The sequence below is a fragment of the Callospermophilus lateralis genome, unplaced genomic scaffold, assembly GCF_048772815.1.
Source record: "Callospermophilus lateralis isolate mCalLat2 unplaced genomic scaffold, mCalLat2.hap1 Scaffold_109, whole genome shotgun sequence".
In the NCBI taxonomy this organism is placed as follows: Eukaryota; Metazoa; Chordata; class Mammalia; order Rodentia; family Sciuridae; genus Callospermophilus; species Callospermophilus lateralis.
The window spans coordinates 4,474,927-4,547,015 of record NW_027511135.1 but is presented as its reverse complement, the minus strand read 5'-3'; the positions used below and the strand labels follow the sequence as shown (position 1 = coordinate 4,547,015).

Here is a 72,089-nt window from a genome sequence, read left to right as displayed (position 1 = left end):
CTGTATGTTTTCAGGCACGCTCAAATGTGCAGGCATAATAATAATACCTTCATTCAAGACTATTTTGTAGTCAATGAAGCTGTTCACTTGGATTTGCAATTTAATATTCTTTCAAAGTGCTGTGAACTAGCTACTGCAGGTTTTTGTTTGCTCTCTCTTTTTAGATGCAGAGAAAGAAACTGAAGCTTAGTACCCAATTTTCTGACTTTAATATATCAGTCTTTGTCCTGGTTCACCAGAACCAGAACAGGTAAATGAGCAAATAAATTGATGTCGGAAGTGGGCCCAGTGACTTGTCCTACTGGAGCCCTCCCAACTCTCAGTCTTTGGCTACTGCAGCCAAACCCAGGTATTGCATGTGGAAGTGGCTTGTCCTTAGATCAACAAGTACCCTGACCCCTCTGTTTCCTTCCAGAAGGTTCTCTGTGCAGAGATGTGCCCGCTGCCACCTTGGCATTTCTGCCTCTGAGATGGTCATGCACGCCTGAGACTCTGTCTACCACCTGAGCTGCTTCACCTGTTCTACCTGCAACAAGACTCTGACCACAGGCGACCATTTCAGCATGAAGGACAGCCTGGTGTACTGCCGCGCCCACTTCGAGACCCTCTTGCAAGGGGAGTATCCTCCACAGATGAGCTAAACGGAGCTGGCGGCCAAGAGTGGCGGCTTGGCCCTGCCTTACTTCAATGGCACCGGCACAGTGCAGAAGGGGCGGCCTTGGAAGAGGAAGAGCCCAGCGCTGGGAGTAGACATCATCAATTACAACTCAGGTGGGCCGGCATCCTTACACAGTGAAGCTCAGGTCACCAGGTTGTCAGGAGGATTTAATAAGGCCCCTTCCCTTTTCAAGATCTGCCTGCAAAGAGGGTACTTTGTCCAAAATGCCCGTGTTCTCAATACAACTTCCTCTCAATCTGAAGGAAGAAAAAAAGGGAGAGAGGAAGAAGGAAGGAAGAGTAAAGGAGTGGGAGAAGAGACACAACACTTTATTAAGGCTGCAGCAAAAAAAAAAAAAAAACACATTTATAACTATGGGGCTATAGTGATTTCCCCCCAAACAGGCAGAACCAAATCCTTGTTGCCCATTAGTTAATGAGCCCATTAGTTTCTGGCTCCCAGTTGGAGCAAAACAGCCCCAAGGCAATTCCTTTGTGGAAGCCAAATTATAGATCATGGATGAGGTTTTCTTAAATACTGAAGGCGGGGAGGGACCCAAAACTTCAGAGCCTAACCCCAGTCTGTCTAGAGGGGGCAGAGGCTGTGGTCACCAGCCCAAACTCAATCAGCAACACAGTTGGCAAGTGTTGAAAAACTGAATCCCTGATTTTGGCAAAAAGCAGCTGTAGGGGTAGGAAGCACTCTCCATGGCTGAGCTGGCCTGAGCCTCTGGTAGGTCAGGGTATTCATCCAGCCTACTCATTTCCTGTGTGATAGACCAGCCAGATATCCAGACCCCAGACCCCTGCCAAATGAAAGAAGCTCCAGGGCAGGCCCACTGGGGAGGCTTAGTAGTATCTCAGGCTGCTCCTTTGTTCTCCACCAGCCCCCCCTCTTAATTAAAAACAAAGTGCAGGCAACAGGCTGAGAGCACACTTTCCTCCATGCTTTAGGGGCATGCCTATCATTTATCAGTCTGTCTCACACACATACATCAGTGTCCCATTTTTGGTAGCCTTTCCCCATCCTCCATCCCCCAGGTGACTATGTTGACAGGACTGGAAGACCATTATCTTACACTGAGTATCACAGAAACTCCTCTCGTGAGTCCCAAATGCTGGGAAAAGGGATTCCAGAAAGTCCTGGCTCAGTTTGGGGGAGTTTAATGACCTTGACTCTCTGACTTTGCTTTTCCTTGACCCTGGCCCTGGCCCAGGCCCAGGCCCAAACCTGTCTGGGAATCTTGGCAAGCAGGAGTCTCAGAACAGGGGAAACCATTCTCCTGGGAGGAATCTTGGGAACCACCTAACTGTGGCAACTCTATAATCACGACCACCCCAGATACCCTGGCAAACCATGAAGCAAAATCACACCTGTTTTTTCTCTTCCAGCCCTTATATCTGGTGTGATGCTTGATGTTGTTGCTTAATGATAAAGGAATGATGCTCAGCCAGTTAGGTGGTTTGTTTAAGGTCACACAGCCAGTGTGAACATGGGAACTAGTAGAGTTTGCAGAGGAAGCCACATGGGATTAGCAGGCATTCTTTCAGCTCTCTCCTAGCTTCTCTCTTGGGGTTTCCCTCCCAACTGCAGAGGAGAAATGTTTTTGGGCAGGTGCAGTGGGTGTCATCTCAGGGATAAGGAGAATGCAGAGCCCATCCAAGCTGCTTTTGTCCCTAGCGGGACAGTGGGTCTGTGGACCAAGGCAAAAGGGCTGGCAGTCTCCCGGGACTCTTTTCACCAAGGTTGTTTTGCATGAGGAATGTGGGCATAATACTAGGTTTCGGCAATCTTTGGCAGACACAGCCCACAGCACCCTTGCTCTGGCCCCTGCTGCGCTGGGGCAGAGGTTTTGATTAGGGGCCACTTTGCCTGGTGCACACACTTCATGTCCTTTGATGCGTGGTCCCTGGGGCAGGACAGGCAAGGCACTAATTGTTCTTTATTAATTGAAGATGACATTGGAATCTCAAGCCACTCACCAAGGCCTTAATGCCCTAATTAGAGAGAGAAGAGAGAGAGAGAGAGAGAGAGAGAGAGAGAGAGAGAGAGAGAGAGGCGCTGTGGGGTGGTGGGGGGCAGCTAGAGGAGAGAGAGATGGACTCATACATAAATAGCTGGTCCCTTGGACAGAGGAAATCTCTCAGCCTGATAAAAGTACAGAAGGGTGGAGATTTCTAGCTAAACTTTGGGCAAGTCTGGCTTTTCTCTAGTTTATTTAATCTAATTAGCTAAATTTGATTTTGCCTTGAATCTTACTTTATGTTGAAAGATCCAAGAAACTTTAGGAACAATAGAATTTAGCTTCTCTTACTTCTCTGAAGAGAATTAGAATACATATATATTTCCTAAGAAGAACGAAAACCTTTCTGAACTAATTAGATCTTTAGTTTGCAAATTAGTGCTGGTATACATTGTTGAGAAAGTTGACAGTCTTACTCATGAAAGAGAAAATTTGCTCAGACCCACTAACCTGAAGAGTTTGTGCATCACTCACTCAACTATATCCACTCCATCTTTACTGGACTTTTTCCAAGAGATGTGAGTAAATAGTATACATTCATTAAAATTAGTTAGAAATAAATCTAGAGGAATTTTAAGATGCCTGATCAGACATTACCCACTCAACACACACACAAAATTTAAAATAGTATTTATGAATCTAGTGCCAGTTTGTTACAAAACTAGGGAAAGAAACCCCTTAGTAAGTTAAAATTATGTGAAAATGTAGAAAATAAAACAGACCCCACAGTTTTAACTCACTATTTTATTCTCCTTTGAATTTTAGATCCCCATTTCTGCTTAATTATAAACAAGCCTAATTCAGGGCAACGTTGATATGAAATGCAATATAATTTAGAGATATGTTTTCAAAAATATGTATGCAAAACATATTTATCATTCAGAGATTCTTAAAGAAGATATGAAACTTGCAGAGGTCAGTTAGTTCTTGACATAAGACAAAGTCCTTTTAATGAGACTTTTCCTAATTTAGTTTATTCTTCTTTGTGCAAATTAATTGGGCAGATATTTTTGAAGGAGACATGGAACATTTATCTGGAAAACTGGATTGGAATAAAGTCCTCCAGGGGTGAGAAGAATTAGTTTAGGATAGACAGGTCCTGTTTGGGTAATTTATCATTAATGAAGAGACTCATTTCTTGGTCACTCCTTAGAAACTCTTTTCCTTAGGTTCTTTCTACCTAAACTTCTGAAGTTCCTGATTGTTATTAAATTAGCCTGGCACTGACCCCTAGTGGTCTCTCAGGAATCAGTTAATTCTCAGAAGGCTACAAACCTTCAGAAGAACATAAACTTACTTGATGTAAGTGACCATCTCATAAGTGACTGAAAATAAAATATTTATATCTTCTCATAAATGTTAGCAATTCTGGATGTGTATTTACAGGTGGAAGTTTGAGGCAATTTTTAATCCAGAGAGGAAGGAAAATACCCCTAAAACTTTAGAAACAGGCTATGGGGGGAACCCATTCATTTGCAATTTACATAATATATTTGTAGTTAAATGCAAATAATTTATGGAAATGAACTGAATTACTCCGTGGAAAAATATATTTCTCTATTAAGTTGTATATGTAAGTGAAAACATAGTCATATGAAAGTTGTATGTGGTAATATATGTTGAAGAAAGACCTGACAACCTATCTTTTTTATACCCTGAATTGTATATTTCATGTGAAAACAAGCTCTACAATTATAATTAATGCACTAAAATGCTCTGTTGAGTTTTAAATCAGCAATAATGGACACAGAGTACATATTCAGGAAAGCAATTTCATCAAATATTACTGCAATTATTTTTAATAAAATTCATTTTAAAGACTAGTGATTGTATAGCTAAACTGGGAATCATATTTGTTTCTAAGAAATATTACCATGTTGGAGGAGGAATGGATAAAGGAATTATTTAAACACCAATTTAAGGCTTCTGTCCCAAGTGTAATTTTCAATTTGATGTGTCATTCAGGAAAAGTTACTCACGATAGGAATGAAATTCTTATTTGAAGAAGCCATGGATGATATTGTGTCCCTCTTTGTCCATTTTGTTGTGGGTACATTTATAATCTGGCTGTGAAATATGGCTCAGTTTACTGAAGATAAGTATGGTTTTATAGTAGGTCATGAGTTGCTGTTTCATCCATTTGAGGATATAAAGGTACAACTCTATAGACTATTTGAAGCTGACATATCCCCACTGGGCTGAAATAGGGTAAAATGTAAAGTATATTCTCTCTGCTATCTCTGGGTATATGTTACCATTTCTGGCAGGCTTAAGAAGTTTATGTTTTACATTTGAATGTATATATCAGAGTTGCATTCCATCCAGATAATTTTGATTTTGCATTTGCTTGAAATTTTATTGATGAACAAAGCATTTTAAATTTTGATTGAATCTTGTTGAGTTTCTATCCCACTGTGTGACTCGGGAGTTCCAGAAGTGAATGTGAGACAGTCTTTTCCCAAAAAGAACTCACCTGTGATTTGCAGAGTGTGTCTTCCCATGTATATATCTCATGGAAGTACAAGTCTAGGATACATTGGTTCCTGCTTAGTCTTATTACATCAGGGATAATTTCTTGTCAAATGAGATTTGTACGCAGCTGGTCTCTGTTGATGACTGTTCAACTTGATATTTTCAAATGTGCTAGATATTGTTTTAAAAAAAGTAGTTCTAACCAGAGCAAGCAGGCAGATAACATTTTGGAAAGCTGAAGGAAAAAAAAAACTAGTATAAAGAGATGCCTCACTTTTTTTTGTTTTTGTGGGTACTGGAGATTTTTGGAAGGATTCTGGTACTCCCCACCCCCTTCAATTTTTTTTTCTCTTCTGAGTGACATGATCAGGTTGATTTTTAAATAATGCATTAAAATGCAGAATGATGAAATTTGAATATGTATCAGATACATACATGAAATAAGGGCTTAAGGAAAAAAATTACCATGTGCTTGAATTTGCAAATTTGGCTGAATCTGTAAATATTTAGCAAAATGTTTTCATTCTGCAGTCGTATTTCCTATACAGAGCCAGCAGGTTTTTGGAATGACCTTTTAAGTGTGCAGCTTTACATCCTGGGAATGATGACTTTTTAGCTGGTTTCAAAGACTGATTTGTTTTGCCCTTGGTGCCAAAAAGAGCTTCCCAAGGGAAGAGAAGATGCCACCCTCTCTCTGCCAGCCCAGCCAGTGGTACACATCACATCCCACACACACACATCCAGAGCACAAGGAACCAAGATGTGAGATTGGAAATATGCACTATCAGTGCCTCTCAGCTGTGAGCTGTGGGGCATGCTTCAGGCATAAACTGAGTGAGGAGAAGGCTGGGCTCATTTTCTTTCAGAAATATTTATTAGAATAACTCCAACGGTACAGTATTTTCTTCCTAGCATAGCTTTATGCTAATCAGTTATAGGTGAAAGCCCTCAAACATAATATTCTTAGGATTACATAAAAAGTTTGCAAATATTTATTTTCTAACATCTCCCCATTTTAACCACTTTCCTCTTCCCCATTTAGAAAGCTCTAGGAATATGAAAAAATTTAAAAATTATAAGTGACTTAAATTCTTTCTTAGTTGGTGGGTTCTCAGAAAACTTCAGACTTGATGGGTGAAATACTTGTTTTCCATGTCTTTTATGATAAAAAGCTGTGCCTTCACATAATTACATGTCTTTGCAGAAAGAAACAAAAAATGTAGAGTCTCAAATTGTCCAGTCTTGAAGATATAGATGTGGGCAGTGAGGTGCTGGTATATGTAAATATGTTTCTTCCCTTTGCTCTTGTCTCTCTCTCCTGTGCCCTACTTAGGGTTTATTCATTTCCCCAAAGGTTTTTACCAACCATCAAGCAAAAGGGAGGATTTATCTAATATTTTTTCCTCTTAGGTAAATTTTTATTTTGTCCACATTAACAGACAAATTTGGCTGATGGTAGCAATTAAGTTCTTTCTTTTTGTCTAGAGATTGTTCATAATTGAGTTGACAGCCATTTTCTTGGTCACTTTATTATCATAACAGTGTCATTAGCCCACCGTCATTTCCATTAATGCAGGAGTTTGCACTGAATAGTTGTTTTCCCCTGTTACTGTAACAGGTTGTAATGAGAATGAGGCAGACCACTTGGACTGGGACCAGCAGCCTTATCCACCTTCTCAGAAGACCAAGCGCATGCGAACTTCCTTCAAGCACCACCAGCTCCGGACCATGAAATCCTACTTTGCCATCAACCACAATCCGGATGCCAAGGACCTCAAGCAACTTGCTCAGAAAACAAGCCTGACCAAAAGAGTTTTGCAGGTAAGACACTTCCATCATTGGCTTTGCATACATCTCCCATCCCCTTGCCAGTAAATAGTTCTCTTCCCCGCTTGGCTTGATGTGGCTATTTCCTACTCTGCTTCTTCTTAGTTTATCTTAGTTATTTCCCTAGAGGGTAAACTGAGACTTGCAGGGGCTTCCTGGAGGGTACTCAAAGAGAGATCCAGGGTCTTACAAGATGCAACCACGTTCTCCCTACAGATAGGTAGATGGGTCTCCAAAACCAGCTCAGCTTGCCTCACTCCTGTGCAAATGCAAGTGTTGTCATTTTCATAAGACATGGCTCTGGAGATTTCCATTCATGTTAGGCTCAGTGCGCTGATTTGTGAGGAATCTGCTAGCACTGTCCTACTCCATTGAGTTCTTGGCAGCCTCTCTCACATTACAACTTTCCAAATTCAGGCAGGCTTTTCCCCCAACTGCCCAAAAGCTAAAAGTTATGCTAGTATCTCAGCAAATATTGGAGCAAATATTTTTTTTTTCATTTTAACAAACCATTATTTTTTTAATAATAATTAGTTCTGCTAATTGCTTCCTCAAATTCATCATGGTAAGAATATAAGGCTATGAAATTATAATGGGTTGCCGTGAGTCTCCTGTGATCTTCTCTCATTTCTCAGTGATGAATAGCAGACAGTTTTAATTCTGGTACATAGTCTCTGGCTGTTTGGGGTCTGTGGCCCTGGAAGAGTTTTTCCTATGTGAAAAATACTTACTGGAAGTCAGACTCAGGGATATCTTAAACTCTATTTCAAATGACGTTCACTTCCTATGAGTGGTTCTTACTTTGCAGTAGTTTTAGCAGACCTGCTTCTCCTCATTCTCATAAGACAACAGTCGAGGAATGAGGGCATATCTTCCCTGATTTATCTCTGTGCTTTCGTTACATGGTATCTCCATGTGAGCATCAGTTGTCCCAAGTGGCATTGGTTAATGCTGGGAGGAGACACATGCAGTAGAGAGAACTATAGTATTTTGAGTTACTGTCTTACGAAAGAATGAGGGAAAAAAAGAAAGCACCCTTTCCCTCTCAAGAAAAATAAACAATTATATTTAAAGGAAATATATCAGGAAAAAAAGAGATAAAAGATAAAAGTTAAAACAAAAAAGGAGAGAAAGAAAGAGAGAGAGAAAATATATATATATATATATATATATATATATATATATATATATATATATATATATATATATAAACATCGGTAAAGAAATCAATTGGGATTGGTTTGCAGGTTTGGTTCCAAAACGCACGAGCCAAATTCAGAAGGAACCTTTTGCGGTAGGAGAATGGGGGTGTTGATAAAGCTGATGGCACGTTGCTTCCGGCCCCGCCCTCAGCAGACCTGACCAATCCCACTATCACTGTAGTGACATCTGTGACCTCTAACATGGACAGCCACGAATCCGGGAGCCCCTCACAAACTACCTTAGCGAACCTTTTCTAACATTGTTTTTTTTTTCTTTTTAAATTCTTCCTCTTCTTCTTCTTATTCTAATTATTATTATTTTATTATTTACAAGCCCTTTTTTTTTCTTCCTTCTAACCCACAAAATATTTGGGGAATAAAAATAACAGCTTGGTGTGTAGCATCTGCAGCCACTTGGCAAGTGAGTTTACAGTATTGTCTCCTTTAAGTGAACATATTTTGTCTACAAAGTATATTTGGATTTTTTTTTCCTTTAAGCAATTAGGTCTTTCAATTGGTAAGGGGAGCTTTTGAATCATTCTAATAAGTGCCTCTTAAAATTGTATGTTACTTATTTCCAGAATCTCGAAGAAAAAAGTTTAGAGTGATATTATGTGGGTAAATAATCATATTCCTGCCTAAGTGATTAGGTTAAAAATGAACCAGGTAATTAATTAGTTATTTTTAAAATCTTGCAATTGTATATGTGATTATGAAATTTTGAAAACTTCACATTTTTAAAATTTTATAACTGAAAGAATTATTGAGTATTGCTATTTCTTACCTGAACTCTTGATTCAAATAAGGAATATGATTAAGCAAAAGCATTAATAAGAGCAATTTTAAATAGCATTGATTAGTTAGGTGGGAAATTACTCCACGAATGTGACTTTTCCTTCTTGTAGGGATGTACCACCTAAAAACCTTCTTACTTAGTTCTTTGTTTCTTCAATATTTGAAAAATACCTAAACTCCCTGTAAAACTCCTATGAAAATTCCACATAGAATTTGAAATTCTATTCTTTTGATCTCCGAAAGCTAAAAGAAAAATCAACTGACAACAGTAAACACAACTCTGAAAATATTCTTTCTACCTTACCTTTTTTCCTAGGGAAAATGGAAATAAGCAAAATATGATTTTTTAAGAAGTCAAAAAATTGGTATGATTTAATTAATATCTCTATGAATTGGCTTCAGTTGTACCATGATATTGTATCTGGCATTGTTTATGAATAATGCTTAAAAAAACTCAGTAAATTTAACACCAACAATGAGAATTCTTTGGTTTTGTTTTGCTTTATTTTATTTTTGCATAGTTTGATTACTTTATCTCTCTCTCTCTCACTCACACACACACACACACACACACACACACACACACACACAAACTTTTCTGGCATTAGAGATTTGAAATTAGTAGTCTTAAAGTAGATAAACTCAGAAGCCTTGTGGATGCTGATCTGAATATATTTCCTAGTTTACAGTAGCTTTTTATTTTCCTTTAATTTAAGGTAAAATCTTAATGGTCTGGGCAGTGGTGAATGTTCATCTATATGCTTCTGTTGTAGTTAAATACCAATTAGATTGTGGATTTCCTAAAAAAATAAAAAAGAAGTCAAGATATATGTCTTGCTTTAGTGGATTGTTAAGAATAACTTTGCACATATTTTCCACTTTTTGGACCCCTTAAATCTCCCCTGGTGGTCTGAGTTGCTGTTTAATAGATTTTAAAGGTGTCCTTCTGGCTGTATAAATGTGTGGTTACATATTGACAGTTCACTGCCCACATTAAAGTGCATTATTGTAACTTTTGCTCAGGGTCTTTAGAAAATTAGCACAGAGAGTAGCTTATTTTTTAAAAAAAGATGATGGAAGATAAGTTAACACTGTAACAGAAGAAAGGTGTGATATCCATTATATATTTAGCAAGTGTGGTTATCATCTTATATGGAGCTTAAATCTTGACTTTTCATATTTCTATTACATTTTGGGCATTTACCACTAACCAGACCAAACAACCTTGGTAAGGCTGAGATCTTATTAATACAATTTTACAGGTAAAATATTGATACTTATAAATTTTCTTCTTTGACAGAACAATATATGATACTCTAGATCTACTTTATTAAGTAGACTAATTATAACTCAGTTCTCCTATGTGCCTTATGATATAACTTAGAAGTAAGTTTGTGAAAAATCAGGATTATATGTGTTGTTTGTTAAATTAACTGTTTTAAGCCCTTTTGACACCTCACTAGTTTTGTACTGTTTTACCTCTTATTTCTGAAACTCTTTTTATGGTGTATCCTGTTAGAGGGGACAAACATGTCATAGAAAGCAGTTGTGCACTCTTTCAAATATAGTTGATAAATTCAATAATCTTATATATTGAGCTTCGTGTTTATAGTACAGTAAGTGGTCTAGCAAACTTGTCCATGTTTCTTTGTTTATTGATAAATGCATTGTATAGAAACTATTTCCCCTAAATATTTATGGACCAAACAATTGTGATATATCCTATTAAATTTGTGTGAATAAACCATTTTGAATCTAAGGAGTTTTATTTCCCATAAGTTTTATTTAAGTTTACCTGTTCTAGTGTGTTTTCAATATCTGTATGTAAAAGGCATTAAAATGGTAGTGGAAAAATTTTTAAATATTCAAATATACAACTAGTTTTTAAATTTTCAAACTTCTGATTCATATTAAATGCACACACCATTGCATATGCAGTGTAAATCAATCTTGAAGTACCTTTAAATATATGTGCTTATAATACAAGTAATGCCCCATGGATTTAACTCAGTCCAATTTTCAGAATAAAAAAATTAGCAGATAAAGTAACTGCATGAAAAGAAACCTTAAATATGATTAAGATTTAATGTTAGGTCTATTGAGCACAAATGGATATTTGTAAATCTAAATAGAAATTGCAGACCCCTAAAAGCCAAGTTGCTCTGTAGTTAATAAATTGTCGCTATGATTTTTCTCAGGGAGAACAAATCTTGGGGCATTACAGCCAAACATCCCGACGTTTGAAAATTCCCTAAAGTATTAAAAGAAGGGGAAAAGTTTGATCGGAAATCCACTGCAGTGAAGACAAAGACACTATTAGGTTATGATAATCATACTTTTAAAAACTTAATGAGCCAAGAGAGAGAGAGAGAGAGAGAGAGAGAGAGAGAGAGAGAGACATAAATGTCATTTATTGAATGTTAACAAAACTTCTGTTCTTTATGATGTCTAACACATATGAAGGCTTAAAATTATGTGATTTAAAAACACTAGATAAACCTGTATTAACCAGAGCAACCTGGCAGTAATATGCCCACCCCATATTGGAAGAAAATTATTATTGAAAAAATTCCCACACATTTGTCGAGCATAGTTCAAGATAATTATGATATTACAAACAAAGGAGCAAGTGGGAAGTAAAACACATATTTAGAAATGAGGTTTTTTTAATTGTTAAAGAGAGTATTTGAAGAAAGAATTTTTTAAACTATTCCTATTTAGTTGTAAATCCAAAGCATATGTTAAACAAATTAACATATAAAATACTTTCCAGAAAATTTTTCATTATGATGAAATTTTTATTATATACAAATGAACCCTATGTAAATGATGTAACATTTTACAAAAAACAGACATTAAATATTTCACTTACATATATTCTCAGAATTTTGAATGTTTTCTTAAATGCTTTCACTTCCTGAATACTAAAAAAGAAAATAATTTAAGAGAAACAGTGACTTACAACAACTACTACTACTACTACTAGTACTACTACTACTACTAATAATAATAATAAAGCAATGCACCATGACAAGCAGACTATTTTGAGTGATCATGAAACATGTTGGTTTTGTCAGCAACTTGAATGTTTATGCCTCATTGAAACCTCACCTATGGCTCTAGCAACCTAGATAGATTTCCCAACACATTTTCAGCCAGTTAATTCAAAATTTTATCCTATAAGCTTTGCCTTCTTTCCCTGCTCTGTCACCTATAGCAGTTTCATTTAGAAATATTTTGGAAACTTGCCTGGTTTTACAGACCTTTAAATATTTGTCTCGAATGTGAAATTCGGGAACAGACCAAAGAAGGAAAGAACATAACTGAAATTAGACATCTGAAAAAAATAATACAAATTTGAAACAGGCACATTTTTAAAAGGGAAGGAAAGGAGCACTAATTATGTGAGTGGGAAAAGAAAAGAGCATGTGATGCCGAGTTGGGAGTTGTATCATGCTTTCCCATGATGCTCAGCAGTCTTTGGGGCTGGGCACTTGCAAATGCCAACTAATTGTTTGGCATGGAATGGGAGAATGTGGGCTTGTTTGATGCGGACAGGGTACCAAGTTTTTATGGCTTCTACCTCTGCAATTCGTGGGTTAGTCTAACTTCTGGTAAATTGATCTTGGGCACCAAAAGCTTTATTCAGAGTTGGTGTCTGTGACCTTTGGTTGAATAGTCATTTTAATGCTGACTTAAAAAATATATAGGTTTTTGATACCTCAAATAAGAATAAAACTTCATAATAAAGAAACCAAAGCAAATATCCTTAAAATTTTGAAGACTTTTCATCACCTAAAACCTAAATAGCTTTATTGAACAAAATCCCAGTGAAATCCGCTGTATATTCTTTGGAGTCAATTTTTTTTTATTAGACATATAAAAATCTCATCTCATTTTCTATTGTAGTGTGCCTTCAAAGGGCATTGTGATGGAAAGTGTTAGAAATGGGAAGTTCTGAAATTGAAATTTGGAGTCATGACATTCTAGGTACTTAAAGAGAATTTTGGGGATAATATTGTTGTTATGAAAGATAAATATGAACATCTGATTTTGTATGGAGTTCTGCTGTTTAATTTTTAACTATGTTATAAACAAAGTTAGCTTTACTGGAAGAAAGATTGTGTGCTCTTGAGGTGATTCAATACCTGCTACATCTTGTGGTCTTTAGACATCAGGGGAAAATAAGGACACTTGGACTCAGCTCAAGTTGAAGAAATGCACTGTAAATACACAAAGCATATGCACTGAACATGTAGATAAACTCTGAATTGGCCTGTGGATCAATTTTCTATTTTTCTAAAGGGGAATTAATTCTGAATATTGTAATTAAAAGAAGCCCCTCTGATGCACAATACTTTGTTTTATAGACAATGTCAAAATAGAAAGTTACGTTCTTTATGGTTTGTTATTGATTTAAAGCATTTTAAAAGTCATACCTACTTGTCCTTATAGCATTTTTTTCAGAATAGCACTATGATTTTTCTTATTTTCAAAATGATTTAAAAATTTAAGCTAATATGTTATTTTGAATAATTTCTGGGAAGATATCTATTTCATTTTACCTGGTTCTATAGCAAAAAAGATTTTTTTAGAAGTTCAGAACTGTGCATGATACTCAAGGAAAAGTCTCTGAATATGATATAAGTAACAATATTCTTGCCACAACTCATTTTCTTTTTAACTGTTGCAAATAGATACATTTCTCTTTCAACATTTCTCTGTGAATATTAATAAAGTTAATCCTCCATGTTATGTATCACATTGGCAAGTTTCTCTTTTCTTGGATTATTAATTTTTGCCTCTTTGCATTACATTTTATCTTGTGCTGAAATGACAAAAATCAGGCAAGAATAAGGATCCAAGTATTAGCCATATGTAGAAAGTTCCTGGTGTGCAATTCTGTGTGCTTTTCCCTCTCATATTAGAAAGGTCAGGAATGTTTCTTTCCTTTGGAACTTTCTATTTACATCTTGCATGATCTTATACATTAATCTGAGGAGTAACTGGATACCTTTTATGGTTATTTGAAAATAAAATTTGCTACAAATAAGATGCTTCAGTCTCTGTTTCCTCATATAATGTATGCATATATTAACTTTTCCTATACTTTCACACTGAACCAGAAAATATTAACCTCAGAGGATATTTAAATTGTTATTTATGACAAATATACAAAGATGAAGAAATTCAAATGTGAGATTGCCTTTACTTAAATTATTCTTATTCTGTTCTTCTACTTCTTCTTTTTTTTTTTTTACCTTTTCCAAAGCAGGAAAAAAATACATATTATGAATATCATGAAGAGCTATCAGCTTTAACTCTGACATTCAAGGATTTTGACAGTTTGCATCACTTAAAGTTGTATTTATTATTCAGTAAACTTTACAGAATAGATGCCCTTTACGAAATGTGAATTTTGAAAAGCACAAAAGTGTTTCAGGATTTCAAGCAGCTAAAGTTGTTTGAATTCTGCAAACAAATAAGAATAGTTTTTCAGAAGAAAAACTATTTTACATATAATATTTGAAGAATTTTACCTGATTGACCTAGATATTGTATGGGAATTTTAAAAGAGCTATGAAAACCTTAAAAATGTTCCAAGGTAAATAATTAATGGATGGTATTTTTCTAAAACATAAATTGAGACAGCTTATTTTATAAATACAATTACATGGTTACTTTATTATTTCAGTGCAGATTAAGCTCTCTTCCTGAATATTTTAATGATGAGGAGATGTTTATATTTCCAAGGGTTCTGATTTAGCTCTCTATTCAGTTTTCTTGTTAAATTCAGCATTGCGAGCCCATGTGTGTGTTGTTTATTTTCTTCCTAACACCCATGAGAAGATACATACCTTTATAAAAGAAGACATATCTTTTAAAACCAGTGAATGATCAAAAGCAAAACAAAAAAGGCAAAATGATGGCAATTTTTCTTCAGTTGAGATATTGCTGTGGGCCCACCTTTCATTAGCCTCTGAAGAAGCTATGCTCCCAAAAATTTCCCTGCTAATGCAATAGTAATTCTTCCAGGTTCCTTGTAAATTACTGACTTTTTTGAGCTTGGCCATAATTTTTCTTTTTACTGGAATTATGTTGCTGTTTTGAACTTTTTTGTTCAAACAAGTTTGACTAATGCTTATATTTCAACATAAACCAATAACAGAAAAGGCATTCTTTTGTTGTTGTTGGAATGAACCATTTAAGTTAGTTTAAGAGGCACAGTAGAAGGCCAGGAGCAGTGGAGCATGCCTCTAATATTGGCTACTTGAGAGGATGAGGCAAGAGGACTGAAAGTTCAAGGCCAATCTGGGTAATTTAGCTTGCTAAGGCCTGGAGATGTAGCTTAATGGTGGAGTGCCTGTCTAGCATTCATGAGGTTTTGGGTTCAATTCCCAGTACTGAAAAGAAGAAAGAGGCATGGTAAAGATGAAATGTTGTTTCACAATTCCAAGATATTATTTAAATTGAGTATTATTAGTATATTAAAGTGACTGGCCCTCAACAGATTCATTAGTAAATATGAAAGATAAATTTACCTGTTCATGTATAGGCACACACAAGTCACCATTATGGCACACTGTATAAAAGATAGTGCTAGATTCTGAGATTCACCAAAAAACACATACACAACTTCAATAGCCTGAATAACAAACACATGCTGCATTATGAAGCATTTGGTATAACACTGATGTTTGCTATTTTCCTAGAGTACCTAATATTAGAATGCATCACCAATAAAAGTTCTTACTAGGGACTTTGCTAGTGTGTGTATATGTGTGTTTTGACTTAGATATAAATAAATTCAGAATCATTCTTTCTGCTGGAAAGAGCCAAACGAGGTTGTCTGGTTCAAATTTCCATTTTCTTTTTCAGTTGAAACAGCACCAAGATAGAAAATTTATTGTTTTAAGTACAGAGACAATTGTGGACCTTCCTCAGAAAACTATGGATGTCCAAAGTTTCTGTTTAGTCTTTAGATTTACTTTTTTTTTCATTGCTGAAATAATGTGATTGCAGCAATATGGTCACTACTAATACCTTTTATTCAATGCTTCTGAATTATTGTTGCAAATTGCATTGCATTTAAAAAGATGGCAATTATTACAAAACATGGATGGTTATTGATTCACAGAATTTTCTCCAAATGCTCATAGTTTCTATCAGTACATCAATTGCTCACCACCATTTTTCCTAAATTCTTTCATCTTACTTTTATTCCTGTTACAATATTAAAACCACCATCCTTATAGTTAGCAATGATATTTTCCTTTCTCAAATCATGGCGTTTTCCCTGCCTCTATTCACTTTGTCTTTTGTGCCAGATTTTACACCCCTTGTGACTTGCTTCTCTTGAAAACTATTTTCCCTGCAGGCCACACACCTGCTGCTTTTCCCTGTGGTTCCACTGATTCAGAGCCAGCACGCCAGGAGCTCCTCTCTACTCATGCTCTCTTGCTTCCCTGGAAACGACATTCTTTTTTAAAGGTCCAACTTTTCAGTGATGACTCCAAATATATTTCTTGGGACATTTCCATCTGACTGTTACTGCTTGAAGTGCAGTATAAGTGAAATTGAATTCCCTTTTTCTTCTCAGCAAACATCTGAACTTTTTTTTATTTGTGTTAATGACATTACCGAAGTTTCTTCCACTCATCCAAACTAGGAGTCATGGATTCTCCACCACCATTTCCTCTTTCTTTAACATTTTTTATTGGTGCATTACAAGTTATATATAATTATGGGATTCATTGTAACACATTGATACATACATATAACATGATTTGTTGAATTTCACCTTCTCCTCTTATTAATTACCTTGTTACCAAATACTCTATTCTGTGTCTTTGGTGCAGTTCTTGGTCTACCTCTTTTTTCCATTCCTCTTTCACCTTCTCCCTAGAACTAAGTCTTCTTAACTTGGGGGGAGATATTCTCAGGAGGAAGTCATATGGATTATTTCAGATATTAGCACTTCCTTCCACATCCATACTCTCTACTTCCCCTTAAGAATTCAATTAAAAGTTGGAATTTTTAAAGGATTATATGTAAATGATATGGAATAACTTTCTTAGTAACATAGAACCATATGATCTAGAAGATTGCGAACATTTTCTGTGGGGATTTACAGGAGGATAGCTATCACTTATTTGGAAGATCAGGAGAAGAGCTTTCTTATTTCATGTATAATTGGAATAGAATATACTTGATGGGGCTGAGGTTGTGGCTCAGCAGGAGAGCGCTTGCCTAACACATTGGAGACCCTGGGTTCAATACTCAGCATCACATAAAAATAAATAATATAAAGGTATTAAAAATTATCAAAATCCAATTTAAAAAAATTTACTTGATGAAAATTTAAATATTAATTTCATATTGCAACAAATAGGAATCTGTAATATAAGAAAACAGAAGTGTTGCTTGACATGTAAAGATAAAAAATCCGCTACTTCACTGAAAGTTTTGGTTTGCAGGGAGACCTCCTAGAATTGTGCCCCTGGTTCTTAGGAACACTTTTCTGGGGAAGTTTGAGAAGCTGTGGAGTAGAATTCAAAGTTATTGCTGTTCCAAGCACTTGTTAGACGCTATAAGAAGCAGAAGAATCATGGATTTTTGAGAGACAGACAGATCTGTGGTCAGATCCTATGTCTTCTGCTGAGATTCTAATGCAAGCATGTCATTCATACTGCAGTCACCTCCAAGGACTAAGCCCTTTCTCTGCTCAGTTCCTTCCTGTAAAATGCAATAAGAGCAATATTTCTAAATGCTGTCTTTCTACTATACTTTATTTCTCAGGAATTTTAATGGTTTTCTTATTGTAGATTTAATTAAATATAAATTCTTCTCTGAGATACTCAATGTTCTTTATGATTATCCCTCTTTTCTACTTTACTTTTCATTCCTTCCTAGCACGAATTCGTCAGTGTCCGTAGAACATGGTATTAATTCCAATTGTCATGTTTTCATACATAACTTCTTCTCTAATTATAAAACATTGCATTGCCTATATGCCTAAACCTTACAAATTCTTTTCTTCCTTATTTACTGCATACATAATATTAATAAAGAAAAAATTAGAAGAAATAAAATCTCCCACAATCGCCAAAACATCATGCAGCATCTGCATACATTTTTTTCCAGGTTTTTTTTTTATTTTTTAGTTGTTGTTAGACCTTTATTTATTTATTTACATGCAGTACCAAAAATCAAACCTAGTGCCTCACACATTCTAAGCAAGCACTGTACCACTGAGCCACAATCCCAGCCCTCCAAGTTCTTTTTCAGTAAAATTATGATGATTTTGGCTGAAGTAGAGTGCTTGCCTCGCATGCACAAGGCCCTGGGTTCAATCCCCAGCACCACCAAAAAAAAAAAAAAAAATTATAATGATTTTGTTAACGTATGTGGTTTGGTATCTGGGACATGATAAGTACTCAAAAATGGTTTGAAATCTCAAAACTATTCTATCATTTTCATTATTCTAATTTTATTTCCATGAAAATTGTCTCCATTAACATTTTTCTTAATTGATACCATCCTTCTTGACCTGTAACTCTTACTGTGCATCCCATACACTTGACATGAATAATAGTAGGCACTTCTTATTTATATAAGTCTAATAATTTCTTATATATTATAAGTCTAATAATTTCTTATATATTACACTTTTTTGAGAGTAGGGGTGGTGTCTTATACTTCCCTTATCTTTTTAATGGTATGAGGATAACAGTAAATTGTTCAGTAAGCATTTAAAAAATGGAGTTGTGAAGCAGTAGAAGAAGACATTCTAATCAGAACTCTGGGGAAGAGGACACTTTCATCATGCCCATTCCCTCTTGGTACCAGCCCTGCCTCATGATGTAGGGCAGGGTACAGGCTACTGACATGAACCCAGCAGGCCCATTGAAGTCTTACTTTCCTTCTTGAAACCAAGAACATTTTCCATAGGGCAAACCCACCCAGAATGGAAGGAAGAGTGCTCCACCATATTTATTCTACTTTGTTGCTAAAGTTATGCATTATTGTTATAAATTTCTGATCTGGAGAGCATTCCAGTGACTAGTCCTGGTACCTTGATGGGAAGGGCAGGTCCTTGAGGCTTAAATCTTTGAGTTCGATTACTGTAGTATTTTTTTGAATTTTAATTTCATAAGAACATTTACCTCTATAGAGGTTTTGGGGGTAAAATAGAAAGGAACTAAAGACTTCAAGGAATATTAGGTAAGTCACCAACAATGACAATCGCTTCTTTCACTATTGACAAAGGCATTTAGTAGCAGCCTCTTTGTTTCTCTACCCTTCAGTTATGCATTTTGGGGAGAAATTTTTTTGTGTGTGTGTGTATGTGTGTGTGTGTGATGCTGGGAATTAGAACCCAGGGCTTTGTGCATGCAAGGCAAGCACTCTACCAGCTGAGCTGTACGTTCTTCATCTTTGTTTGAGTTAAACTGTGTTCTTCCCTAAGCAGAATTTCTTAAATATTTGTAAGGCAAAATCTCACATTTCAGTAAAAATAAATGTTTTTGGGGTGCCAGGTTACTCTTAAGCTACATATTCTCCTCCCACAGGCTACAAGAGTATCTGGCTCCACACTACCTCAAACTGACAGCATTATCTTATCAGTTTGTATGCTCAGAACAAAAATAAATTTTACATATTAATCAGTATTTGGCATCAAACTTCGGAGGTTTTCACAGCTTAGCTCTGAAGTGTTTACAGTACCTCATGGGCTTCTTGTTCTGGCTGAGAATCACTGTTAGAGAAGGTTCTTGCTGTGTTCTCCCCATGCTGCTGCCCACTGGTTAGATGCCTTATTGTTTTCTAAGGATGGCTGTTGTTTTTACATTTTTCATGCCAGAAAACAGTCATCTGTTTCCTCCACCAAATTGATGATACTATTACTTATTAAGAGTGACCTCTTTGAGATACAAGGTGACAAATAATTGGTCATCTCTACATTAATAAAATAAATATGACCTTTAGATAAATTTGTGTAGATATTATAAGCAGTGAGAATTAATGAAAATTGGATGAACTTTAAAGTAAGAGGCTCTGAAGATTTTTTTTTCTTTTGAGACATATGAACTTTTTAAAGAGGCCAGTTTTGCAGATGAGAATATTTTAGATGAGTTGATCTCTAATTCTCTTTTTAAGCAACAAGCCTTGCTCACTGAACTTTTTTGTAGAACTGAATATATAAAGCAGATAAGAATAAGTATACTCTTGTGGGGAGAGGAGGGCATGAAGAGAAGAAACCCACAATTCCACAATTCTGTCTCCAACTTCTTTGCCTACAGCAGCCTCTGAAACATTTTGTGGTGTCTGAGGCTTCTAGGTGCATGCTTAGAAAACCATAATTTTGGATCTAGTCCTGAGATTCTGTTAAATATTCTGCTAAAAGTATATAGGGAACAAAGGGATACTCTTGGCAGCCATTTGATGTTGGAAACATAAACATGAGAAAATAAAGCCATAACCTTGCATGAATCAATTTGAACCATGTTGGTTTTAGTTTCTTTATTTGTAAAATGAGAGACTGCTCTAAATCACTGTTTTCAAACTTTCTTGACCTGCAGAGTTATCTGGAGGACTTGTAGAGGAAGGGTTCTGGTCCCACTGCTTCTCCACGTAAGGGCCTGAAATTTGTTTTATATAATTATGTCCCAGGTGATCAGGCAAGCTGGGGACCACACTGGCGTAGAAACTCCTCACATTCCGCATTAACCTTCTCATGATTCTCATTTCTCTACTCTTACCTAACTTTTGGAACCATGATGTTTTCTTCAGACTGGGGAGGGCAGAGAGCAGCTCTGAAACATGAAAATTTAAAGTTGAGTTTAAACATGATGGAGGACTGCAGTTAGAGGAAGGTGTTTTGCTCCCAGAGAACTGGCCCAAATAGCTGTCAGGAATCTTCTAGAAAGGAGCAGAAGCTAGGGTTTACATCAGAAAATCGTTTAGAGTTCAGCAGGCTTCTTCTCAGTGTATCAGGATAGGGTAAGATGTGTTCTGAACGACTTACGTATCTCTGTGTCTCTCTAGGCTTCATCTGTTTGGGGATACAGACAGGATCACACCACTGTAAACACTCATCCTGACATGTTGTCTCCTTTGTGCTGCTCAGGGACTTCCACCTTTGTCTTACAGCCTCACTTTCTGGTCTGTGAGTCCCCAGATAGTATTTCAGCTATGCTCTTCTATCACTCTGCTAGGGATGTGTTCCTTCAGCTCTGATTTCCCCTGGATGTCCTCTGCTTATAAGCTGTATGAGGATGCTCTCCATGAGAATGTAAAACTTGTCTCCAATGTGGTATTCCCTAACCCTAACCTCAGAAAATGAAAGGTTTCCTCCCCTATTGACGAGTGAACTTTTCAGGTCCCTAAGGAGCTGATCAGCCCTATGGGAACCCACTGCTCCAGAGACCTTCTTGTAACCTCTCCCATCCCTAGACCTTGATCCCAACCCACAGGATGGTGTCAGGGAAAGACACTCATATGACATCAATTCCTTCACCCCAGGCATCTGTGTATAACCCTCCTCATTCAGACCTCTACCCAAGTTCTCAGTCAACTGACTCTTGCAAATCTGCTTTTCTCAGGCTTGTCCATTCTGCTAGAAATATTTGAATCTCAATTTGGGCTCAAGGTGAGATAGCCACTATATACAGTTATATAGATTGATAAGTGATTTGAAAAATCAACCCCAGAGAGCACCAATTAATGAATTATTATACCCAGTGGGCAGTGTCTAGGGGCTTGTTCAAGGGCTTTACTCTTTTCAAACATTTTTATTATAGAATTAGTTTGAGGACAGAGCTGTCAAGCTAATGACACATGCAGATTGCACAAAGCTGGGAGGGACAGAAAATAGAGCGGATGGCAAAGTCAGAACTGAGAGGACACTAAGATTGGAATGCTGATCTTCACCAAGGAGATGAAATTTAGCAGGAAGATAATGTAAAGCTTTATGTAGGTCCTAAGTCCTACCTTCATATATGAGCTATGGCAGTGATATTAAAGTTTATTTTTCCATGGAACACTTTCCTCAAATTAAATCTTTTTTTTTAAGAGAGAATTTCAATATTTATTTTTCAGTTTTTGGCGTACACAACATCTCTGTTTGTATGTGGTGCTGAGAATCGAACCCGGGCCGCATGCATGCGAGGCGAGCGCGCTACTGACTGGATGTGGGGAAAGGAAAGGTGGAAAGAATCAAGGTGGAGTCAAGGTGGAGCCTGGGTTTCTGGGTTTGAGCAACTGGATGGAGAGCAGAGCTATTTACTGAAATGGGTGGTGCAAAAACAGATGGATTCTTCACCTACTGTGCGCTCATTCCTACCTGATGATTACCCAAATGCCAAATCCCGTGAGTCCATATCACATCCACTCTCCTCCTCCGGCCAGTGCCTTACCCACAATGCTGCATTCTCTCCTGGTGTCTGACACCAGCACCTTCAGTGCTCCTCTTCCTCAGAGCCTCTTTCCCAGGTTCTCCTGAGCCCTGGACTACCCTTGGGCCTCCCTATCTCCTTCAATGCATTCTCCCTGGATGACCTTGTCCAATCAACCCAAGTTTTAACTGCTGGTCACACAAACCTCGCAAATATGTAGTTCAAACCTGAGCTTTCTCCTCACTTCCGGAACCATCCACCCTACTGTCTCCCACATCTACACTTGGACAATTCACCAGCATCTCAGACTGAACATACCAATGTACCCCCAGGGCTGCCTTCTCCCAACATACCTATTTTTCCATATCATATCCTTCATTTGTGAAAAGTACCACTTCCTAAAACAGATCCAGCCGCCAAGCCCAAAACCTATGGTTCATGTTATCCACCTCCCAATTCAAGTCCACACCAAATCAATTTCCTGTCAAATTCACTTCCTCACTAGCTCATCCGTGTGTCCTCTCCTCATATCCCCTGCCTTTCATCGGGTCTCCATCCTCCTCCCCTGGGTTATCAGGCCAGCCCTCTGGTTTCTCTGCCTCACACCACCCTAACCATCCTTCATGGATTTAGGAGTGGCAGGTGAGGTTCCTGGTGAGCTGGGCCTCTGGCTGGGTCTTCCACCTCAGCCTCCCAGCACACTGAACTACCCACAGGTTAACTCACTATTCCAGGTGCAGTTTCCTCAGAAGCCTACGCAGTTTAAAGAACTCTTCCTCCAGTCTGAACTTCAGTCTGAAGTGATGGCCCTCCTTCAAGTTCCCACTGCACACCTGTTTCAAAAGACGTCTTACAGTACCTATACAGTACTTCTCCCACAGAACTGTGCATTACTACAACCAGACGGTCCTTCCTTGAATAGTTAGGTCCTTAACAATGAAAAGCTGCTTAATAAAATGTTTGCTGAGGAACTCTATAGATCAAACTTAAGAAACATCTTCTGGCCAACCTCAGGGATGCATGCCTGTCCCCCCAGCTACTGGACAGGCTGAGGCAAAAGGATCACTTGAGCCCAGGGTTCAAGGCCAGCCAGGGCAACCTAGTGAGAATCTAGCTCCGAAGGGGAAAAAAGAATATTAGCCTTCCAGTAAGAGAGGAACTGTTATGTGCAACATCCACAACCAAACTAAATAAATAAATGATTTGGCAAGAAGAAACATTCAACATTTTCTAAAATTAACCAGCAACAGTAGCTGCTTTCCACATACTGGCATTCATCTCTCATAACTTAAGAGGTATGTCCAATGTATAGATGGTTATTATTTTGGTGATCTTTTCAATACTCTGTTTTCCAGTTGTGCCTTAAAAAAAACCCTCTTAATTGGCTTTATGTCTTACTCTAGAATTGGGCAACACTTCATTCCAGGTGTTCGCCAGTTCTGCTATTTTCGTTGCCCTGCATTTAACAGAGATTGCGGTAAGTGCTTCCATGTTGTCTGACTTCTCATGCAAAATGATTCTGTGTGAAACACACAGATTTCTGATAGGCCTCAGTCTTAAGCTACTTTCTACTAATCTACTTGATTAACCACCACCATCACATACATCTCTCACACACCAAACTTTAATCTTTCCTTTTTCATCAGAAGAGATAACATAGAAGAGTCATGTCTTCTATATACAACAGGCATCTTCACCTGTCAATCCCTGCTGGGTAGAGGCTTTCACATTTACACTTTACAGCCCCTGGAGACAGTGGTTAAAAGGAACATTTGGCAATCCAGAAGAATTCCATCTATTTTCCCAGGTTCCAAAGAATCCACTAAGGACTCTTTCATGAGACACATCACTGATAAGCTCTGATATTCAGATTTTGTGATGCAAGTGATATCTTGCAAAACAAAAGAAATGAAAAGATCTGTGGTTTCTTAGCAGTTGGCCGTCTTCATAAACATTACTTCACCAAATTATGAGACAGCAACACAGGAAAAGTTCTGTGGCAGACACTACTTAAGATATCCATAAAACAACTCATCCAGTTCACTTAAATTGAGACTGAGGCTAACCCTAAACCTGAGTCAGGATATTTAGTGATACAAAAAAGTTTTTTGTTTTGTTTTGTTTTGGTACTGGGGATTGAACTTAAACACTGTCTATATTGTCTCATTTGTTTGATTCATTTTCCTATTCTCTGGCTCACACGAGTTCCTACTTAGGCCAGGTTGTAGAGCCAACAAATCTTCAATAGAATGTAAAGTGTTGGCAAAATTAAAAAAAAAATTAAAAACCCTCAAATTTTAAATGCTACATGAGCATTTTCATTGGCCTTTATTACTCTGCTTTATTCAATTAAAGGAGAAGTTACTTGGGTATGCATTACTGATTTTATGAATATCTATTTGTTTTTAGCTATAATATATTTAATGTCTACTTCTTTTAGTGAGAAATATACTGTTTCCATCATTTTATGTTTGAAAATGAAAGCAGAAAGTAACCTTTGTTTTCATTCATTTATAAATAAGTGGAAGGTCCCTCTTTCCAGAATATGATATTCAGTTTCCAACATGCTAATCACTGAAAGAAAGTTCTGTATTTCTGAGAAGTGAAGGGTGGACCACCCACTGATCCTGGTGTGATACTTACTGGTGTCCAAGATGGGGAGTCATCTTCAAATTGCATCATCCTTAATTGAGTATTTGATTACAATATATGTCTTTGATAAATGGCACTGACCTAAGCAGAATAACACCAGGGATCTCGGGTAATGGAAGAAAAAAAAATCTCTGGGCAGAGTGATGTGTCTCAAATCCTCCACCTTCCCAGAATATGTTCAGTGATGCAAGATTTCTCCAAAAAAGCCAGAACTCTCAGAGTCCAGACTATTTTAGGAGCACCTGTTGGCAAATGTTCTTGGATCTGGTACCTGAGTGGTAGGTGACAGAATAATACTAGCTAAAGTGAAGATAATTTGCCTGTCATTAAGAGTTTTCTTGGCAAAACTATACTAGTTATTACATGGAAGCAGAGAAGCTTTGGCAGAGCTATCTGGCAAGGCCTGTTGGTGATGGTCAGGAAGCAGGTTTCCAATTTAATTGCCCAATTTGTTGTTATTGGTGCTAATCTCAGTACAAATTCTAAGACTGAAGAAACACAGAGTCTTCAGTAAGATTTACAAACACCATCTGACTTTTTGAGTTCAAATTCTGCCTGCAGAACTTAGCTTCTGAAACTCAGGCAAGTGACTTAATCTTTTTTTTGCTTCTATTTTCCCATCTGTAAAATGGTCTAAATGTTTTTAACTTATCAAATAATATTTTTGGAATAATTAAATAATTCATTGAAATAAAATGCTTAAAATAGGAATTTATACATCATAATTATTAAGTATTTTTACTTATTATTAATATTTTGACTTAGATATAAGACTTCTTGGTTACAATTGATGGTGAAATGTGATTATCATTTATGATTATCCAAAGTATATTTTGAAAACATGAATTGATGTGAATATACTTTTTATACAACCAGAGATATGAAAAGCTGTGCTGTATATGTGAAATAAGAATTTTAATGATTCTAGTGTCATATATAAATAAAAAATAAAAATAAAGACTTCTTTACTGTTAAGTTTCATTGGTGAAGTGAATGATTCTTTCTGCATACTATGAGTGATAAATTCTTTCAATTTATATCATACACAAAGTGCATTTCAAATTATAAATCTTCCTTAAGAGGATGAGTTTTTAAATGTGGCCTCTCTTAACACTGACATTCATTTATGGTAGATTAGCTATGTCATTACATGCAATGTATTAGTGGATAAACATTGAGTTTGAAAAGCACATCTTATGACTGCTTCTATTTTGACTAATATATCTTTAATCTTACATAATACTAACTTTTGTTCATATTCATATTTAAGTTTTCTTTAGAGATTTCTTTTATCCATCTCCCCAGAATTGTTTCTTTGAATAAAGGGAATGTTCAAATATCACCCAGGAAGTAAAATGAATGCTCTGAAATTACTCAATTTTAGAACAATTAGAGCTTGGTTAATCCACATGTACACAGACTCAATTAACTCAACAATTGAATTATGCATTCCAAACTCAATCTAAATTACTAAAATATGATTAAGTAGAATGGATTTGTTTCAAACTATTTATGCTAGTACAAGTATTGTTGTAATATTAAACATCTGAAAAATATCCTTTTATCATTATTCACATTTAATTATGACATATGTCGAATTTTAAGTATTGAACACATTTGCTATGCAGGATATTTCTCTGTCACCATGAAAGAGCCAAGTATGCAAAATGTAATTTTAGTAGTTTCTCTCCAAGAAGACTGGCTTTCCAATGCCATCACACAGCTTTTATTACCCATAACATCTCTGTCACTAGCCCCAGGAAATATGCACGGTATAGTAGTTTCTCTAACTTTTATTGAAGCTGCACAATGGAAAAGACTCTCACCATGCCTTTAAGCTGATCAATACCATGACTGAGTTTGAGAAAATTTCTTAATTACTGGAAGAAATAGATAAAATTAAATTATACTATGAATGATTTTTACAAAGCCTGATTTTTAAAGTTTTTGATATGGATTACAAAACTTCTAATGCATAACCACAATACTCAATTGTGGGGCTGGGGATATAGCACAGTTGGTAAAGTGCTTGCCTCACTTGCATAAGGCCCTGGGTTTAATCCTAACCACTACTAAAAAAAAAGAAGAAAGAGAAGAACTAATTTTAAAAACACTTATTGTTTTATTGCTAATGTAATTTTTGTACTGTTTCCATAGCATCCCAGAGCTTGCTAACAAGGTGTGAGTGGTTTCTTAGGTTAAAACAAACTGCAAGTGGAAATTTAGCTGTGGCATGTTTAAATTGCAGACTTTACTTAAGAGAGGTGTTATTGTGAACCTCTACAGGATATTAGAATTCAGAAGTTGGTGCACATTTCATAATCTCAAATTTTATTTTTATGCTGAATTAAAAAAATATCCTTAAGGGATTTCTTTACTTGGTATATCACACAATGAACTATAAAATATAAATTTAGCCATTTGTTTTATATCAAACTTATTTTCAAAAGGCACCTGAAATTTTGCCGACAATTGAAAAGCATACATGCATAAAACTTTTTAAATGTTCCTTAGAATTTTACTGCAATTTATCAGGCAATTTATTTTTGAGTAGTAAGAAGATGAAATCTGTCTCTATTTTCCCTATGGTCAAAAGAGGTACACTCATACTTTTCTGGTAGGACTGCAAATTGGTGCATCAAATATGAAAATAGTATGGAGATTCCTTGGAAATATGGGAATGGAACCACCATTTGACCCAGCTATCCTTCTCCTCAGTCTATACCCAAAGGACTTAAAATCAGCATACTACAGGGACAAAGCCACATCAATGTTTATAGCAGCACAATTCATAATAGCTAAACTGTAGAGCCAACCTAGATTGCCTTCAGTGGATGAATGGATTAAAAAAATGTGGCATATATACACAATAGAATTTTACTCAGCAATAAAAGAGAAAAAAATCATGGCACTTGCAGGTAAATGGATGGCATTGAAGAAGATAATGTTAAGTGAAGTTAGCCAATCCCCCCCAAAACAAATGTCGAATATTTTCTCTAAGGAGGCTGATTTATAGTTGGTAGGGAGAGAAGCATGTGAGGAATAGAGAAACTCTACATAGGGCAGAGGGATGGGAGGGAAAGGGAGGCACAGGGGGTTAGCAAGGATGGTGGAATGTGAAGACATCATTATCCAAATTACATGTTTGAAGACACGAATTGGTGTCAACATACTTTATATACAACCAGATATATAAAAAATTGTGCTGTATATGTGTAATAAGAATTGTAATGCAATCAACTGTCATATTTATTTAAAAAAAAATTAAAAGACTCTAACTGGAGTGTCCCATATAATTCACTGTACAGATACATATAGTTTCTGTGTACCTTATGCACTTATTTTGATATATAACGTGTAGCATAAATGTGTAGATAATAAGGATGTGTGCCCCAGAGATACTAAAAATAACTCCTGAATCATAAAAATTATGAACATAAACTCATGTGTATATATATTTAATATATTTGCTTGCCTATAATATGTAGGTTTCAAAATTTGATTTTCTGAATCTAAAGTTTAAAATAGTATTGTGTAGAAATTCAGTTAGTATTTATTCTCCCAAAAGTCTTACAAATAATTTTAGTAATTTTTCTAAACAATGGAAAAAAAAGTCATATGTAACAAATCATTATTTACTTAAACAAAAATTTCAGTGAATTTGAATTATTCAAACTGCTATATTTGTGTTATAGTTTGTATTCTGAAAATTACCTTAAAATGCTCAAATGGGTTATTTAATTCTTTCTATGAAAAACCTCATATCTAAATTCCAAATTATTTACTTTAGAATACATATGACATATATTTAGCACATACTCAGAACATTAACATTACTTAATAATTTCACTATTTTATGTTTTAATCCCTATTATAACTAGAAATAACTAAAATAATTCACATGATGTATATAATAGAGTACCTGGTATTATAAAATTATCACCTTACAGCACTATAGTGCTATAATCCTATTGATTTAAGTGAAGAAAGTATGTTTCTCCTCAATATAATTGTATTATCTCATGTTTTAGGATACTATTTCAGGGGGAAAGTTGTATGCTTAAGTACATTAAAAAAGAGGAAACAAGTCACTTTCTTCATAAAAAACCTACAGCAATGTGATACATTTTGGTCATGTTACTGTCATCATCTGAGAAATGGGAGAAAAAAGATTCATTACCTATATGCCTCTATCTTCTTTCTTGGGTAGTAAATGTAGACATGAAATGTGGAAGAATCCCTAGGAATCATTATAAAAAATACAAGTGATTAAATTTGTGGAAAGAATAAATTAATTGTATTTTACACAAAATTCCATAGCTATAAGTGGTGTTATTTGCATAATAATCTTATATAAATGGTCAGAATAGCCATTGTTTTGTTTTACTTCCTGATGTATTCTTATGATGTGAGCCATATGAATATACTTTGCAGTCTATAAAAACCCTGTTAATCTGACATAACTTTCCCATGTTCCTGTATGAATACATAACTACTAAAACTTCACGTCAAGTACAACCACAAAATATACTTTACCACCATGTGCATCTAAAAAGAATAAATAAAAATAATATATAATATAAAATACTCCTGGTAATATGAACTTAAACCAGGAAGTCAATGGTAAGGATATATGTGCATGTGTGTGTGTATGTACATATATATGTATTTATGTGGCCATGAATATACATATGATATGCCACATAAATACATATATATGTGTGTAACATATATATGTGTGTCTATAAAAATAAGTACATACATATGTAAATTTTTTCTTTGTCAAATTCAGATTCAAGTTTTTATTTAAGATTTTCAGTTAAGACAAAGGTTTTCTCAAAGCCAAAACACATTAATTCACATAGAGTATATATTATTCTGTGTGTAATTTTGGAATTGGTAAGAATTCTTTGAAAGATAGCCAAGAAACATAAATCCTACCTACAAGGAAAAAAAGAGATATATTTGGCTTTGTTCAAATATAAAAGTAAAATATTCAACAAAATTAAAAATCAAAAATGCAAGAAAACACTATAAATACATTTGAAAGTCAGGTAGTAACTTCTTTTAATGAGGGAATGGATAAAATTCTGTCCAAGACAGTAATATCTAATTGTTTCTAATTGTTAGAACTAATGATATCACATATATATTGATATGGTTACATATGATAGGGAGACCCTTAGAATATAAAGATTACTGATTCCCACACTTTCTCAGAAGTTGGAGTAGTCTGTGATGGGTGATGGTTTTAGCTTTGCTGAGATACATATTGCACATATTTTCTGTCAGGTGCACAGGACATGGTTCTGCAGTCAGTGAATGAATGTGGTGGGCCAAGCACTCAATTCACATAGCTATGAGTACACCCATGCAGAAACTCACACTTTCCTTGTCATTGTATTCCTAAATATGACAGGCAAAGATTTCCTGCAGCCGTCTTAAATGACAAAAGTCTATTGTGGGGTAGTTATACACAAGCAAAACTACTCACCCGGCGAGGTCAGGAAGCAGGGCTGGGGTCTGCAAGGTCGGCAGCGGCAGCAGCAGCTTCCTTCCACCTCGAGGTAGGCAGCGGGACTGGGCTCCTGTGGGTGGTGGAAGCGGCTGCTTCCTTCTTGCCAGGAGATAAGGCAACGGGGGGGGGGGCGGGGGTTGGCGCCCGCAAAGTCCGCCTGGTTGGTTCCTGCCGCCGCCTCGTTCCTCCTCCTCCTCAGGTGGCCGCCTGGTTCCTCCTGCTCAGGCGGCCGCCGCCTGGTTCCTCCTGCTCAGGCGGCCGCCGCCTGGTTCCTCCTGCTCAGGCGGCCGCCGCCTGGTTCCTCCTGCTCAGGCGGCCGCCGCCTGGTTCCTCCTGCTCAGGCGGCCGCCGCCTGGTTCCTCCTGCTCAGGCGGCCGCCGCCTGGTTCCTCCTGCTCAGGCGGCCGCCGCCTGGTTCCTCCTGCTCAGGCGGCCGCCGCCTGGTTCCTCCTGCTCAGGCGGCCGCCGCCTGGTTCCTCCTGCTCAGGCGGCCGCCGCCTGGTTCCTCCTGCTCAGGCGGCCGCCGCCTTCCTCCTCCTCCTGCCGCGCCTGGTTCCGGCCGCAGCCTGGTTCCTTCTCCTCAGGCGGCCGCCGCCTGCCTGCCGCCGCCGCCGCCTGCCTGGTTCCGGCCGCCGCCTGGTTCCTCCTCCTCAGGCGGCCGCCGCCTGCCTGCCGCCGCTGCCGCCCGCCTGGTTCCCGCCGCCGCCTGCCTGGTTCCGGCTGCCGCCTGCCTGGTTCCGGCCGCCGCCTGGTTCCTCCTCCTCAGGCGGCCAGCGCCTGCCTGCCGCCGCTGCCGTCTGCCTGGTTCCGGCCGCCGCCGCCTGCCTGGTTCCGGCCGCCGCCTGCCTGGTTCCGGCCGCCGCCGCCTGCCTGGTTCCGGCCGCCGCCGCCTGCCTGGTTCCGGCCGCCGCCTGGTTCCTCCTCCTCTGGCGGCCGCCGCCTGCCTGCCGCCGCCTGCCTGCCTGCCGCCGCTGCCTGCCTGCCGCCGCCACCGCCTGCCTGGTTCCCGCTGCCGCCTGCCTGGTTCTGGCCGCCGCCTGCCTGGTTCCCGCCGCCGCCTGGTTCCTCCTCCTCCGGCGGCCGCCTCGCTCCTCCTCAGGTGGCCGCCTCATTCCGGCCGCCGCCTGCCTGGTTCCGGCCGTCGCCTGCCTGGTTCCGGCCGCCGCCTGGTCCTCCTTCTCAGGCGGCCGCCGCCTGCCTGCCGCCGCCACCTGCCTGCCGCCGCCGCCGCCTGCCTGGTTGCCGCGGCCGCCTGCCTGGTTCCGGCCTCCGCCTGGTTCCTCCTCCTCAGGCGGCCGCCGCCTGCCTGCCGCCGCCGCCGCCGCCTCTCTGCCGCCGCCGCCGCCTGCCGCCGCCGCCGCCGCCTGCCTGGTTCCCGCCGCCGCCTACCTGGTTCCGGCCGCCGCCTGGTTCCTCCTTCTCAGGCGGCCGCCGCCTTCCTCCTCCTCCTGCCGCCGCCTGGTTCCGGCCGCCACCTGGTTCCTCCTCCTCAGGCGGCCGCCGCCTTCCTGCCGCCGCCACTGCTGCCTTCCTCCTCCTCCTGCCGCCGCCTGGTTCCCGCCGCCGCCGCCTGCCTGGTTCCCGCCACCGCCTACCTGGTTCCGGCCGCCGCCGCCTGCCTGGTTCCTCCTCCTCTGGCAGCCGCTGCCTGCCTGCCGCCGCCTGCCTGCCTGCCGCCGCCTGTCTGCCGCCGCCGCCTGCCGCCGCCGCCGCCTGCCTGGTTCCCGCTGCCGCCTGCCTGGTTCCCGCTGCCGCCTGCCTGGTTCCCGCCGCCGCCTGGTTCCTCCTCCTCCGGCGGCCTCCTCGTTCCTCCTCAGGTGGCCGCCTCATTCCGGCCGCCGCCTGGTTGGTTCCGGCTGCCGCCTCGTTTCTCCTCCTCAGGTGACCGCCTCGTTCCGGCCACCGCCTGGTTCCTCCTCCTCTGGTGGCCGCCTGGTTCCTCCTCCTCCTCTGGCAGCCGCCGCCTCGTTCCTCCTCCTCCTCCTCCGGCGGCCGCCGCCTTCTTGCCGCAGCGGGGCCTCGTTCCTCCTCCTCCGACAGCCGCCGCCTCGTTCCTCCTCCTCCTCCTCCGGCGGCCGCCGCCTTCCTGCCACCGCCGCCGCCTTCCTCCTCCTCAGGTGGCTGCCTCGTTCCTGCCACCGCCTAGTTTGTTCCTGCCGCGCCTCGTTCCTTCCTGCCGCCGCCTCTTTCCTCCTCCTCAGGTGGCGGTACTGAGGTCAGCTTTGGGGGCAGCTAGGGCTGTGGTAGCGGTGGCGGCTGCTTTGTTCCCGCCAGGAAGTAGGGCAGCGGGGATGGGTCCGCGTGGGCTTCAGCCGGGGTGGTGCCAGCACAGCTTCATTCCCACTGCGAGGTAAGGCGACGGGGCTGGGGTCCGCGTGGGGGGCAGTAGGGGCGGCAGCAGCTTCCTTCAGGCAGCAAGGTAGGGTGGCGGGGCTGGGGTCTTGTGGGGTGGGCAGTTAGGGCGGTGGCGGCAGCGGCAGCTACGTTCCCGTCAGGCATCTCCGCCACCGGTGTCCACGAGTTGCGGGGCCTTTTGGCTGCTCCTATTATTTGGCGGCTGGGGTGGGGAGCTGTCCGTGGGCAGCCTTCCCCACAAAGGTCCGCGGAGCTGCGTGGACACCGGCAGCAGCAGCGACAGCAGCAGCAGCTCGCCTATGAGGGCGCGGTCATTTGTTGTAGTTCTTGGGGCTTTGTTGTTTTTCCTTGGGCTTTTACCCTTCTTTTCGTTAATTTTGGATAAAATGTCCCCCCCCCATGTAAAGATTGAGCAAGGAACCTTGGTGACATGGGGAGCTTTGCAGAAAGTGCAGTTTGGATTCTGCTTTTCCCATGGTGGCAGCTGGGTGAATCTTCACTGCTGGCCCTGGAAAAGGCTGGGGAAGCTTGTTAGTTGAGTTTTAAATTTCCCAGTATTGTGTTTAAAGGTTTTAGTGCATAGGTTTTATGTTCACCTTAAATAAGCATATGAGCAGTTAACAGGGAATGTTTTCCTCTGGGAAAGGGAATTTGGTAGCTCTGACCCATGTCAGTCTGTGAATATTTAGACCTGTAGTGACTTTTTAACATTTTTCATAAGAATCTGTTATTTACAGTGTGTCATATATTGTTAATACTCCTTGCCTTAAGTTCCCCGGCAAATCTTTTTCATGCCTTCTAAGAAAGTAGACAATTGATAGATTATCCAAGGAATGGAAAAAAATGTGAGTGGGTGATTTCGGACAATCCCTGAGAGTTGGCATTGTAAAACTCATCCTATCCCCAGTAACATTTTCATAAATTCGAACACTTTTGAAGCCTTTTTATAAAGATACAATTTGGGAATGATATTAAGATAAGGAAAAGCTGTTGATTGATTTCTTAGATTAACATTTCTTCCCTTTTCTCTTTAAAAAAGTTTTCCAAGTGATAACTTCATGAAGATGGCCAGTGATAAGCAAATGTCCGATGATGATGACAGCCCCAGTACCAGCAGTGGTAGTTCAGATTTGGACCAGCAAGACCCTGCTGCTCCAGAGCCTGAAGATCATGAAGAAAGAACCTTCTGCCACCCATCGGAAGTAGAGCACCACACTCTCTAGCAAAACCACTGCTAAGCTATCCACTAGTGCTAAAAGGTAACATTGTCAGGTTGTCTTCCAAGCAATTGGATGCTTTTATTTTTACATCAAGAACAATACTCCAGAAATACTTCATGACCAATTTTATTTGTACTTGAATGAATTGTCATCCTTTAGGGAGCATGAAAACGTCCTCACTAAAATTATGCTTCTAAGCAAACTTATTCTGTACTTTGGTAATTTCAGTAAGAGTCCTAGAGACTGAATTCTCATCCTGACAGTTTAAGGAGTTGGCAAGGAAAATGTGTGAAACTGAATTAGATGGTACATTGGGGATGTTTCCTTTTGTGAGTTATACTCTTGAGTGAAATTAGCACGTGTCCACCTGGGTGTCAGTCCAGGCATCTGTGGTGGCAGGTTCATAAAAGGAAATGTGTCACTTTTCATGAAAGGAAATGATCAAAAAAGTTTATATTTGCTAAAAAATGTTGAATGTCAGGCCTTGGCATTTTTTGAAAGCAGATTTTAAATTTGCTTAGTTTTACAAACAAGTCTTTAAATCCTGCGTAATAAGTATAATTTTTTTTGTAGTTATAGTTATCCCTCCTTGTTCTTGTGAGAACAAATAAAACTGAAAAGTAGCCATTAACAATCTCAGGTGTCACTTTGCTGTTAAAACTTTGCACAACTTTAAAACTCGTGGATGTTCTTGACATAGTAGTGAAAATCAACAGCAGGAAAAAACATTTTGTTGGTTGTAAGTGAAAGATTATTTATTTCCTGCTGACTTTTATTTTCTATGATGGCAAAAAATTCCATCAATGGGACTCCATCAGTGATAGTGGTTGTATTGAGTAGAACTCTTGTATCAAACATAAAATACACCTATAGCATTACTTAATATTGATGTTTTGTTGTTTTTCATTGATCACAACTAAAAGAAAGAATATAAAAACTGATCAATTATTGCATTTTATAGTGATTCATGTTCTTATTTTTCTATATATTTTCACCTTCATTGCACCATTAATCAAACACTAATGAACTTGAGAATATTATATTGAATAGCAGCAGTCTTTGAAATAATTTAAAATTCTTCTCAGTGTGTTGTAATCTTGTGGAAAGAACATTAAACAACTTTTAAAAACATTGTAAATTTCAAGAAAATCAGAGAAATGCTTTTTCCCCTTACCTCAAGGCCCTCTTTCCTCCAAGAGTATGAAATTTAAATTTACGTGCTGAACCTAAGATCAGAGAAAACAAATGGTTAAGTAAGATTGCTAAAATAGTCCTTGGAAGTTTTTCATTGGTAAAGGTATTTGTAAATTTTAAACTTTTTTTAAACAGATAAATATTGATAAAACTATTAATGTGTTTTTGCAATAGCTTTCTAATTTTTACCACAATAAAAGTGGATTGAAGTCATTGTCAAAAATATTCTAGTGCTTTTCCTTCTTCCGTTTTGTCTCATTTGCATATAAGCTTGAAAAGAGAATTTTTTTGGTAAAAAGAGTTTTAAAATAGATTTTATATCCTTTTGTTTAGTAGTAGTGGAGGACTTTTTCAAATCAGGTGTAAGTGACTTACCTATTTACAGTAGCGAGTGAGAAAAAAGCTGCAATTTTCTGTTAAGGAGTTTGGGTTATGCCTCTGAGAACAAAGAGGAAGCAGCCATGTTAGCATTACTGAAGGCAAAACCAGCCTTGCATTTACCTGCATGATGGTAGAGGGCATTCTGATTTTCTGGTTATTCTGTAGACTGTCTCAAATCCTTTTTGTCTGTTCCGATTTTACTAACGGAATTCAGAAGGATCTAGCTGAAATAACCCTTAATCCTCTTCTAACTTCAGGTAAGAAACAAATTTTGTTGTTTTGATTTCTAAATTGTGGAATAATATCAGGAGATGAATGTATTATCCTTGTATGTATGTGCAGCTGAAGAGGCTAGCTAGCTATGTTTGCTTCCTTAAAGCTTTGCAAGTGCTTTAAACAATAATTGCCTAGGTGAATTAAATTAAATTAGGAGAAAAATACTCTTAGCATGTATCATATATTCTGTACTGATGAATATAGTGATCTTGTGCTTCCTGCTGAGATTTGTTTCTGTGGTGTTGATTTTTCTGTTGTTTTTCTGTGGAATATATTTACTCACAAGTATTTTGTAGAAACCTGTAAGGTTTTAAGTTTTAAAGTTAGTGCTTGTGTGCAATCTGAATTGATTTTCCAAATTTAGAAATTGTTGAATATGGTGTTACAAAATGTAAAAGCATTAAACAGGAGTATAGTTGTATCTGTTGGATTTATTCAATAACTTGCCTAAAGGACAAATTTTATGTGCTAAGCTATGGTTGTAGTTGTTATTTTCTAGAAAGCACATTGTTGGAATTGTTTACATTTTAAGCAAATATCCTAATGACTTGGGAAATTTCTTAGCAGTAAATTAATTGAAATTGTGAGAAGAATCAAATTCAGTGGAACTCAGATTTTAAGATTGGTTGACAAATTGTATTAAAAGTAGCTGGTTGATTTTTTTCATTTGTGTCTTATATAGTGTTCTGTTTATTTTTGAATGGTGACTGTATGGTTGACAAAATTTATCAAATTTAGAGAGCAATATTATAAATAAATTGCATAGAAGTATGTGCTCAAGAATGAGAGGGGAAGGGATGCTATAATTAAGGCAGTGTTATGATTTGATATAAAAATGTTTTGGTGTTTAACCTGTGTTTTGGCTACAAATTGTGTTTGCTCTTGTTGATCAGCACCATCTCTGAAGTCTACCTGAGACATAATAAGGAATAATCCATTTACTACCTTGTGTGTGTTAACCAGATCCCCAGATAAGGGGGATCTGATCCTGATTTATCCAGTGAATTAATAGTTTTGCTTATATTTGTAGTCACAGCCATTTCAGTTTAAAAAGGAGACATGAATGTGAACTAATTATAAACAGAGTGGTATGTCAGATCTCAAAATATTACTTAAAAAGTATACTGCTCAATAGTGTAGCCACTAGCCACATTCTGACTATGGACCAGGATGTTGTGGTTAGTTGAAAATGTGATATGCTGTAAGTGTAAAATGCATACTGGATTTTGAAAACTTAGTACAATTTGTAAAAGAATAAATATTTTAAAGATATTTATTACATGTTGAAATAATATTTGGCATGTTTAGTAAATGTTTTAAAAATTGTATTTTTATCATTTTAGCATAGTTATTAGAAAATTCAAAATTACATGTGTAACTTGCATTATAATTTTGTTGAACAGTATTGCTTTAGAGAAGAAGTAAATCAGTATTTCTTTTAGCCTTCTAAATGGTGTGTCAAATCTGTACCATTTAGGAGGTCAAGTTAAATTTGCTCTGTGGAAGAATCACTTAACTTTCAGAGTATATTCTGATAATTTCCATTATGAAAGATGTAAAGATCTGTCAATTTAAAACTCACATGTCCTAAAGTTGCATGTCAGTTCAAACGTTCTTAAGGGTTTATGTTGATTTTCTGCAAATGGCTTAAACCAGTGTATGAATATACATCTAGAGAACATAGTAGATGTTGAATTGAATGCTCTCAGAGCAGTAATGTACTGGTGAATTTGGTAAAGAATTGTGCTTTAAGTGTTTAACCCAGGACTGTTTCCACAAGGTCACAGGATTATTTTAGATGGAGGAGAATCTTTCTGTGAAATAGAAAGTAATTTTCACTTATCACATATTTTTCTCTTTATATACCAGATTTAAGTTCATGTAATAATTCTTAACATTTAGTGATTTAACTAGTGAAGCAGTAAAACTTTGGGCTTGCTTGTAAACAGTAACATGGAATACTTATCTCTATTTTCTTTTGTCACAGTCTTTGGTGGCTGTTAGCTATTGAAAAGGACATCTTTTAACTTCTTTAATATCTGAGTTTCTTTGTGGCTGTGTAAGTGAGTCAGGAAAAAACAAATGTAAAATACAAGTTTCTTAGGAAATTAGAAGTTGTTTATTACTACTTTGGGGAGAGACATTTTTCCATATGTAAAACAATGCAGATGCTTTTGTGTGTCATTGGATTCTTCTGGGGTGAAGGTTTAGTTCTTGTAATCTTGATAGAATAGCCTAAATTTGTATTGTGTTTTTACTTTTATGCCAGAAAATGCAAGAAATTATGGTATTATATTTCTTTTAACTCATAGCTGCATAAATGAGAATTTTAGCTGTATGGTAGTTGTATTATTTAGATTTCTTAATTTATGCTGTAATTAAAAATGGTATTCCACAATCATAAGTACATTTAGAATTTGTGGGTTAATACTGCATGAGACCTTTGAAACCTTATGCTTGCTACTTCCAGGTGCGATTATTTAATTATGGCTTTTGGTAAGGTGTGTGTGTTTGTGTGTGTGTATAAACTTGTCAAAGTATGTGACAGTGTTAATTATCCCTCAGGGAAGAAATGTTAAGTGTATCTGGGTACATTCAGGAAAATGTTGAATGAGATATAGGAAAACCAGAATTACTTGTACTAGGGAGATTTGTCTTCAATCCCATCTTTTTTTTAATTAATAAGTTATTCTTCAGTTATATAATTAGGTCTAATATACACATCCAGGATGGCCTTTGGGTAGATATCATTGTCAAATGCATGACTTTAAAAGTGTTTGATTATATGTCAATAGGAATACTTCTTTTTCTTTTAGTAAAAAAGGTTGATAAACAATTGATTTCTAATGATTTGATGGTATTTTAGGTTTTAAGTATTGAAGACCTGTGGGCCAATACATTTTAAACACAGGGAAATAATATATGTTTTTTGGTTTATGTTTATACTTTTTACATTCTATATTTTAGATTAGGGTATAAAAATCAATTCACCAGTAAGCGTGAAGGGAAATTATTATGAACATCCCTTTGTTTTACAGAAAGTTATGGATGAGAGTTGTTTAGTAATGTGTTGACATTTACGTTCTATTTATCAAAGGATGTGCTTCCTTCACTTATGGTCAGCACTTGTGTAAACAGCAAAAGTTTAGAAAGGTGCTGGATTTCTAAGTTAATCTTGAATTTCTTTTCCTGTATAGAGGGTACAAACATGTACTCATAAATATTAATGGGTTTGGACTGAATCTATGTTAAAGATTATATTCAAGAGTAATTGTAAATCCGTAAATCGTTTTTGGATGAGGGGAAGGCCTTATGGGGGGTAGATATTACAGTTTCAAGTTTATGTTAATATATGTTGACTATCAAAACCTGAAATCAGCTACTATAATACTTGTAAATACTATAATACTTGCAAATTTTGTTAACTTCCCTTTTTAAAAGAAAGAAAAAGAAGTAACCTAAGTTCTAAATCAGAAGTTTGCAATTTGCACATAAGAGTGATTTTCTGAGGATAAACTGTGTTTCTGATGGTTGCCATATATCTCACTATTGTCCAGTGTAGATTAGAACTTTGCTAATTAAAGGGTGATCTTCAGACTAGCAACATCTGTATCACAGGTGTGATTGTTAAAACTCAGAATGTTGTTTTCCCCTAACCAGAAGTACTGAATCTGAATCTGAATTTAATAAGATTGCTAACTGAATTGTGTGTCTATTGAGGTTGGAAAAATCCTGCTACTGAAGCAAGACTGTTCAGATCCATTCTCTGCCACTATTGGCGTGCCACTTTATATAAGTTATGGGATATTTTTGTTCTTCAGTCTCCCAAGTTGTAAAATGAAGATTAAGTTGATCTCCCCATTGTATAATTGTTGTGAGGATGAAATGAATTTGTTGAAAGTTTTGTTAACCACATAAATTGGATCCCTAAAGTGGATACAGTATGATAAAAGTAGGTGAGACAGTTTAGCAGCATGCCCTCACTCTTGCTGGCTAAGGGAGTCTTTAAAAAAAAGTTTAAAGGATAAGATAAAAATCTATCTTTGCCCAGCTTCTGAGATGAATGAGTTAGTTGATCTGAGAAGGAGTAAAACATCTTTTGTGGGAAATTGAGCAGATATTAAAAGTAACAGTGACACAAGTCCCTATAATTGTGAATCCTAATGACCATCAGAGTCTTTCACTGGGGGTTTGGCCTGCAGTCTTTTTTTTTTTTCAGAATAGAAATTAAAAGTTTATTAAAGGACAGCAGAAAAGACTTCTCCCAGAGGAAGAAGGGGACCCAAGAGGTGGAATCCGTGGAAGTGCAGTTGTTTCCCCTTTTTATAGTTTTGGTGACAGAATGTAGGTTGGAGGCTCGAGGGGTGGGGCACAGGTGGGCTTATCACTTTTCTAGGATGGGATATCTCCAAATCTATTGGGGGCTGTTTCCTGAGCTCCATTAACATTTCTTTGAGGTGGACTTTAGCCTAGGGCCTTTTTGGGACTTCATTAACATTTCATGAGTTGTCCTGTGTTTTCCCTGAGTCATTCCCAGCATGGCCTTCATTTTAGATTTCACTCGATATTAGACCCGATTTACCTAACTACACTGACTACCTAATTTTAAATCTGGCTTCATTCCCCCCTCTAATTTGGGAACTCCTTACTGCTGTAAGGAAGGGGGGCGAAGAAGATCTTTCTGGCTTCTTCAGGCTGAAAAGTGATGGTGTGCGGCAAGCAGTTTGGAGTCCCCCTTTAAAAATTGGGTCTATCGAGTGGTCCATGATAGAAGTTTGATTGAGAAGTAATAGACTGGAAGGCCATTTGAGTGATGGGTGGTCTATAAGAGAAACAAGAATTAATTAGTACTGGAACCAGATTGATGCAGCAATAAATCCCATAGCACAGGAATATGCCAATGAGTATGATGGCAAAGACAAAGAATAACAATGTTTTCCACCAGGAAGTACCAAGAACCAGGAGCTAAGATATTGTTTTCATGACAAATTTGCTGAGGACATGGCTTCTGTCTGAGCATGTAAATCTTTAAGGGTATTTGTCACATTGCCAGAATTGTCAGGGATGTAAACCCAACATTTAACTTTTAGGGTTACAGATGTCCTTTTCCTTAAGATACAGTTTAATAACTTAATGTCATCTGATCTTGCAAAATCCTTTTACTAGTATGACCTCTGTGTCTAATAGAGAAATATTTAATTCTGTTACTTAGGGCTGGATAACCATACTAGCAAACATTAAGCCTACCTGCGTAGGTTAGAAATAAAGGCCTTGAACTAAAAACTACTCTGGCAGTTCCTTTTGATAGTTATCAGGCATTCCTGTCTGAGAATCTCTCTTGAAGCCTCCAGTTTACTTATTTATGGAAGTTACATTTAACTATTATTTTATTTAAAATGCCCAGGAATAGCTGTGTTTTGGCTTTGACTGTCTTTGCTAAGTGTTTAAGATGAAGCAAGTCAAACTGACTTTTGTTTCTATCTAAAAGGTTTTCTGTTCTTTTGCTTTGGGAGTCTGAAAACTGTAAGAGGCTATGTTTATTATAGTACTGACTACAGACCTCAAAGGAAGTAGCTTGTTGGGGGGGGTGAGGAGGGGAGGTGGGGGGAAGGGTCCTTTCATTGGAAGGAGGCTCCCCCTGTCAGCAGAGTTGGCCCTTGTAAATCTAGTTTTGAATTTAGGGCCTGGGAGACTTGTGAAAAGAAAAGCCAACACCAACAACAACAAAAAGAGCCAAGGGAGGCCCCCAAACTTCTGGGAAAGAGGTCCTCATTCCTGCCTTGTTGGAACCAATGTTCAAGGGTTGGTATAAAGGAGATGCCAGTTGGTAAGGGACAGCTGGCTTCCTGGCTCCGATCGGCTGGACAGCTGCCCCTCTTTTCTCAACCTGGCAGAAGTGTGTGCCTGGAACCCTGAGGACAGCACTGCCACCCTGCAGATTCTTTTTTAAGATGGGGAGAGGAGGGTGGGTACCAGAGATTGAACTCAGGGGCACTCAACCACTGAGCCCCATCCGCCCTATGTTGTATTTTATTTAGAGACAGAGTCTCACTGAGCTGCTCAGGGCCTCACTAAGTTGCTGAGGCTGGCTTTGACCCTGCGATCCTCCTGCCTCAGCCTTCAGAGCCACTGGGATGACAGGCACACTGCACCTGGAAACCAAGCAGATTCTCATGCATCTCCTGTCCCAGTTTGAATCTGTGAGGCACAGCCATGTTCACAACAGGCCCATGGCCCCACCTCACTCAGCATTAGTTACTTTTGTCCTGATTAATGACTGCTGGTCCCTTGGTTAGATTTGGGGTTTGCCAGAGGCCTCGAGGGTTAAAGATGCAAATAAGTCATAGTGGACAGTGCCTTCCAAGGTGGGCAGGACACCCTTGGAGCACTTTCCTTAATGTCCGCTACCCCTTTAGCATGGTTTTAAATTGGGTTGCCCGTAATCCAGAAATGACAAGTTTCGGCTCCATCATTTAGATTAGAAAACTGAGGAACAATGCCATTAGAGCTGCAGGGAATTTGATTCCAGTGAGACCCTGCAGTGAGCTCCTCTCTCCCTTTGCAGAGTGCCAGGATTTTATTTTTTAAAATTTGTTCTAATTAGTTATACATGACAGTAGAATGCATTTTGAAACATCCAACATAAATGGAATATAACATCTTCTGTTTGTACATGATGTGGAATCATACCAGTCATATAATTATGTATGCACACAGGGTAATAATGTCCCATTCCTTATACTATCCTTCCTACCCCCAAAACACTCTCCCTTCCCTTTGCTCCCCTCTGCCTCTATTCTTCCTCTATTATATACCTCTATTCTTCCCTACTCACCCGCCATTTTGAATTAGCACCTGCATATCAGAAAGAACATTCAGCCTTTGGTTTTTTTGGAATTGGCATGTTTCATTCACTTAGGATGATAATCTCCATTTCCCCCCATTTACCAGCAAATGCCATCATTTCATTCTTCTTTAAGGCTGAGTAATATTCCATTGTGTATATATAACACATTATTTTTATCCATTCATCTGTTGAAGGGCCTATAGGTTGGTTCTATAGCTGGGCTTTTGTGAATTGAGCTGTTTACATTGATGTGACTGTGTCATTGTAGTATGCTGATTTTAGGTCCTTTGGGTATTATGCTGAGGAGTGGGGTAACTGGGTCAAATGGTGGTTCCATTCCAAGTTTTCTGAGGAATCTCCATACTGCTTTCCAGAGTGGTTGCACCAATTTGCAGTCCCACCAGCAATGTATGAAGATTACTGTTAGGGTCTGTAAACAAGTCAAGATGGTGCCTGGCATTTTGCCAGAGGGAGTGGTTTGTGAAGTAATGCCAGGGAGCCATTAGGTGTGGAGATTCCTTATTGGTTGACTGCTGTATCTAGTTTATGCTAATTAAGATAAGCTGTGTGGAATGTATATATACCGCTCTTGTCCTACAATAAACAGCTCCCACTCCTGCTGTATCAATGTACAGAAGTTGTTCGTCACCCCCCAGTTATTTTTTTTTAAGAAAGAGAGTGAGAGAGGGGAGAGAGAGAGAGACAGAGAGAATTTTAATATTTATTTTTTAGTTATCGGCGGATACAACATCTTTGTTTGTATGTGGTGCTGAGGATGGAACCTGGGCCGCACGCATGCCAGGTGAGCGTGCTACCGCTTGAGCCATATCCCCAGCCCCCCCGCCCCCAGTTATTTTGCTGCAGCCAGACTGCGGCAGATTACCATGATTTTATGTGTGTGTGTGTGTGTGTGTGTGTGTGTGTGTGTTGTGTGTGTGTGTTTAATCTCCTGTATATCTCCAGGCCTGGCACATGGGAGGTGTCAGTAGTGATTTGTGAAAGTACGTAGTGATTTGTGAAGTTGGATTAAACTGACCCAGAGAGGTCTGAGGATGTGGCTTAGTGGTGTAGCACTTTCCTAGCATGCATGAGGCCCTGGGTTTAATCCCCAATACTGCACACAGCCATATGACTAAACCTAGGCTGGTGCCTACAAGCCTTTTAAATCATGGCAGTGGACTGGGTCCTGAAGATTGCAGAAGGTTATTGGTTTGGAGCTGCCCAATTGCACTGGTACATCCTTTATGGTGGGTATATAGGTAGATGCAGGTAATGCCATGATTGTGTACGTAGAGATCACCCTTATGTTCTTTCCCATACTTTTTTAAACAGCTTGTCCCATATGAGAAAATTCAGCATACTCTCTGAAGCCAGCAGCTGATCATGGATGGGAAGAACAACAGGAAAGCTCATTTTGAATGTCACTAGAGGGTCATGTTATGAAAGAGTGAAACAACTAGTAAAATAGGAAAGAGAATTCTTATACTTTTTTTATATTTGATTTAGACACAGGGTCTCACTGAGTTGTTTAGGGCCTCAATAAGCTGAGGCTGGCTTTGAACTTAAGTTCCTCCTGCCTCAGCCTCCTGAGCCACTGGGACTACAGGCGTCCACCACTATGCCTGGCTCTTGTAGTTACTCTGCAAAAAGAAATGCCCAAGTCACCTCCACTTGTGTGTTTCAGGCAGCACAACAGGATCCGTAGTGTGAACGGGAGCCAGCTGAAGGCCTACCTTTCCTTAGAAGTGTTGGATCTGAGTTCGAATAATATCATGGAAATTTGGAGCGCCTGCTTTCCCCCTGGACTGTACATAAGAGAGCTGTAAGTGCTTCTGTGGCTGGGGCTGTCCCTCTGCTTCTAGGTCAACTGGAGGCCTCTCCATTGCCCAGGTCTGTACACAGTCTGCATATTTCACTTCTGCTTTGGTCAGCTTTTTCACTACTGTGTGACTAAAAAAACCCGACCAGAAAATTGTAGAGGAGGAAAAGTTTATTTGGGGGCTGACAGTTTCAGAGATCTCCATTCATAGACAGCAGGCTCCATTCCTCAGGGCTCAAGGGGAGGCAGGAGGTCATGGAGGAAGAGTGTGGTGGAGGGAAGCAGCTCACATGGTGATCAGGAAGCAGAGAGAGACTCCACTCTCCAGAGACAAATAGAGACCCAAAGCCATGCCCCCATGCCCCCTCCTCCAGCCACACCCACCTGCCTCCAGCCACCACCCAGTTAATCCCATCAGGGGGTTCATTCACTGGTTGGGTTAAGGCTCTAACAACCCAGTCATTTCTCCTCTGGACCTTCTTGCACCATCTCACACGTGAGTTTTGGGGGATACCTCACATCCAAACCATAACAATTTTTCAGCTCTGGGGATGGTACAAAACAGGAGGGATTGGCCTCTGATGCCCACTGATGAAACATTTCCAGTCCCATAGTATTCGTCTGTGTTACACCCAAGGTGGACACCTTTGGCAGGGAGAGGTGGACTTGCCTGTCCAGGGAGCTCACCCCTCAGACAAAAGAGTTCAAGACTCTGAGGTCTGCCCTGACAACAAAGCCTGCTTTTACTCCCATTTACTGGGCTGCTTCCCAGCAGAGCTTGGAGAGAAGGCTCAGGGGAGCTTAGAGGCCCACTCTTCAGGGAGAGTGCTTTGCATACTCTCCAGGCTCTTTCTTCCTAGCGTCCCACAGTGATCACACAGCTCATGGGATCTGTCTGGGAAGGCGGCTCCTGGTTCTGTGGGTTCTCAGGACTGTGCTGATGTGTCTCTTACCTGTGTTAGGGCCCCATCTTACCTGCGATGTGGATGGTAGACAGGAGTAAAAATGATAAAACCTGCGCACCCATGGCCTGTGGGTAGGAAAGTGTTGCTCTGGGGAAGAATCTGAAGAGACATTTCCAAATCTGAGTGAGTTTACATTCGCTTTGTCATCACTGTTTCGGAGTCATTTTGGAGCTCATTTGCGAGTCCTGTTTAGAGGTGGTCATGACCCATCTCTTCAGGGAAGATGAACCTTGGCCCCTAGATTTTCCAAGTTATTCTCAGGCTGCATCAAGGTGCCGAAATCAGGAACAGGAGGCCTTGGCCTTTGTTAACCTCAAGTGGAGCCTGTCCTGAGGTGTCTAGCTGCCGCCCAACACTCCCTTGCTCTGAACCAAGAAACCACCAACCGCAAAATGGAATTGCACTAACCTTCTGTCCCTGCAAGAAAGCAGGAGGGACTTTCTCTTTTGGCAGCTTGTGGCTGCTCTATCTTCTTCCCAGAGGCTGTTATTCTCTAATCTGGAATGTCAAGAACAAACAGTTTGTAGAGAATCCTCATGTGCCCTGTGTTGGGGCTCTGCCTGATAAAGAACCCAGAGGAGCCTTGTTCCTTCCCCACAGGGTAGAAGATTCTCTGGGCTTTCTCCTTTTCACTTAGGCGCTGTTTTTGTTGTTGTTGTGGTTGTTTTTGTTTTTTGTTGTTGTTGTTTTGTTTAAAAAAAAAACACCAAAATTTTGTCTAGGAAAAGCAGTAAGAAGCGTGTTGAGGGGTAACTTCTCATAGGAATACTGATTTATTTTATTCCCTTTATTTTTTCCCTTTTCTTTTCCACTGCTTGCTATGCTTTCACACAGTGTGACACATCTGTCTGTGTTATACACTGCAGTCCGTCTGCTCGGTACGGTCAAAGTAGATGGCCCTGAAAAAGTATTGCTTGTCTTTTTTTGGCGGGGGCGGGGGTACCGGGGATTGAACCAGGGACGCTTAACCACTGAGCCCCATCCCCAGCCCTATTTTGTATTTTATTTAGAGATAGGGTCTCACTGAGCTGCTTAGGGCCTCGCTTTTGCTGAGGCTGGCTTTGAACTCTCAATCCTCCTGCCTCAGCCTCCTGAGCTACTGGGATTACAGGCATGGTATGGCTTGCTCTCTAAAGAACTTGGCTCAAGTCTCTTTAACTAGAGGGTTTCTTTCGGGTATTTAAAATCATTTAAAGGAATTGGCTTATACCTACTTATTATGTAAGTCCAAAAATGAGACCCACTTCAGGATTAAAGACTGTTTCCCCAAATCATGGAATGGAATCTGACCTGGCCTCTGAGCTGACTTTGTGCTTTGTGTAGGGCTTTTCTTGTGGGCCTTGGGTGGCGGGCCAGGTGTGGCCTGAGGTTGGCAGGTTTGCAGAAGGGCTGGGGGTGGAGGTGTCTGACGGTCACTCCCGCCCTCTTGGGCCCACTAACCACAGGTGCTGTGTGCTCTGGGCTGAGTGGAGGTTGACCTTGGACAGTCTTGCCACCTGCAGTGCTTCCCCATCTGGGAGTCAGGGCAGGCTCTGAAGCCTCGTGATAACAGACATCTCCTTAGGAAACCTGTCCCTCTGGGTGTGTCTTAGCGTGTTTTCCCAGCTCAGATCCAGATGGGTCTGGTGTCTGTAACAGAACGAGGAAGGCCTCCTACAGCTGTGACATTTTCTCTCCTGACTCGTTCCAGCAACCTGGCCAGCAATCGCATTGGATCCCTGGAGTCAGGAGCATTCGATGGCCTATCACGGTCGCTGCTAACTCTTTGCCTGAGCAAAAACAGGATCACCCAGCTTCCTATAAAAGCATTCAAGTTACCCAGACTGACACAACTGTGAGTACAGAAACCAGCACTTTAATTAAGGTTATAGCCCAATTTTTATGGGGGCCAAACTTCCCCAAGGACCTAGCACCAAATGCAACCCCTACTTCCCCCCCCCCACCTTGCCCCTAGTAAAGTTCTGCATGAACTGTAATCAATGCCCCTATGACAACACCTAGTAAAAGCAGATTGGAGCTGGGTCTGGGGCCGGTGGGCCACCTCATCTTGCAGGGATGAGGTCCACTGAGTATGGACATGCAGGTTTATGCTAGTGTCCTCCTCGATGACATGAGGAATCCTGCTGGTTAGCTGGCGTGGCTAGTGCTTAGGCTGCATGCATTCTGTTTATTTATCTCAGAGGTTTTAGTGTTGTTTTTAAAGGTACCCGTAAAATAAGTACCTCAGGCTTGATGGCATCCTCGACATTTCTTGAATTTGGCAGGAAGTTAGCATGGCTAAAGGCGGTAAGCAGGAGATGGCAATTTTTATCTCCTAAATCTTACAAGGTGGTAGATTTATGATGGTCTCTTGCTTTTTTTTTTTTTTTTTTTTTTTGGTACCGGGGATTGAACTCAGGGGCACTCAACCACTGAGCTACCTCCCCAGCTGTATTTTGTATTTTATTTAGAGACAGAGTCTCATTGAGTTACTTAGGGTCTTGCTGAGTTGCTGAAGCTGGCTCTGAACTCACAATCCTCCCACGCCACTGGGATTATAACCCTGTGCTACCATGCTTGGCTCTTGATTGATTGATTGATTGATTGATTTTTGACTTCTTTTTATTATTGGAAGAATAAATGTCAAGAAAACAAGCCAGTAGTGGAAATTTGGTTTAAATTGACGAGAACAGTTGTTGAGGCTCAGTGGGGTGTGGATCCTGGGCTGTCTGCGGAGAAGGTCTCCATGATGCTGAGGAGGTTGGGTCACGAGATGCTCCAGAAATAGTTGGGGGAAACCAGGGCTTTCCCATTAGCTCCATGTGTCTTTCCCTGCCCCTCCAGGCCACCCAGAGTCCTTTCAGTCCCCCGAGGCTCTCTAGTACTAGAGCCAGCAGCTGAATGTGTGTGCTTCATGGGGGGTCCCCCGCTGCGCTTGCCCCATATATGGAGATCCCATCAGATGCCCTGATTGCAAATGTTTTTGCATTAGATACCCGCTGGCTCGCTGGCTGGGAAACTCGGCAGGGGTGTGTGTGTGTGTGTGTGTGTGTGTGTGTGTGTAATGTGCACAGGGAGGCTCTGACCCTGTGGGCTTCTTCTCTTCAGGGACCTCAATTGGAATCAGATTCGGTTGATCCAGGGCCTCCCGTTCCAGGGCCTGGACAGCTTGGAGGTGCTGAAGCTCCATAAAAACAGCATCAGCAAGCTGATGGATGGTGCTTTCTGGGGGCTGTCCAATATGCATGTGCTGTAAATGTGGGTGGGCCCTGGCAGGGCTCCAGCCCAAGGGTGAGGCCGTGGCCTCTGCACCCTGCCTCTGTGGGGAGTGGGGCAGCCTGTGTGTGTCCATTCAGCTGAGCACTAGGTGGAGAGCAGGCCACCTTTCCTTTTTCTTTCTGTTTTTTTGTTTTGGTACCAGGATTGAACTTGGGGAGGCACTCGACCCCTGAGCCGCATCCCCAGCCCTATTTTGTATTTTATTTAGAGACAGGGTCTCACTGAGTTGCTCAGCACCTCACTTTTCCTGAGGCTGGCTTTGAACTTGAGATCCTCCTGTCTCAGCCTCCTGAGCTGCCTTGATGACAGTCCTGTGCCATCGCACCCAGAAGGCCACCTGTCCTTTGAGTCTTCCGGTGGTCCCAACTCAGTGTCTCTGCAGACTCAACCATATCTGTTCGTGTTTCCACAGCAGACTAGGAACATCTCTTGCAGGAGGTTTTTGAATCAGATCAGGTGTTGCAGGAAGGAGCCCCATTTCTGGGCTTCCTCCCACCCCCACTTCCTTGCTGCAGAACAGATCCTTCCCCACATCCTCTCCATTCCCACACTCCACAGGAAGCTCCTTCTCTCCCCATTTGGGTTTGACAGTCTTCCTTGATGTGTATGTGGACCCAAAATATAGTTCATCACAGGAGATTTATTTATGTCTTGTCAGCTCATCAAGGAACTTGGTGCAAATGTGCAGCTTTTATCAAGGGAACATTCTCTTCGGCCAGATGTGTCCAATAGCGGAGCTGAGGCCTGCCAGAAACAAAGGTAACATCAAAAAAAAGCAGAGGAATGTAATCGGCTGTCCTTCAACATTTAATTTGTTTACTTTTCATTAGAGGTGATGCCGCTGTGTGAATGAATCAGATAGTACCATCATCCGTCCCCTCTCTCCCCCTCCCTCCCCATCCCCGTTCTTCTCCCAGAAGTCAGTTGGGTCTCAGCATTTCCTCTTGGTTTTCCTCTTTTCAGGTTTGTGGGTGGTTACTTCCAAGTTGGCACATCTTCACCAGTATCTTTACCCACTTCTTTCCTTCACTACTTGTCTTTATAACTGAAACCAAGCCCAGAAGCTTAGGTCCAGGCCCCACAGTGTACTGTGCAGAAGCATCTCTGCTTTGCATGACCAGGATGCTAGTGGCTTCTCCTCCTTTGCCACTTCAGCTGGGCTGGAGCTCTGTGGTGCATATTCCAGAACACTCTTCCTTCCTCAAGTCTGTCATTTAGAATCTGAAGTTCTAAGTTGATGATGGTCTGAGGATTAAGAGAATTTTCAGAAGAAAACAGTGTGAGGCTCTACCATTTCATTTTTATGTGGAACGAATTTATACAAATTAGCGCCAGTCATGGTGGTGTGTGCCTGTAATCCCAGTGGCTCAGGAGGCTGAGGCAGGAGGATTGCAAGTTTGAGGCCAGCCTCAGCAACTTATCAAGATCCTAAGCAGTTCAGCGAGACCCTGTCTCTAAATCAAATATAAAAAAGGGTGGGGGTGTGGCTCAGTGGTTAAGCACCCCTGAGTTCAATCCCTGGTACCAAAAAAAAGAGCAAAATGTGCATCGGTAACTTCCATGAGAGAAACCAGGTGTCTAGACAGAGCTGTCATTGGTGAGGATTCTGAGAAGTGAGGGAATGGCACATGAATGCTCTTCATTCAGTGGGGTCATATCCTGAGATGCCCACTGTGAGCTGAGGATGTCATAAGTTGAAAATACACTTAATTCCTAGTCCCCAGGGCATCCTAGCTTGTAGCACAACACATGGTAGAGTGTCAGTTGTGTCCTCTGGGTACCACAGGGCTGAGGTGGAGCCATCTCTCTGCCACTCCCAGCATTGAGAAAGGATTGTACCAGTTAGGAAAGATCTAGATTCGGAATTCAAAGCGGAGTTTCTGCAGAATGTGTGTTAGTCTCACACCTTCATAGAGTGTGGACATCACAAGTTGGAATACTGTAAGTCAGGGACCTACTGTGCATACTTAATGAGCATGTTGGGAGCCAGATCCTCACACTGCCCACAACCCCGAGGTACATTCTCTATTCCCTCTCCATACAGCACCATGAGGTGGATTCTTCTGGATATTTCCATTTCGCAGGTGCTCAAACTCATTAAGCCATCAAAATAGCAAAATCAATATTTAAATCTTGTAGTCATGGAGCTTGGAGTAGTGGCACACACCTGTAATTCCAGCATCTCAGGAGGCTGAGGCAGGAGGATCGTGAGTTCAAAGCCAGCCTCAGCAACTTAGCAAAGCCCTAAGCAACTCAGTGAGACCCTGTCTCTAAATAAAAAATATAAGTAGGGCTGGGGCTGGGGCTCAGTGGTTAAGCACTCCTGGGTTCAATCCTGGGTACCAGAAAAACAAAAATCATACAGTCATTGGACCCCAGAGCTAATGCCATGTCTCCTGGCACAGTGGATTTTTTCAGTTGGATGAGGATAAGGGCTGCCTCCCTTTTCCCCTTCTCTCTCTGTTCCTCTCCTGACTTTGCCCTTGCTGAGAGCTCCTCTGCCCACTCATCTGCCTGGTTCACTTTGACTTAGCTGAAAGTGACTTATGGCTAACATCCCCTGCCCTTCCGAACTTTCTGAGTATGTCTTGGCCTGGAGACCCTCCACTGGGGTCTGCCCGTCTTCTCTCCGCCATGTGTATGCACACCAGGGGGTCTCCATGCTTCCCATGTGCTCTTACACCCTCAGTGTGACCGCCCTGTCTGATCGGAGCACTGACCAGGCACACTCTGGGTATTGGGTAAAGGTCGGACCCCTTTGACCCCGGGCACTGTCATTGCAGACACCTCGAGCACAACAGCCTGGTGGAAGTGAACAGCGGCTCCCTCTTTGGCCTCACGGCCCTGCACCAGCTGCACCTTGGCCACAACTCCATCTCACGCATCCACTGCGATGGCAGAGAGCAGTGGACTAAGAAGGGGTGTAGGCCTCGGGGGCAAAGGCAGCTCAGAGGCAGGCAGGCCGGTGGCCCGGTTCTGGCAGAAAGAAGGATAGATGTCCAGGCCAGCCAGGCGCAAAGCAGGAATGTCAGGTCTTTGAGCTCCAGGCCCTTCCTACCTCCTATTTTTGAAATAACAGAGGTGTAGCCTGTCGGTCCCCATGAAGAGCCTCTGTCCCCAGGGATTTCTTGGGTGTGGAAAAAGCTCCTGAAGTCAAGGGCTCTGTCTGGGAAGGGCAACCTAAAGAACCCTTCTCACTGTAGCTTCTTGCAGAGTGATGGTACCTTAGGCCTCTGGGCCATGGTGTGGCACACCTGTAATGCCAGTGACCTGGGAGGCCAAGGCAGGAGTATCACAAGTTTGAGGCCAGCCTCAGCAAATTAGTGGGACCTATTTCAAAAAAAAAGAAGCTGGCAATGTTGCTCAGTGGTAGAGCACCCCTGGGTTCAAGCCCCAGTATGAGAGAGAGAGAGAGAGAGAGAGAGAGAGAGAGAGAGAGAGAGAGAAACAGTGTGTTTGAACCACACTGGGATCATGAACAGAGCAATGGCGACCCGCTGACTGGAAGAATCTGTGTGTCCTCAGCGCTTGCACCTCAGTCAGCTTCCCCAGGGACCTGACTCTTCCCTTTACCTGTCGTGCCTGGTGGAGGAGGTGGATGTGCATGGAGGCTCACAGTGTCCCCCCACCCTCCATTCCTTTGGAAGATCCCCAGGCAGGACACCCAGGCTGGGCCTGAGGGCACCTGAGCTCACTGTTGCCCAAGCTGAGAGCCACAGTGGTGACCCCTGGAGAGGGAACCTGGGTCCCCTCTCTGTCCTGCATGCACAGCCGGAGCTGCATAGCCAAAGGTCGGAGAACATGGCCATGTTCCCGTGTCTGCACCCGTTTCTAGATCTCTGCTTGTGTTGGGGGAACAGGTCTTCGCTAGGTGGAAATTTTCAGTTTCATAATGCTCTAGTTTAGTCCGGTTGGGTTTCCTTATTTTTCAGGAGAGTTTGGGAGGGTTTTCTCCTTTCCCACTTTTCATAGGCTTGGCCTAGAAAAATCGTCACTTAATGTGAGCAAGCGTTATGGGTGCCAGGCACACTCACAGGGACCTGGAACTTCAGGCTGCGCTTGCAGCCTGAGTCCTTAGCCAGTCCCTCCCGTTGTGTGTCCCTTGCATCTCGGGCCCACAAGCATCCCTCTGCTGACCTGGCATTTCAGTCTCTGTGGGTCAGTGGTCAGAGCGTGTGCCATGCAACAGCCTGCCTCTCCCTCCCGCTCACTGCCCTTGGACTTGGGGTGTTAGATTCGCCCTCCTAGTGCTTTAGGGTGCTGCTTCCTCCCTCTTGTGGTATCGGATGGCACACTCTTTGCTCAGGTGAGGACCGCATGAGGTAACTCCAGGGACACGTGGTTCTCTGTTGTCCTAGTCCAGGAGCCCTGGGGAAGCAGGGCAGGTTGAGTCCCACAGTCCTGAGGCTGTCTAGTTCCTAGGGTGAGGAGCCACCGTCCTGTGACTCAGCAGAGGGTGTGTCACCTCCTGGGAGAAGCTGTGCTCCAGAGCCTTGATGGGGCTTTGAGCTCCCTGCTCCCCTTTCTGGCTGTGGACCGCTGTCTGCTGTGCCCTTTAGAGGGACCGGGGGTCACTGCAGCATGCCTTGACCAGTCCTAGAAGCTTGCCCCGTTCTCAGGTCACCTCAGAGGCAGGCTGAGGGTTGCTTTCCCGCCCCTCCCCTAAGCCAAATTCCTTAATTGCAGGTGAGGATATAATTTTGGTCTCCTGCCAGGTCTTGTGACTGACAGACACCATGACTTATTTCTCCAGCAGGGAAAGAAGGCTGCCTGCTGCCCCCTTTAAAAACCCATTAATCTTCACTGATACTATTTTTGTTCTTCCTGACCCAGCCCAAACTTCCCATTTTTCAAACAGAGGTGACCCGTATGCCAAGTGACCAGCGCCAGGGTTGTGTCAGAAATGCAAGGGTGTCTGGGAGGAGGGTTGGAGTCTCACATGCAGGCTAAATGGATGATTTGGGGTGTGTCCTGTCCTGCTCACAGGGAGGGTAGGTGACACTCAGGCCAGAGCCTCCAGCCTGAGGCTGAGGCCCTGCAGTGGTTGTCCCAGGCAGGGATGCATGGTGCCCTCTGCTGTCCCGTGCATGGAGTGGCAGCATCTGACCCACAAGGGGCCTATCCAGGGTGTCGGGCCTCTGCCAAGAAAAGTCTGAATCAGGACCAGCCTGGACACCAGCAGGGAGGTTTTGTATTGCATGACCTTGTGCCATCCCCACAGTTTAACCACACTGGGACCTGCACAGCCATCCCTGTTGTTAGGCCAGGTGGATGACCTAGCTGCACATCCACTGTGAGATGCTCCCTGCCCACGGAGATCCCATGGGTTTTTGTAAGCAAGTCTGTGAAACCTGATAATGGCCTGTGCCCCTCCACCTCCCCTGGATTCTGTCCTTCAACAACCTCACGTGGCTGGACAAGGAGAGCCTGGCCAAGCTGGGCAGTTTGAGCATCCTGCGCCTCAGCCACAACTCCATCAGCCACATCACCAAAGGCGCCTTCAAGGGACTCAAGAACCTGCGCATCTTGTATGGCATTCACTGTGGGAGTGACCAAGCGATGGGGTCCTGGGCAGGAGAGCAGAAGAGGGCAGAGCCGGCCCCTAAAGGCCAGTGCAGTGCCAGAACCTTGAGCAACTGGTGACCAACGAGCATGCAGGAGGGGTGTGGTCTTAGTCAAGAACAGGGACACAGCACAGTTTGGGAACAGGAACCTTTATGACCAGAGATCAGCCATCTTCTGAAAAGCTTGCCACGCTGATGGAAGCCCTCAGGTGGGATTATGCCATGTCTAGAGAACCAAGCAGACCACAGCACTGAGGCCCCAGAGTGAGTGTGCTGTCTCTTGATCTCTTGCAGAGACCCCGTCCTTGGTGGTACCCTTGGAAGAACTCATGGTATCTGTGGGGGAGACGGTGGCCCTCCATTGCAGTGACTGGCAGCCCCTCCCCCCGCATCACCTGGCTCAAGGGGAACCGCCTCCTGAGCCTCACCGACAGGCACCACTTCACCTCCGACAACCAGCTGCTGGTGGTCCAGAACGTGGTAGTGGAGGACGCGGGCCAGTACACCTGCGAGATGTCCAACACGCTGGGCACAGAGCCCGCTCACAGCCAGCTGAGCATCTTGCCCACGCCTGGCTGCAGGAAGGACCACCATGGCATCTTCACCATTACCGTGGTGTGCAGCATTGTTCTTATGTCGCTGGTGTGGGTGTGCATCATCTACCAAACCAGGAAGAAGAGCGAGGAGTACAGTGTCACCAACACAGGTGAGCACGGTGGCCGTTCATTTCCAGGGCAGGAGAAGCCAGGTCCACACTCTTCAAGAGCTCTCATGCTCTGGGAACACCAGGACCTCTGGGAATGTGGTTCTGGAGAACTGAAGCCTTGGTCCTGCGGACACTGGGTTCATAGTCAGGGCAGAGCCAGAAATGGAGCTGCCTTGGGGCTGGGGCTGGGGCTCAGTGGTAGTGCACTTGCCTGGCATGAGTGAGGCACTGGGTTTGATCCTCAGCATAGCATATAAATAGATAAACTAATGGTCTATTGACAAGTAAAAAAAAACAAAAAGAACTTCCTGCTGATGTCCTCCTCATAAACGGAGGTGGATTGTCCCTGAAGCATCACAGTGCTGTGGATTTATTAGTTCTGTCTCCCTTCCTGTCACTCTTCCCCGTCTTTTGTGGTCTCACATGCTTTTGACCTGGGCTCAGGTTCAGCTCGGGTCTGGGAGGGCCTCCTACCTGCACCAACTCCTGGTCTCTGCGCAGCCTTGATGGCTGTTGCCAGGGGATCCTGTTCGGGGCCTGACAGTGAATGCGCATCTGCATCTGTTGTCACCGCAATCCTGAATATTTCATTGTCTTATCTCCTTGAAGATGAAACTATTATGCCACCAGATGTTCCAAGCTACCTCTCTTCTCAGGGGACCCTTTCTGACTGGTGAGAAACCTCAATCAGGACTGAGGGTGGCCATTGGGCCAACAAGCACATCGAGAGCAACAGTAAGGCCTCTGACACAGTGAGATGGAGCTCTATCTAGGTGACTGTCCTCCGTAGGTGGAGATGGCCTCTAGCTCCCTATTTAGGTGTCTGGCGTTAGGTAGGAGGGAGCATCAGGTGAACGAGGCAGCTGCTGGCCCAGGCCTCTGTTGTTCAGCTCAGTCCTGGTCTGTGCAAGCTCTGCAGAGGTTTCAACATCTTGTCTCTCCAGAAGGTCACCATCTGGGCTTAGCAGTAAGCCTCCCAGTTGGGATAAGGTAGGACCACTGTCAGAAACAGCTGAAGGGAAACCCCAGGCCCTGAAACCAAGTCCTGCTTCCACAGTTGGCCCTTGGTATCTGTGGGTTCGATTCTCTACACACTAGAAATATCCAGGGCGGTGAAGGTGATGCACATGCAGCCTTCTTTTCCTTGTCATTATTCCCCCAAAACACAGTCCAATAGCTGTGCACACAAAGTTACATTTTACTAGTCACAATGCTTAATCTAGGGTGACTTACATGGGACAGTGTATTCAGGTTATGTGCAAATGGTGTGTTATTATATACAAGGGACTTGAGCATCCCTGGATTTTGGGACCTGTGTGGGGGCTCTGGCACCATGAAGGTACCAAGGGATGCGAGTGCAGCGGCAGTGCCAAGACCTGCTCTGTATTCCAGACTCACAGGGAAAACTCTCTGCAGGGGGCGCTGTTTCAGTTGGTGGGAGATTGTGAGCGCTTGCTGAGCTGAAGGCCGGGCCTGAGAGAGCTGCTCCTCTAACATGGCTGCAGATGCTCAAAGAGTGCTTGCTGGGAAAATGGTACTAGAAAACAGGCCCATTGCCAGCTTCGTGGTGGCACAGTAGTAACTCACACTGATAGAGAGACTACAGCAGCAGCCCCACCTGTCCTGCTCCTCAAACTCACTGAGACCTCCTCTGCAGTTTCTAACCTGGGGAGTCTGTTGCAGGTGTGTGTCTGAGAGACGTGGGCCTCTTCCCAAAGGTTACGTCCACAGCATCATACAGAGGCAGCCCAAGCTCTGTGTTAGATACAGTAAAGAGCCCTGGAAAGTGTCAGAAAAGGCCACTGGGACACCTGGTCCACCTACGATGGGCAGGTGATGCTTCCACCAGGAAAAGTAGTGTCTTTTTGAAATCAAGATCTGGGTTGACCCACTCACTAAATGAAGAGGGGAGATGCCTACATTTCCATCTAGCACTCTCTAAATTGGGTATTTAGTATATAAACAGGAAACTCTGGCCTGGTGCCCTTTTAATTCTAGAGGAGTGTGTCTCTTAGTTACTATTTATGGTACAGTAAACCTGAGCAAGAATTTTCCAGAATAATAAGCAACATAGGGGGTTTTAGTATCTGTTCACCAGGAATGTTTTGAGGTTAAATTTCTAATTGTTCAGAAAACTCTTAACCCTGCATGGTACCTAATTGTTGGGGTTTTTCTTTTTCTTTTTTTTTTTGCCTCTGATCACAGTAGCGTGACTACAGTCTCTAAGTACAAGATTAGCTTAATCTGGGGCATGTGAGCAAGAAGGACCCCATCTCCACTAACGGTGTGGCATGTGCCCAGCCTTTTCTGTGAAGGTCTTTGGGGAGGGGGCGTTTGCAGGCCGGGGGCAGGACCCCACTTGGGTGCAGGTGGGTGGCCTGTTCTGTGGGGGTGGCTCTGACCTGGCCCATCTCTCCTTCAGAACCCAGTGGAACTCTCGTGTGCAGTGACTGCAATGCTGATGTGGACAGTTACTCCAAGGAGCAGGCCCTCCACCCTCAGCCAACATGCAGGGACAGCACACAGCCAAGTGCACTGTGTGCCCAGGATCCCAGCCAGGGCGACCAAGGAGACTCTCCACATCATCCTCGCAGTGGGGCCGGGGACAGGTCCCTCTACCCCAGCAAACAATAGAATGCCGACATCCTTGAGGAAGCCGTCGGTGTCCCTAGATGGAAAAGGTGATCCCTTACTGTCCTCCTGGCCTCCCTGGCAGCTACACTAGCTGCCACAGCTGGTCATGCTGGAACTTGGCTCTGACGGCCTTCTCTTTCCCCAGGGGGCTTTGCCTGTACTCTATAGTGAGGCTGTGCGACGCGGACCCCGCAGACCTTCAGCCCTGTCCTGTGTGCCCTTCAGGCAGCACGGAGCTCCCAGAGGCCTCCTTGGCCTTTCCTGCATGTTGCTGTTTCCTTGGAGGGGGGTTAGGAATAGTTCTGGTGCCTTCATGCATGGTGGGAATTTAGAGACAAAAAAGACATTTGTTTCCTGGGGTTCCTGGTGGGTTAGGAAGGACGGGGAGTCCTTGGTGTTGTGTGCTCTCCGCAGTTACATTTGGCCTGCGTTGGTGGCTCCTGCAATGTGTCTTTGCCCTGAGGGGCTTTTCCCTGGAGGCTTGCTTCTTTGAGGGATGAAGTGAAGGTTGCTAATCCACCACAAGCCATGAGTTAGGACGCTAGGCCTTTCTCCCTTCTCTGAAGCTCACTTTTTCTTAAAAGCAAATGTCATCTTGTCCATGTCGCCGGATTGTTAGCTGAGGCTTTTTATTAAGGCAAGGGCTGCTGGTGTTGGTACCTGTGGATTTTTCAATAGTGACGTTTTAATTCTGCCAATATAATATTACATTGGGGGTAAAAAAGATCAAGTTCTCACCTTCCAGGGCTAGCTCATGTCTACTGAGGAGCCTGAGCAGGCCCATCCATGCCCTCCCTTCACATAGACGGGACTGGGTGTGGACTACATAAGATTTAGCCCTAGACCTGGGTGTGTTTGCACTTTTGAGACCTGTAGCTAACTGTCTTGTGAGTGCCAATGTGTAATTCACTGAAAATTACATTGAAACAAATAAGGTCCTTAAAAAAATCTCAAAGTACATTTCTTTAGCCAAAAAGCTGAAGGGAGATATTAGCCAAATGGCTACCTATGTCAGATGTTCTTGTCAGAGGTCATCATTGTTCCAGAGGTCATCATTGATCCATTGTTTTTTCCTCAACAGTTAACTGATAAATGTTACTTCCACAAAATATGTGAATTTGCTGCTTCTGAGAGACAATGTGAAAGAGGAAGTATTACTTTTATGTACAAATTTATTTATTTATAGAAATTTTTGTACAATGTACATTGAAAACATGTAAAATATTGAAGTGTCTAACAAACGGCACTGAAGTTTCTTTAATAAAGGTTCATTTATAAGTGTTGAGCAAATGGCAGGAATGAAAATTGGGATATATGGTATCCTTAGGGAGACAACAAATGGTTTCTTTTGGCTAGAAAATGTATGTGCAAAGCAGGTTTGCAGGTTAGAATCATGCAACTTATTCAGTAAATATTTATTAAGCATTTGCTAGACACTTAAGCATAGGATACCATGGTAAGCATGATAGAAAAGTTCTCTTAGGGAACCTGTTAGTCTATTAGGGCAGGGATATTAGTTAAGAGCTATGATAAGGACCACATGGTAAGATCTAGATCAAGTTTCAAGATAAATTGTCTTTGAGGAAATACTGTTTAAGCTGAAACCTGATGGTTGAATACATATCAACTAAGCACTGCTTGGAAAACAGTCTACCTTCTCTAATCCTCTAATGTCCAAATCCTGTTAACCAAATTGTGCATTATGTGTTCAGTTGTCAATACAAATTATTTACTGGTACTCTAAGCAATTGAAATTGGCATGAAAAAGAATTATATTTTCCATTCTTGGTCTAGAAGATACCATGCCAAATATAGCATGACATTTCTTCATTTATAAATGCAAAAAAAGATAATGATTTTAAACATCTTACAACAGCAATTTGTTTCTTCACTCAAGCTTAACCAAATTTTGATAGAATAAGTTCAGTTTTTAACATAATATATGTCACTTGGATGGTAAAATAGCATCCAATTATATGTTCAGTATCTGATGAGAGTCCAGAGGTAGGATGGTATATATTTTAAGTTGTGGGTTTCTGTAGCAAGATTTGCCAACTGGAGTATATAATGAAATATATAATGAGATAAGCCTAATGGATTTACAGGAAAAGTAGAATTGATGAAGAGGTCTAGGCTCAATAGAAAAAAGATGAAAGGTCAGAGAATTGCTGATAGAGTGTGCAAAAAGGGAGATGCCCAAAAACTGAAGAGAAGACAATGAGTGACAAACATCACCAAAGAAAGTGGGTAAGGAATGAGATACTGAAATATAAAGCATCAGAAAAGGGATAGTTTGGGGGATGGCAGGTTTTAGGGTGTGGCCATGGGAGTAGATGGATGAAAGAAATGGAGAAAAGCAAGTAACTGTGATTGTATCTTGACATGGGTGGAAGATGGTGAGGTTTAGTGGTGCTGTCAAAGCTTTAAGTCATGTGTGAATATTTTCAAAAATCTGAAAATTACCCCAGTTGGGGATCAAATGGGAAGTAAATCTCAGTAACAGGGTATATGCAAGAATCTGATTTAATAATCAGCCTACAATCCCCTATAGAAGGAGGAACAAGGAATTGCTTAGAAGTGATGGAATGCAGACAGGATGCAGCTCTGGCTTAATCAAAAAGAGGTGGCCATACTTCAGGCAAGGACTTGTGAGCCTGGGGTGGACAGATTGAGTATGAGGTGGAGTTCAGTGGAATAAAATGGGAAGAAATAGCTAGGGGCTCAAAAGAACAAAGATTTGGAAACACAAGTCCTTGGTTGAGAATAATAGAAATGGAAAAGGAACTGCACAGGCTCAGGCTAATGAAAAAGGTGATTAAAGCCAGGGATAAAGGTCTTGATGGTAGTTGATTTTCAAACTCTTTCTAGAGCTTGAATGTTAAAATGTTTCCCTATTGATGCAGACAGGAGTACTCAGCTCTATAAGCCAGACAATGATCTCTGCCCAGTGGCCCGGGTTCGATCCTCAGCACCACATACAAACAAAGATGTTGTGTCCGCCGAGAACTAAAAAATAAATATTAAAAAATTCTCTCTCTTTCTCCCTCCCCCACTCTCTCTCTCTCCCACTCTCTCTTTAAAAAAAAGTTACACACTCTTATTAAATATTTTTTTAAGAGAGAGTGAGAGAGGGGAGAGAGAGCGAGAGAGAGAGAGAGAGAGAGAGAGACAGAGAGAGACAGAGAGAATTTTTTTAATATTTATTTTTTTTTAGTTCTCGGCGGACACAACATCTTTGTTTGTCTGTGGTGCTGAGGATCGAACCCGGGCCACACGCATGCCAGGCCAGCGCGCTACCGCCTGAGCCACATCCCCAGCCCACACACTCTTATTAAAGTACATCTACTATGTTTCATAGGCTAAAACAGTATTTAGGTATCCAACTACCTTTTATTACTTATTCACACTTGGAGAAATTATTATCAAATATTATCTACATCATTCCTTATATGCTTCTTTTGAAATTATATTTGATAAATTCTTATCAAATATTATCTACATTATTTTTATATGCTGCTTTTGAAAATATATTTATCTACACATTGTATTACATATATGATATTATTATTTTTGTTGTATCATGTATTGGATTTATATATTTGTGAATTGTAAAGACTCAGAACACAAGATCTACATTTTCAAAATTGTTCAAGACACTTCTAATACTAAAACTTATCATTAGACATAATTTAAATAAAGCATGTGTTTCTGAGATCAAACTATTTTCAAAATCACCAGATTATATTTATCATAAAATGTTGAAAAGACATGGAAATAGCAAATCAAAAGTTTAAGATCACCCTCAATTCTTCCCTTCAAATAAAACCTTTATAAAACTTTGGTTTTACTCAATGTTTTGCCTAGTAAAGAGCAGCTTTTTGCACATACTAAGAATCAATGGACATTAGAAAATGAATGAATGATGGGTGTCAATCCATGTGAATTCTATACGAAAATTAGATCAATATATATGTATTTCTTTTTAACTTGTCCTTTTTTCACTTAAAATATCCCTAGCAATTACATATATTCAGTATTTTCATGCAACACAATTTTTATAGCTGAATCATGTTCAAGTCATTCAATTGAATGAGTTACCTCATTTTAAATCTATGAGAAGAGATTAACATTTTTTGAATTAGTATGACATACCTCTACTGGATCTTTAAAAGTCCAGGAGTCTTCACAATTGGAGATGATGTGTCCATCTGGCCCTATTGCCTCTTCACTTTGTCTGTTGACCCCAACCCAATTTCTTCCAGAGAAATTATGTACCATTTCCCAGGAGTGACACCACGCTCTCAATTTGTGGGCCCTAAAGCACCCTCCTCCTTCCACCAGGAATGCTAGTCCTACTCCTCATCTGAGAACACATGTGTAGCCTTCCAAATCCAAATCCAAGATTTTACTACTAAATTCTGTATCACAGTGATCCTCAGGAATCAGCATAAACCACACAGAACAAGAAGTTGAGTAGAGATGAGGAGAACTGAAGTTTTAGGTCAATTCAGGAGAAAGAAAAAAACATTTTGGTTTGAGTGAGCAGTCAACCCTCTAGACAGGGTTATTTTCCTGTTGTCCATGAACAAGAAAAAGCCATCTAAAGCAGCACATTCTTTTCTTCTCTTAAGAAAACAGTGGAATTCAATTCCTCTCTTCTGAGGCCCCGAGTGATTGGAGAATGGATTGGTAGAGAAGAAAACGATGCTGATCCACTAGCTGCTGGAATTCTGCAGCCCCCAGTTTCAAGGAGTAAAAATGGCCAATGGGAAAGTGAAGACAGTGGCTCTAGCCCTGCAGGAAGGTAAGCAGAGATGCCTTCCGGAATTCTATGACTGGTCACTAAAAGATGAATGGAAAATAAACCCAAGTACAGGATTTTGATGAGATACCTCATAGTAATTTTATATAGAAAAACTGGTAAGCTTTGTGTGGGATAAAACATTTAGCTAGATTTAATTTTACCATGATGTGTGTGTGTGTGTGTGTGTGTGTGTGTGTGTGTGTGTGTGTTTGTGTATGCTTCAAAACATCACATCACACATAATAAGTACATAGTTTTACATGTCAACTTAGAGTGTCATTAGGCTTCCTCTTGGTTTGGGTGTTTTTCTTCACATCTAGGTGGTTACCATCTTTTTGCTACTAAAACCAAAAGGGAAAATAGTTTCAAGGTTATAAGCTGTTAGTCAAGACCAACTATAACACTGGGCAGCAAGTGGCTGGCTGTTAAGACTTGGAGAAGGGATTCCTGAGGTATTAGAATGATGTGATTCATCATCAGGAAGAAAAAAAAACTTAAATGCATAATATAGTGTAAGAAGTAGAGTAAATGTGAAATATAAGAAAATAGAAATCTTGCTTTAGAACTATTTAGGTTTATAGTTGAAAACTATGATTGAATATAATTATCCATAATATATTTAATTTTTAAAACTATTCTAAACTTGCAAGTACATATAACTCTTACTCAGAGCCCTGATGCCCAAATGGTGGCAGATTTGCCTTAAGCATCCTTATTCTGGTAAAAGTGAAGTAATGTTGAAATGTCCAGATCATATTTATTAGGTAGAGCATATTCAAGATTATCTTGTTTTTGTTATTGTTGTTTTTGTAATATCATTTTGAGAGTGCAACTCAAAGCAAAATGAAAACTTCAAGGAAGTTGAGGTGGAAAGCATTATGGGAGGCGTGGCTGACACCAAATTGAGAAAACATTTAAATATTCATAATTAAAATGTACCAGGAACTTTCTATGTCATTAGCTGACCACCACAAAAACCTTGCTCCTATGCATAAATCAGCCACACTAAATTTGTATTGCCTCTGTTAAATTTAGTAGCAGCCCATAAATACTTTTTTCTCAAAGAGAAAACCATTTTCTACATGTAATAGCTTTCAGAGTTTCTTTCCTTTGACTTATAACTTGGGTGGAGGGAAAGAAGTTCAAAATACTCATTAATGTGCTTCAGACATATATAAAATTGATTCTATTTCCATGAGAAATAACTTTTAAATAATATAAATAGTTGAAGTGTCTTATGTAAGGAGGAGAAAAACATTTCTAAAAATCCATTTATCTTCTTCTGTGAAACGCCAGATCAATTTCACCTATCAATGAGGGTAATTTTATTTTTAATATAAGACTTATAACACCCACTAGACATTTATCTTTATTCATTGGTAGATATTTAGTTCTTAAATGTAAAATAGAGAAATGTCAGCTTTCATTTTATTTTTATTTAATCATAATAATAATCATGGCTATCTCACTGCTTCTATGTTCTTCCTTGCTTCAGTGAGGAAGCTCTTATTCTCTTTGGAATGCTGAATAAAGGGGAATCCTAATTGAATCATTTTCTGCAATCCTAATTGAATACCTTCCTCAGAAAACTCATTATTATTAGTAGTAGTATTAGGGATTGAAACCAGGGGTGCTTATCCACTGAGGCTCATCCCCATTCTTCTTTTATTTATTTATTTTTTTTAAATTTTGAGACAGGGTCTCCTGAAGTGGCTCAGGGCCTTATTATGTTACTGAGGCTGGCTTTGAACTTGCAACCCTCCTGTCTCAGCCTCGTGAGTCATTGAGATTACAGGCATGCAGTCTATGAAGAGCTTTCAAATATTTGTCTTGGAAAGTTGCTTTCACTTTTATTTTTCTTTGTGTTTAAGTTATGGGTTCAGACATACTTATGAATATAAGAAAGTGGTGAAGTTCTACCTTGATGTTCCATTAGAGCAGAAAAAAATATCTGAAATACATGTAGAGAACAGTGGTAAATTCTGTTAGAAACTACATTTCTCCCTTTTTTCTAATTCAAGACAGAATTCCTATGTTTTTGCTACTAGCTCACACAGAATTCAGCTTGATTTGGATGAATAAGAAAGTGATGTAGATAAATTTTTAATGGATGTAGAGTCTGTACCTATAATATTAGTCTTTCCCCTTAAATAGTAATGAACATGTACAATAATTTGGCCTTATTAAACATTAGCAGGCTGAATGATATTCTAGACTCCTCAAAGAAAATTTGATTTTCAAGCCTGACTTCATCCATTTTTGTTTCTCCCACTGGGGCTTGCATATGGTTGTTGTCTATAAGCTTCTGTTAAAGGAGTGATGGAGGTAAGGACTGTTACTAGACATCTGCAAGGTAAAACTTATTCACCAGCTTATTAACTTATTGTCTATCTTTAGTTGTTGCCCTTGCACATTTTTCCCTACATCTATTGTTCATATTTTTCTCTGAATTGTTGTTATTACAATACTCCATATTTAGCAAGTAGCCAACTTTCCCTTTCATGCCGAATGATAGAAACATGACAGGCTGAATTGTCACTCTTAAAGAGAATTAAATAGATGTTATACTAAACCTTGAGAGTCTTATGGGTAGAAACTTACCTGAAATATTTTCCTAGAGAATTTTTTAAAATAATGTATGTCAATTAAACTTTTTTCCTTAGCCCCCCTCCCCCAAGTATGGCATTGTACAAAAAGGTTCAACAATTTTGAAATGTGTAACTGACACCTCTAATGGTTCAGTGCTGGTTAAAGTGAAGGCAGTTGCAAGGGTACTATGGAGAAACTAACAGAAAAGAACAGGAGACACTAATATGACATCCATGACCCCTAGCCAGTCTCTGGATGGGACTTAAGAGCTCTGTAAATCTCTTAAATTCCATGCAAAATTTTGTATTTTGTGTTGATGGACATTTTTCCACCTATTCTTTCTTTGACTTTCAAATTCATAATTGAGAGAGCTTTAAAAAAAGAAATTAAAAAACCCCTAAACAAGAGAAGAAAGGGTGTTTATAAAAGTGAGGGGGATGTGTTGGGGAATGCTTCAAGACTTCCTGTGTTTGTCAGATACCGCCTATTACAGACAAGCTGTAGCTTGTCTGGACAGTTAGTCGGAAAGCATATATACCTACTGCACATGAAGAGTTATAAAAAATAATCACATGTCAACAAAAATAAATGTAAACAAAAATTTTCATAATCTTATATAATCTTATTTTAAACCATCTTAATTAGACATTGCAATAGCTGTGTAATGAATTTCCTAAAATAACTTGTTAAATCTTAATGTTAATTTGTAAATAGGCTCATCAAGCCTTGAAAACCTAATGAGGCTCCTTTGCAGCTGAACCACCTTACTAAAACAAGAATAATATCCATAAATATTATAGATCTGGTGAAATGGCTTTGTAACTTAGCACTGCTATTTGATTTTAAACATGGCATATAATTAATCTAAATCTTATTATTTAAAAATATAGGTTAAATGTCCCTATAGAAACTAAATTTTTTTCCTGTTAAGAAGTTTCCCTTTCTTTAAAGTTCAAAATGACTTCTGATATGCCAGTGAATAAAGCTAGGAAATGCTCCCTTTCCAGAGAAATAGACCAGGCAACTTACAAATGTGTGACATAAATTTAAGAGGTATTAGGTCATATGATGGGAAATAAAGCAGGATAAGAAGAACAAAGCAGATCAAAGAGAGGGTACTCTTTTACATGCAAAGACTAAGAGCAAAGAAATTGCCCTACTACTGTCATATTTTGATTATTGTGGACATCATACAAAAAATGTAAAAAACAACAAAGAAAAGTCAAACTTAAGTAATTTAGATATACTCTAACATGAAAATTTTAAGGGTATAAAATATTGATTAATAGTGGTAAATCTGTCAAAGAAATCCAAAAGAGAAGCCTTAATATCCAAAATATACAAAATTTGTACCTCATGACTAATAAATTTGTTTTAAAACTAGAAATATAAAGCACACACTTATTCCAGAATATCAATGAATTTATTTTCATATGGCTTAAAATTTATTTTAAGGTGTTTAGAAATACATTAATTTATTTGAGTAGAAAAACATGTCTCAGTTCTAATAATTATTTTGCAAAACACAGTACTAGTTATCCATAGACTTCATGTGTGTTAAGCAACATTTGAGGCTTACTCCATATCTAGGTCTTCCAGACCTGTGCTATATTAATGTCAACACCATGTGTTTTCATGAGATTAAAAAAATACTTGCTTCAACCCTCCTGAAATCATCTTGATAATTGCAGGTTGATGCATAGAAGTTATGCATTTATAATCTAACTTTTATTCTTCATCTTCAACATTACTATCTATGTGTTTTTTTTCTTCTTTTTAGTATCAATCTTCCTATTTACCTGGATTTTCTTATCTCTCATGTTGAAGACATATGGATCCCTTTAATTTTGAATTTATTTAATGTGTTTGTAAGAGGGAAAAAAGTAGTTCAAAAAGAAAAAAGTCAACTTGCTAAATATTTATTGCACATTAATAGCAGATAATGTGCTAGATACTGGGTAAGAGTAATGTGAAAGAAAAAAAAATATTGTATTCAAAACATTTGCTTCTTTAACATTCAGGAAATGAGAAATAAAGAGGTAAAGAAAGTAAGGAAAAGAAAAAGAAGAGTCTTACTTCTGCAATTAAGATCCCACACTGCTAGGCACATAATAAGCATTTAATAAGTGAACATTCACTAAGTTGATTATAATACATAGTATTTAGCTTTTTTAAGCTCTTCTACATAAAAACCTAAGTACAACAGCTAAGCATGAAACTTTATGATCTCTTCAACTCCCTGAGCTTTAATATGAAGGCAGCCACTTAATTTCTAATTGTAGTTAAGAAAAGAGATAGATTCTTTCTCAAATGCCATGAAGGTGCACTCTACAAGCTCAAGATTTAGTTCTCGAGAGACATCATCCAGATTTCTACCACACAGAGACACTGGGCCAGATTAAACGAATTTTACCAATCTGTGCTCAGGGACAGAGCATGATGCAGAGTGGAGCAAGGTTGGAAACACGGGAGAGACTGGAGACAGGAGGTGGGATATGTGGAGGAGCTAAAAGCAGTTTCACCAGGACTGATAGGCCCACGAGGGCTGAGGTAGGGGAGGTTGGCCACTAAATTTAAACTTTTATGTTTCCACTTAACTCCAGTTTAGAAGTTACCCTTCTAAACCAAAGCAAAATGATTCTTTGAATATATTAACACCAAATGGAAATATTGACTGCTGCTTTTTTTCATAAGGTCTCCCAAAATGTTCCCTTTCTTGTTATGTTGGAAGCCATGCAAATCTTCAGGATGCCAGCTGGTGTTCTTTGAAAACATGATCTATTAAATTACCACTTAGAGACTGCTCTGTGCATTCTATCTTGATTCACTTTATCTTTTTTTATAATCAACTTTTTAATTTATATATGACAGTGGAATGCATTACAATTCTTATTACACATATATAGCACAGTTTTTCATTTTTCTGATTGTATACAAAGCATATTCACACCAATTCGTGTCTTCATACATGTACTTTGCATAATAACATCCATCACATTTCACCACTGTTTCTAACCTCCTATTGCCTCCTTTCCCCTCCCACCCCTCTGCCCTATCTAGAATTTGTCTATTCCTCCCATGCTTCCTCTCCCTATCCCACTATGATCAGCTTCCTTATATCAGAGAAAACATTCAACATTTGGTTTCTTGGGATTGGCTAACTTCACTTAGCATAATCTTCTCTAACTCCATCCATTTACCTGAAAATGCAATGATTTTATTCTCTTTTATTGCTGAGTAATATTCCGTTTTGTACTTATGCCACATTTTTTAATCCATTCATCTACTGAAGGGTATTTAATTTGGTTCCACAGTTTAGCTATTGTGAATTGTGCTGCTGTAACATTGATGTGGCTGTGTCCCTTTAGTATACTGTTTTTAAGTCCTTTGGGAATAGACTGAGGAGAGGGATAGCTGGGTCAAATTGTGGTTCCATTCCCAATTTTCCAAGAAATCTCCATATTACTTTCCATATTGGCTATTCCAGTTTGCAGTCCCACCAGCAGTGTATGAGTGTATCATTTTTTCCCACATCCTCACCAACACTTATTGTTCTTTTGTCTTCACAATAGCTGACATTCTGACTGGAATGAGATGAAATCTAAGATTCGCTTTATCTTTATGAAAGCATTATTATTATCCTTATTGTAGCAATGAGGAAACCAAGTCCCAGAGTGTTTGTTTCTCTGTTCCAAGGTTGGTTACCGGACTCTCTTGGTCCAAATTCTGTGCCCTTAAATGATTTACAGCCTCTCTCTGCACAAGAGTTCCAGGATTGAGAGCTGGAAAAGGGAGGGCCAGATGAAGGCTCTGAGAACTCCTTAGATGCTCTTCGAAAGACCTCAGTCCTCTCTTCCTTTTATTTCACTCAACACTGCTCTCTGCATTATGGCTGCCCACAACATTGTGCTCTCGCGCTCTCTTGTGCACACACACTTACTTTCTCTCTCTCTCTCTCTCTCTCTCTCTCTCTCTCTCTCTTATTAATTACTTAATTAAATTTTAATTAGGTATATATGATAGCAGAACACATTTTGATTCATTGTATATAATTGCATCACAACTTTTCATTTCTCTGGTTGTACACAACATAGCATTGCACCTTATATGCAGTCATACATGCACTTAGGGTAGTGATGTCCATCTCATTCCAACATCTTTCCTTCCCCCATACCCCCACCCTACCCCACCTTCCCCTGTGCCCAAAGTTTCTCCATTTTTCCCATGCTCTCCCCTCCATTATGCATCAGCATCCACTCATCAGAGAGAACATTTGGCCTTTAGTTTTTTGGGATTGGCTTATTTTGCTTAGCATGATATTCTCCAACTTCATCCATTTACCTGCAAATGCCATTATTTTATTTTTTAATGCTGAGTACTATCCTGTTGTGTATATATACCACACTTTATCCATTCATCTATTGAAGGACATCTAGGTTAGTTCCATAGTTCAGCTATTGTGAATTGAGCTGCTGTAAACATTAATGTGGCCACATTACCATAGTATGCCATTTGTAAGTCCTTTGGGTATAAGCCAAGAGTGGGATACCTGGTAAAATGGTGGTTCCATTCCAAGTTTTCTAAGGAATCTCCAAACTGCTTTCCAGTTTGGTAGCACCAATGTGCAGTCCCACCAGCAATGTATGAGTGTGTCTTTTTTTCCACATCCTCACCAACACTGTTGTTTGTATTCTTGATAACTGCCATTCTGACTGGCACGAGATGAAATCTTAGAGTACTTTTGATTTCCATTTCTCTAGTTGCTAGAGATGTTAAACTTTTTTATATATTTATTGATCAATTATGTATCATCTTCTGAGAAGTGTCTGTTCAGCTCTTTAACTCATTTATTGATTGGATTGTTTGCTTTTTTGAGTTCTGATCCTGGAGATTAATGCTCTATCAGACTTGCATGTGGCAAAAATTTGCTCCCAAAAGGTAGGCTCCCTCTTCACCTTGTTGATTGTTTCTTTTGCTGAGAAGAAGGTTTTTATTTTGAGGCTATTTTCTTGTAATTATGCTATTTTTGCTTCTTTGATCTTCAGCCTATGGGGCCAGAGAAGAGACAGGACCAGTCTTTGCTTCTCTGCTGCTTACAGATTTTGATCTATCAATTTACCTGCCACACCACCACCCCTCAGAAAAATTTTCCCTAGAATTGTGGCTTCCAGAATATCATGTTTTCAGCCTGATCATCATCCACATGTTCTTGAAGCCATGCTTGACCATCCCCTGGTCTTTTCCCCTTCCCACTTAGGCACTTTCCCTAAATCCTTATCTTCCTGGTGAAATCAATATAAACATCAGTGATTCTTCCCCAAATCTGATCCCTCCTTTCCTTCACCTGCTCTTCATTATTGGTTTTGAATTCCACCTTGTCTGACCCACTCATTCCCTCTATCATATCCTGGACCCTCTCATTATCATTATCTGCCATTGCTATTGTCAATTTTAGGTATCTCACCCTCTCTCAGCCTTTGTCCTTGTTCATTCCTTCTGGCACCCAACTTTTGGGTGTGCCAAGTTTCCATCCTGATAATTTTTGATTGTGTTAAATTTCCATTGCTTCTCACCCACCACCTGGTTCCTTGTTTTTCTCCTTATTCAGCTTTTGTCCATGGCCCACTATTGTAGTCAGTCTCTTAAAGATACCTTCAACTCACTGGACTCTCGTTTCCTTTGTCTTAGTTTCCTTTTAACAATCCAATTCTTCTTTCTGTGGTGAAACCAGCAAAGGCTGGAGAACCTGTGGCTAAACTGGCTGGCGTCACTGAACTCATGACCTCCCAAATGCAGGTGCACGCTGGAGCTGCTTGGCGAAGTTGTTGCCAGTGGCTGAACAATCCACATATCCACTTTCCTCAGAAATGATTTCATGTCTTCACTTCTCTCCTCAAATCCCAAACTCTTCTCCTCCTCTTCTTCTCTAATGATGATGCTGCTTTCTGTTTCATGGAGGAAATAGGTTCAAAGACTCTTCCTCCACAAGCACCCTCCCAGCACCACGGGTGGGCTTATCTCACCTGTGCCCAAATGGGTGCAGCCCACACTCCCACCCAAAACAAGCCCCTCACTTAGTTCTAGATGCGTAGTCTCAGCCACTATGCAAGCTGCTTATTCCCTGTGTCTGCCTCTATTCTCTCTGCTAGATCATTCCCATCAGCATAAAACTCTGATGGGATGCCTCTCTACAAAAGGAAGCCTCCTCCCTGGCCACAGCTGTCAATGCTCTGTTTTTCATTGTTCTTACAGCCAGGCTCCTCACTGCCATTATTTTCTGTTCACTATCCCCCTCTACTTGTAATCTTTTCCCAAAAGAATTTTATTTCCACCACCTGTTGAAACCACCTTTATCAATGTCAACCAGAAGGCTTTTAATGTCTCCCATTGTCATTCCAATGACTTAACTTCTGCCTTCTGAAATTCCAGCATCAAGACTCATCAATGCTCATCAAGGCTCAGCCCCCACCTAACAGCAGCATTTGGGAACCTATCAATTGTGTGTTCTGATGTGTTCCTCACAGTCCTTATCTGTAATTATGAAATTCAAGCTGCTCAGAAAACTGAAATGGTTTTCATAACTCATGACAGCAAAACCAGATCTGAACACCGTAGATTCTTTATTTAACCTACTCAGTGGTGATGCTGATACATAACGACATAGAGAACTACTGTAATTGATAGCAAAGTCAAGCCTCAGACCCTCCTTGGAGGTGTCACATAATATACAGTTTATGAAGCTGAGCACATCCAGCCCCAAGGAATCTAGAAAAACAGTTATGGACCTGGAGTAGAAATCTAAGATTACATTCAGGAAGATAAATTTATTTGTAACTAGGCATGTTTTGATCATATATTAGCTTTACAAAACAATGTTATTTTATGGGAATGAAAATAAACATTGGTGTTATGTTTATTTGTTTCAAATAACATCTTT

The 72,089-nt window shown here is 40.6% G+C and overlaps 2 pseudogenes; both read left to right on the top strand.

The window, feature by feature from the left end:
• Positions 1-11,232, top strand: part of LOC143386358 (LIM/homeobox protein Lhx9-like) — a 14,278-nt pseudogene extending 3,046 nt beyond the window's left edge.
• Positions 11,233-22,285: 11,053 nt separating this feature from the next.
• On the top strand, positions 22,286-57,850 carry LOC143386332 (leucine-rich repeats and immunoglobulin-like domains protein 1; annotated as a pseudogene).
• The last annotated feature ends 14,239 nt before the right edge of the window (positions 57,851-72,089 follow it).